General features: G+C 37.1%; 6 protein-coding genes across 7 annotated transcripts; 4 read left to right on the forward strand and 2 right to left on the reverse strand.

Annotated features, from left to right (window-relative positions):
- Nucleotides 1-3,662: 3,662 nt before the first annotated feature.
- Nucleotides 3,663-10,871, reverse strand: LOC126702444 (uncharacterized). 2 transcript variants are annotated; one of them, XM_050401147.1, is made up of 5 exons: nt 10,417-10,871; nt 5,398-5,658; nt 4,845-5,297; nt 4,544-4,769; nt 3,663-4,329 (listed from the first exon to the last, which is right to left on the reverse strand). In XM_050401147.1, the coding sequence occupies exons 3-5, from the start codon at nt 5,283-5,285 to the stop codon at nt 3,818-3,820; spliced, it is 1,179 nt and encodes a 392-aa protein (XP_050257104.1). In that variant the 5' UTR covers nt 5,286-5,297; nt 5,398-5,658; nt 10,417-10,871; the 3' UTR covers nt 3,663-3,817. The 2 variants fall into 2 exon arrangements, with proteins under 2 accessions (XP_050257104.1, XP_050257103.1); XM_050401146.1 differs by lacking the exon at nt 5,398-5,658 and having other exon boundaries at nt 10,417-10,870.
- Nucleotides 10,872-24,793: 13,922 nt separating this feature from the next.
- On the forward strand, nt 24,794-25,309 carry LOC126704020 (uncharacterized). Its single transcript, XM_050403063.1, has one exon. It carries the CDS (start codon nt 24,794-24,796, stop codon nt 25,307-25,309), a length of 516 nt encoding a protein of 171 aa, XP_050259020.1.
- A 9,850-nt stretch (nt 25,310-35,159) lies between these two features.
- LOC126704021 (uncharacterized) lies at nt 35,160-35,867 on the forward strand. Its single transcript, XM_050403064.1, has one exon. It carries the CDS (start codon nt 35,160-35,162, stop codon nt 35,865-35,867), a length of 708 nt encoding a protein of 235 aa, XP_050259021.1.
- A 790-nt stretch (nt 35,868-36,657) lies between these two features.
- Nucleotides 36,658-37,863, forward strand: LOC126704022 (uncharacterized). Its single transcript, XM_050403065.1, has 2 exons — nt 36,658-36,956; nt 37,386-37,863. Exons 1-2 carry the CDS (start codon nt 36,658-36,660, stop codon nt 37,861-37,863), a joined length of 777 nt encoding a protein of 258 aa, XP_050259022.1.
- Nucleotides 37,864-43,515: 5,652 nt separating this feature from the next.
- On the forward strand, nt 43,516-44,010 carry LOC126704023 (uncharacterized). The gene has a single exon (XM_050403066.1). It carries the CDS (start codon nt 43,516-43,518, stop codon nt 44,008-44,010), a length of 495 nt encoding a protein of 164 aa, XP_050259023.1.
- Nucleotides 44,011-46,292: 2,282 nt separating this feature from the next.
- Nucleotides 46,293-50,373, reverse strand: LOC126702830 (receptor-like protein kinase). Its single transcript, XM_050401688.1, has 2 exons — nt 47,014-50,373; nt 46,293-46,927 (listed from the first exon to the last, which is right to left on the reverse strand). The coding sequence occupies exons 1-2, from the start codon at nt 49,988-49,990 to the stop codon at nt 46,569-46,571; spliced, it is 3,336 nt and encodes a 1,111-aa protein (XP_050257645.1). The 5' UTR covers nt 49,991-50,373; the 3' UTR covers nt 46,293-46,568.
- Between the last annotated feature and the right edge of the window lie 10,575 nt (nt 50,374-60,948).

The raw sequence follows: 60,948 nt of genomic DNA on the forward strand, positions 1-60,948 counted from the left end.
GCATGAGGTAACCGTTCGTAAACAAAGGGGGCGGTACTTCAGGGAAGCTAGAATGAAGAACTATAAGGAGAAGTGGCTGAAAAAACCTTCAACCCAGCAGGAAAGGATTCCGACCACTTGGGAAAATTGACAAGAAAAGGGACAACCAAAAGCTGAAAAGGTAAGGAGCCAAAAGCTGAGGTCAGCTACCTAAGGGCACCTCGGAATGGAAAGTCAGCAAGGAACTTTCAGGGAGACAGCACCAAAAGGAGAAAATTATGAGGAATAAGGAAAGAACCAGCCCTCTGAGTGACTGGCGTAGCACGAGCTCTGATGCCAAGGGGAGCAAAAGAAAGAAGTTAGTGGTACCCCGGAACCTTACCATGACATTATAAAAGGGGAAGGCAGCTAGCATTGAAGGGGCAATCGAGCAGTAGTGAACCATAACGGAATCATTGAGAAAACTCTGTCAAAACTTAGAGAAAGCAGTAAAAGAAAAAGAGAAATACTTCTTGGTATTCCAATACAGCCACTGTAGAACATATTCTGATTTAAAGAGATTCAAACTTTGCAAGTCTTGAAGGTTTGAATAGCCATCTAAGTTTGTGATTTTCGAGCTTATTTGGATCTTGTAACATGTCTTAGTGAGTACATTGTAATCCATAATTAAGAAAATAATCAAATATTTCATATTGACTTGAGGATCCCTAACAGTCATTATGTATTTATTTTTCCTTGTTACATTGTTTTCCTTTTGCTGTTATTCTTGCTATTCAATATATGTATATTCTTGTTTGCTAGTGTACACGTGTTGTAGGATCCTTGCCATGTGCACCACTTGGTTTGTAAACAGCCCATTTAGCTGCGGTGAACCAAGCCTAGTCCACCAAACCACAAGTATTTGGCCCAAAATCCTTAGGCCTGGGAGCTAAGAAAAAAAGGCTCCCACACAATGTTTCTATCAACAATGTCACACTCTTAACAATATCTTTATTGTTGTTCAAGTACAATCCTTTCAAGATCTAAACCAACACTTAGGGTCTGTTTGGGTGGAAAAGTGAGAGGATAGAAAATTGGTGAGAGGATGGAAAAGTTGAGAGATGAAGGCTGTGTTTGTTTCAGTGTAAAATATTTTCCGGGTGTAAAATATTTTCAGGTGAAAATATTTTCAGGAAAGGAAAATATTTTCTAGTGTTTGGTTGCATTGTAAAAATTATATTAGAAAATAATTTTCAGTGTTTGCTAATATTCTGAAATGCTATTTTCCTACAAATTTTTCACACTTTCTCAGCCATTTTCTCAACTTCCAAACAAATTTTATTTCAGAAAATCCACCACCACCACCCACACACCACCACCCCCAGAAAATCCACCACTATCCACACAAAACCCACCACCACACAACACAGAAACCACCAAAACGCCACCACCCACACCACCACAACAACAACAAAAAAATCAGAGATCAAGCAGATCGGCGAGAGAGCAGATTGACGAGAGAGTGATTGGCGATCAAGCAGATCGGCGACAACCAGACCCGGTTCAAAAGGGAGAGGGAGATCGAGAAAGAGAGAGATTGGCGGCGCGAACTGAGAACTCGACGGTGGGATCTCACCACTGTGTCTGGGGTTGGGGTGCGATCTCGCCACTGCGTTTGGGGTTGGGCCGCTGCTCACTCTCCCTACTCTCTCTTTTTTCTCTCTCTCTCTCTCTACCATTCCGCTGCGTCTGTGAGTCCTTTTTTCTCTCTCTCTTTCTCTCTTTACGCGTCTGTGAGTTCCGGAAGTGATTTGAAGGTAAAATAAAAATGAAAATGCTTTTACAGGGTCAGAGGGCATATTTTACGGTCAACGGAAATGATTTTCCGTTTGACCCAATTTTCCTTGTGCACCCAAACACCCTCAAGGGTGTAAAACGTTTTCCTGATTTCCTTTACTTCCGAAACAAACGCAGCCAAAAAGTCTTTTGTTTGATTAAGGAGAAAACTGGGAGGATATAAAATGTAGTTTTGCACTTATTACCTAATATGCAAGAAATAATTTGGTTGTACTCATTAAATAAGAAAAAAAATTACTTATTATTAATTAAAATTAATAAAATTAAAACATCATACATATAAACTTATATCATTTTTTTTTTCTAGGATTTTGCTTTCTCTCTTTTAAAAAAAAAAATAATTATTATGCACAAATATTTGAAAACCGCGAGTGGGGGCTTCTGTGGATTTTCATGTGTGTTGTTATAAAAACTCACTTGAGAAATGTGTTCACTTTTTAATTTTTGCTTGTGGGCTTAAAAATAAACACAATACCTAAGCTAAGAAATTCTTAAGGTTGCATTTCAATCGAATCTTTGGTTGGCTTAAGCTATAGGATCCACCTAGGCCTTAATTTTCTTTGAATTTTTCAGTTTTTAGATTTAGAGTAATATATGGATCTTCGAATAGTTTCTCACATTATACCCAGAAGGAGTCTTAAACAAGAATCAAGAGTATTTTATTGAGTATTTCTCTTTCAAAGCAAGCCACACTTACCAGTAGATTAGCTTGGAGAGAGAGAGAGAGAGAGAGAGAGAGATACGGCAGAGCCGTGTAGAGTGAGAAGCAAGAAGATATCTCAAATATATATATATATATATATATATATATAAATTTTTAGGGTGAATATATCTCAAATATGTGTGGTGAAGGTGTTTGGAGGGTAGGTGAGACGCATTAAAGAATTGGGGGCAAAATGATAATTGTGTTGACAAGCATATTTTCATGCAAGTTTTTTCTTCAAATCGAAGAGATCAATTTTTTGTGAATCCCGGAAGAAAATGCGTGAGCCCCACCAAAAATTATCCCTCTTTTCTCTCCTTACCAAATAACACCAAATCCTCATTTCTCTCCCTTCTTTTGTATCATCCCTATTTCATCTCCAATCAAACATACTCTTAAGGAATCACCGCTAAACATTGTCTCACATGCCCACAGGATAAAAAACTTGCTACCTATTGTGCCATATGCGAGAATGGGTAAGTACAATTTTTTCCCTAAGGTAGTAAGTTGTAATTGGATTGGTGCATCACTTTCACATGCCCATCAACACAACTTCTATAGCATCAACCATTGCAGCCCACCTCTACGTGGAGTCAAACATGACATAGCAATCAACTATTTAAAAATACAGCCACGCTATCAACATATCATTTCTAGTAAAATGTTAGGGACCAAACTAAATCAATTTTGAAAAATGTTAAATAGAAAAAATTACTTCAATTAGTGACTTGAATTAGAGAATGAAATCAGAAGCTTGGCCTTTTTTCCCTCAATATCAATAACCTGGTTGGGCCCTCAAAAATTCTTGATTCACACCATGTTCAGCAACCACCTGCAGTGTGTTGGTTTAGTTAAAGACTAAAATTTCATTCTCACAAAATAGTTGCTTACAAAAGCACCATGTTCAGGCCTTTTCAAAGGAACCCCCTTTTACATTTGATGGGACCACGTCTTATTTGAGACAGTCCAGTTTCGCACACCATATCATATGCAAGGTGAAGGAGAAAGCCTCTTTCAGGAGTGGACTGATCAAGGGTATATAAGGCAACAAAACTGATTTTCATTTTCTGCTGCTTCTTCCTTTTTTTTTTTTTTTTTTTATTTTAATTATAAACTCAAAATCTAGAAACCATGCTATGCAATCTTTGAAAGGTATGATGCTCTACCCGATATATTTCCTTTGTATAAACAGAAGGGCCCAATGTACACCATCAAAATCACATTAAAAACCTTTCATCTGTTTCTAGATCCTGAAAAAATTTCAACCCTAGCCTGAATCTGTAACCAAAATCAGTCAATTTACATGGCTGATAAATCCCGGATGTAGTCATTCCACATCTCAGTTGCAATGGAGTCTCGCAGCTGTGAAGAAATTTCTAGTTGCTCGGTTTCAATACCTATGTCCAGAGCTTGGGTGTCAATATGCATCACAGGCTGTTCCACCTCTATAGGGGGCAATGGTTCCTCAATTTGTAGTACAGAAGTATCTTCATCATAAGTTCTAAAAATCCAATCATCTGGTTTCTCCCTACGAATGTAATTGTGTATTGCACATGCTGCCACAACCAACTTCACCTGTGTTTGTAATGGGTATGGAGGAGCAGACATCAATATAGGGAATCGTGCCTTCAAAGCGCCATATATGCGATCACTAGCATTTCGTAACAATGAGTGTCGTTGATTAAATAGCTCTCTGGCATCTTGTGGATGATAGCCACTAGGATATTCCTTTAAGTAATAGGGAACACCATGATATGGGGCAATGAAACCTGGCATATTTGCATATTTGTTGTCTACAAGGTAGTACTTTCCTGCAGCATCAAAATTTCATATGCAGTAGTCAAAGTAAGAACTTCAAGGAGTTCGGACAGTACAATACATTTCTTGAAATAAGAATTTAAAAAAAGATACCAAATATGTACTAGCAGATCCTTTCCCAATGCCAATTTAGAAAAATCATAAATGCCATTTTAAGTGGATGTAAAAACGTCTGAGTAAGCATGACTTTCCAAATATGCAGAATACCTTCAGGGACCGGCAGCTTGCTTCGCCTTGTGAGTGCTGAATTCAGGACTTGCAAATCTGATGCTGAACCTTCCCAGCCAGCTAGAACATAATGGAACTTGAGATCAAATGAAAAAGCTGCTAGAACATTTTGTGAAAGCATGCCATTCTTATCGCGGAAAGGTCCTTGCTCATCTACACCTACCATCACTGGAATATGGATACCATCAACTGCTCCCACACAATCCTAGCAGAAAAGAATTAAAAATGAGTAATAATTACCAAGAAATGAGACCTTGATCTAACTTAATTACCCAGGTACCTGAAAGTATGGATAGAATCTTGGATCTTCCATGATCTCAGGTGGAACATCGGACCCTGGAGGCTGAAAAAAATCTAATGAAATTGCCATAATTGCAGTCAAAACATTATTGAAATGGCGACTGATGGTTTCTCCTGAATATCGGAATAACTCTTGGACAGCTCGTGTCCTTAGATTATGGCCAACTATGAACATGAAAATGGCTAATTGCTCCTCAATCTTTATTCGATTTGTGTGACGTAGCAAGCCTTTTGCTTGCAAAATATCACACAGCTTGTAAAACACATGCTTATCCATGCGAAAATTTTCCAAACACCGTTCATTTTGACCATTAAGTACTTCATCTACAAATTTTGCACCATTAGACGCCACACCATGAGTCAGTTCTTTTGGAATGTAATTCCCAGGGGCTCCATCCTTTTCATCATCAGAGCTATCCATGGCAAAACCAACCTGTACACCCAACAATATTAAGCAAAATTGCTTATTTAAAAGAGAACAAATAGAAAAAGACGAGACTAATTATATTGGAGAAAAGGAAATGCAAAAGTACTTCATCTAACTTGTAGAAAAGGTAAAAGGCAGATCAAACAAATGGCAAACCCATTATGTGAAGATGTAAACCCATTCTGTGAATACACTGGAGAATACATCAAAGCGATCAAAAACTCAACACTAATCCTGCTACCATGGATAACCACAAAGATTCTCCTTAAGAACATCCAATATTGGCGCTACAACATATCCTGCCACCTTGACCTCACATCAAAAGATAATAGCATCTTTTAATAAGAATTACTGCACCTCCAAAGCCCTGTGCAGTGTGACAATAAGTTCCTTTCATGATTTGAATCCTATACAGTTGTGCTTCTCATAAATAATAATAAAAAGGCCTCCATTACACAGTTATAAGAGGCTAAGACAGATTTCACAAAGTGAGCCATTTTGCTGCCTCAAGTAAGCTAACATAGATTAGATCCATTAATGATAACTGCTAATCTAAAAGATACCATTCTATTCTCCACAATCTAATAATTTCAAGTGCAGAATTTTATGACTAAGGCACCAAAACAGGTCACAACCCTAGTACAGAGGAAGTAGACATTATCCAAATCCAAATGCTCATGTCCAAAGATTTGGAATGCTATATTCCATGATAACCAAACAGAAGTTCTCTCACCCTCAAAAGCATTCTACCAATAAGCCTCCAAGGCAGAAGTTCAGTTTCCAAGAAGAAGTGACCTATAAGTTATGTCAGACCAAGACCAATCAAAACCAGCAAACCAAAGAATAACAAACAGAGTCAGTCCCCTCAAGCATCTCTTTGTCACTCAAACAAATCATATCATGCAAAACAACTTTCAGTTCATAGAGTTGCAGCTAATATCATAAAACCAATCTTGCTCACCGTTTCTTCTAGCTACAAGTTTTAACATCTCTGTACTTATAAAAAAAAAAAAAAAAAAAAATTAATGTCTCTGCAATCATATGACAAGCAATGAGGATTATCTGTATTCAAACTGCTTGACTAACACAAGCAATGGGGATGGGCTCTTGAATACCCCTAATATGGCCAGAAAAGGCTTGGCAAAACCATCAACTAAGCTGATTGGTCTGCACTCCCTAGAAAAATAAATTACCAACTTTAAAATAATGAGATCCAAGAATTCAGATTTTGAACTTAGTGCAGTTATCTTATCTGTAGCACCCCACAAGTTCATTTCAGGCCTCATCACACTAATTAAATTACTCATAATCTTACTAAATATGTTTTGTTATACATTTATTTCCAAGTAGGTTATAAATCATCCACCCTTTAAACATATTTCTAAAATACATATCCCACATGTTTTTGCTTCATTGCCAATCTTTATGACATACCAAATTGAAACTCAATATTGGTCTTCAAGGCATCTAGCTGGCTCTAGCAAGCAACTTGAAAACAAAGATGCATAAATATATATATATATATATAGGCTAACAACACCTGTAGCTCCCTCAAAGGTGATACATGGGCCATTTTCTTTTAAAAAATGCACCAACAAAAATCTTTATATATTCCCATACTTGAACTGATAATCATAATCTTTTTTTCTTGCTAAATATGCAGCCAATGGGGCCTGAATCCATAGCCTCACTCTACATCCCATTCTTATGAGGGGAGGTAGTGCATTTGAGATAGAGCTCATTGGGAAACTTGAACTGACTATAATAAACACAAGGAACCAACTAAGAGGACAGTGGCATGGAGAAAAAAGGAACAAACTGGCTATTGAGAAAAACTATAGAGCTTCCATCCACCTTCAAAAAACAGTATCCAATAGATGGTCCTCTACAACCATCTTATGGTGTTTTGGAGTTTCTCCAAATTAGATGGCAAGCTAATCTTTTACTTGGAAATCTCTTTTAAAAAAAAAAAAAAAAAAAACCGGAAGATAACATGGATTTTTTTTATAAGTGATAATAAGGGATTTCATTAAGAGTGAAAAGTAGAAGTATAGATATTTTCTATTGTTTGGTAGAGTAGAGAAGGAAGGAAACAAACAGGAGGAATTATCATTTTCTGTACAGGTCTGCTATTTTTAATCATCCCAAAATTGAAGGAAGATAGGACAGAATGCCTTACATATATAATTCAACAATCTTATCACTCTAATTTATTAATAACAATTCAATACAAGGACACAATAGTGATTTAACACAAGCTGCTTTATTTTTCTCCACTTTTCTTTCCCTCCTAACAAACACTTACAATGGAAAATATAATGTTCCTTTTACCGATCCTCCTAACATTTTCTTTTCTCTCGCTTTTCTATACTCCCTATCAAATAAAGCCTAACGAAAGCTCTAAAAGAAGAGCTTCCTAAAAGCGACAATCGAAAACTCAAATGATCCATAAAATCAATCAAAAAATTACAAGAAAACTCTCTACTCATGGTGCACCACTCAAACAAAGAACATAAACTAAGAAAAAGGGTACTAAAATGATGCAAATTATATATATATATATAAATATATTGTAAGGGGATGAATAAACTATTTCTTTTTGTGCGTATTTTTTGGTTTCCCTTTTATTACTCTCTTCCATTAAATTGTACCATACAATGAATTAGTCCAAAAATTTGACACCTAGGAAATGCTCACGCAGGATGCCTCACTAACACCTTCATTTTAAGAATTAGATGTTCATGAAAAGGAAGGAGATATTCTATAAAGTCAAACATGAATATATATTTCAACAGGTAAAAAGCCTCATCATTTGAAATCAAAATAACTAAACGATCAAAATTTTCAACTCCAAAGAGGTCTATAGAATTATATGCAGATAATTAACATGCCATGTCCATCATGAAAGAAACAAAAGAATAGAAGGAAACAGGAAATACTTATAATAAAATACAAAACAAATGGATTCAAGAGTTGAATGAACATCCTAAATCCAGGATCAATTGGGAGCCGGTGGCTCTCTAATTATTTTCTCCTTAAAAAAGTGTATTTTATTTTATGCTCTTCTATGAGCTGCTTTTAGATTATCACACAATTAAAAGTACTTTGCAAGAAACTGTTGCAAGTTGAGTGCATACATGCAAATGCACACTCAATGTGTATGCCTAGCCCGCTAGGGGGAGTGGGGGATTGATTGAGAGAGCAATTCATTTTCTAGTTTTTATTGATGTTGGTACCGAATGTTGGATTGTTAAGAAGAAACATACCCATAAAATGAGTGTAGCTGAAATGAGGATGTTAAGATAAAAAAGTGGAAATACATGAAAGATAGGATTAAAAATGAGGAAATCCGCTTAAAGTTAGGGCTAGCCCCTATTAATGAAAAGATGAGGCAGAGTCGCTTAAGATGGTTTGGTCATGTTCAAAGGAGAGTGATTAATGCACTAGAAAAAAAGAGTGAGTTAGTCCAAAATGAGAGAACAAAAAGAGGTAGAGGAAGACCAAAAATGACATTACTAGAAGTAATAAATGGACATGTCAATTAAAGAAATAATGGAGAGCATGACTTCAAATAGAATAGAATAGAATGGAGGGAAAAAATACATGTGATCAATCCTAACTAATCTATTGAGGATCCATAGCTGACCCCAAAATGCTTACATGGTCTTTGAGACCTAACATCCCTGAACAGTTCAACATAATTAAGTCCTAATATTTAATATCAATCTATAGACAAGTTCAATGCTAATCTCTTGAACAGCTGAACCTCCATTTTAGCAGATAACATTATACTAAAGAGGAAAAATAGCCTTCCATATTTTTCCCATATGATAATGATCAACAAATAATGAAAAACTATTGAATAACGACAAAAAGAAGGTTAGGTTGCTTCAGGACTTTCCGTTGTTCTATAACCACATAATTTCCAATGGTGCAGTCTAGGGTCCTGAGTGTTTCAAAAGAAAGGGCAGAGCTATTGCCTAAAATATCGAACTACATTCTTCTTTCTCCATTTCAACAAAGCTGATGACTAAAAACTAACTCATTCTTTGTTTGCAGTCAAGAAAAGAAACCTATCAATAACAAATTATTTTCTGAAGAATCATCAACATTTCAATACCCCCAACTCTAGCCTCTTAAATCAAAATTGTGACAGACCAGCTGCAAAAGAGCCTACTTGCTTTAACAAAAATATGAGAACACAACAATAAGATGTTCCGCTCCAATTGGAAGGTTCAAAGACAAATAATGATGGACGAACAGCCCTAATTTACACTTTTACTTTATTTATTTATTTATCTAAGGAACATATCCAAAGCATTGCCATGCCATCGCAAAAACAATGTAACCCAGCAAATGCACCCCAGCTCTATTGGACCAAGGCTATAATAAGGCTTGCCAAAATCAACTTTCGCAATATGCGCTGCAAGAAAGTGTTCAAAACACTAGGATCCTAAGAAACAACAAGAATAAGCCAAGAGCCTTGTAGCTCAACTGGCACATCTTGGTATTTCCAACAAAGACACACAGGGTTCAAATTCCCACTCCCCCATTGTCACTAACAAATTATAAAAATTAATGAACATATTTTCTATCAGGGCCTCATATGTATGTAGACATGATCATAATCTTGCATTGAAAAACACACAATTTCAAGCACCCAACAAGAATGTGAATAAATGTAGCAAGCAAATTGGCAGACAAAGAAGAAGCAAAACTCATTATAATACCTACCAAATTCTCTCCTTTTTTTTTTTTTTTTTTTTTTGTAAGTATAATATCTGCCAAATTCTTTCTAAACCATATAGAAAAAGAAAAAAACGAAAGGAAATATAACTTTTACAATGAACCTCACAAACAAGAACTCATTATCAAATCATTATATCATCAAAATTTTGTTCTCAAAGAACCCAAAAAAAAGCACCCCATTTGGTACCCGAGAAAAACGGTTTCATAAGCCGCATTTTGGACTCTCACAGTAGAGTTCAGCCATTACTGTTCTTTCAGGGTACGAAGTAACAAAGAAAATAATCAAGAATCAAACAATCAAAAAAACCCAATTCCCTTTTTTCCCACATTTTTATAGGAAAAACCAAAAAAAAAAAAAAAAACCTTAAACCCATACCTGAAAAAACGGAAGACAAAACAGTGTCTGAGGATTTACTCACTCCCTCCCACCCTCCACCGCTTGAGGCGTTGAAGTGAAATTTGTTGTTCTGAGAAACCGAGGCAGATGAGAAGAGAGGGGATAGTGAAGAATTTAAAGCAAATGGGAATAGGGTTTTAGCTTTTTAGGGGATCAGTGAGAGAGAGAGAGAGAGAGAGAGAGAGAGTCAGAGGCAGTTGTTAAAATGAGAAAGTATTTGTAACGTCTCCTCTGTGACTCTGTATGTAGACAAAGATAGACTCAAGAGAGAGTGGGATTCTCATTTTTTTTTCCCTTCTCAATTCAATCTCAACTCTCACAATGAAAAAAATGTCTCTACTCTCTCTAGTGTGGAGGGTTTTTCATCTTTCCTCTCTGGCTAAAAACTCTCTATTGGTGGTTTATTTGGTAAGTGAGAGACTGCCAGCCAGTGAGGATTTGGGTTCTTTTCTTTGGATTGAAACAGGAAAAAAAATATAGGTATGGACCCATTTTCCCAAAATAAAAATAAAATAAACCCAATTTTGTATGCAGTGTGACTAAATAAATATAACCAAATTTGTTTTTTTTTTTGGGTTAAAAGATTAGTCTTAGGCAATACCATCAAGTCATTAACCATGAAAAAGAGTGATATACAAGGTAAAAAGGCATGAAAAAAAAAAAAAAAAAAGGTGAAATCACCATAGATAATAAGAAAAAATGGTATATAATATGACTATAAAATTAGACAAGAGTAAAATTTACGATGGGTTGAATCAAGAAGGGTGATTCCTAAACACTGTGATGAGAATGATGGGCTTTGATGAAATTTGGATAGATCGGATTATGGATTGTGTTACTTTATTCTTATTCATGGAGAAAGCAAGAGTTATTTCACGTCTAGTAGGGGGTCTTTGTCAAGGAAATCATTTATTATCTTACCTTTTACTCTTATATGCAAAAGAACTATCTACTCTATTCAATCACTCAAGCAAAATGGGGAAATTAAGGAACAAGATGCACCATGAAAGCCCCTAAAATAAGACCCTTTTTTGGTGTTGATGACTCACTAATTTTCAATAGAGCAAATTTTAAAGAATTCCAAAGATTCATAAAAAAATTAAAAGAATTTTAAAGAGGCATCTAGGCAAAAGGTAAAAGTGAGTACCCATTCCTTTTCCTCTAACTAAAACATCCATAATGAGTTCAACAAATAAAGGTTATCAATTTCATACCATACCGACTAGTACAACTAAAATATATTGTGCTTATCACCAGATCGATATGGTGATCTCTCTTGAAACATGCTGGCTCAAATACCGAAGCATTGATTTCAACCTTTTTAGAAGAAAAATCCATTTCAAACTAGTACAATCTTCTTTGAAAATTGATTGAAAGTTAGATCAATCTCGGCCACTGGCAGCCACTGCCCTTAATCATGTTGTGCAAGCAACATCAACCCTACTCCACAACTGCTACATAGCTTGACCGTTTGACCAATTTTTATGCCTATACTTTTCCAAGAATATAATTGTTGCTTTGAATATAATCAAAATACTTTCCGAAACAGTCCATTGGTATTGTATTAGGTAGAGAAGTTTTGGAGAGGCGGTAGAAGGGTGTGGAGAAGAAAGAGTGAAATTAGAGTATTTAGGGTTTGTCGAAGTGGTTGTGATGATGGACGGTTATGATTAAGTGTTAAATTTGGATAGGTTTGTGTGTATTAAATACTATGTTTTGAAATGGAACCTTATTAAAAAAAAAAAAACTTTGATTAAAACATTAAATGAATGTTTTTTCCCATTTTTTCTTGGTTACATGTTGGTTCGTAAATCTTTTGTATTTTTATGAAATAGAATGAAATTTAAAATAATCAACACTAAGATGGTTATTTTAATTCTTTTTTGGTTCAAGACTAACTTATATTGTAATTTTCACTACAAATCATAAATTCATTCAATCTCGAAACAATACACCAAAATCGAATAATACCGAAATATTTCATTCCCCTAATCAAATCAAAATGGTCTTTGGTATAGTATTGACTTCCTTGCTTTAAACTCCTCTTTTTTTCAATTTTATTAATGGAAACTCTTTTTTCTTTCTTCAACAAACTCACAAGTGGGTCAACAAATTTTTGCTTTGCTATAGTACTCAAAAATATGATAAGTATTGTAGCAAAAACTAAATGATTCTCCTAGCATTTACTATCACCTCTAAAGTCCCAAGATCTTTCTCACTCTCTCTCAACAACCTTTCTTTCATCATGTGTTAGGGTGAGACTCGATCCCCTTTCAAGATAGCAACATGGTAATTTTAGAAACAAACTCAATCCACAATCTTGAGTATTTCTCAAGACTAAGATCATGGGTGGTTTTACAATGAAAAGGACAAAGATCTGAACAATACCAAGCTTCAAAACAAAAAGGAAGAGAGAGATGAAGAAAATGAAGAGGATGAGGATGAAGATCGCACATTTGAAAATGATGACTAGGAGAATCATGATTGGCAAGATAGAGATGAAGATGAGAAAGGAAAAGGAACGATATAACCGCAAGGAGAGGTGCCCCCACAACATCCAAATCTGTTGTCTCAGCCTTATTGCCATGGAGATTGTGTCGAAGGATGATGGTGGTGGGTTAGGGCTATGTAGGTTTCTATGGGTTTTTTTCTTTCTTGGTGTGTAAGGGGCTATATCTTGGTGTAGTTATGCTATTGTGGGGTTGATTAGGGTTGAAAATAGTAATATTTAAATAGAATAGAGAAACAAATAGAGAGTTTGTTGCAATGCATATTCAAAAATGTTGGTAGGTAAAATGGAAAAGAGACTTTTGAGAAACAAATTTGCTAGAACTTTGTAGAGCCCATTATGAATGGTCTTAAGCATATTGGGTCAAGATAGTTGTGCTTAGAGTAAGACTGTGTAAGTCACCCAAAACCTGGCCATGACAATACACTATAAGCATTGTGGGCTAGAGTGTAGGACAATAGTCATCACTTTGTTTAAAGGTACAAGAATTAATGTTTAACCCCTCAAACAAAGTCCAAACTGTTGTATATATACATAGATAGGTTGTAACAATATTGTTTGAGTTTGGAGAATATTTTTTCATAAAATTGTTAAAGTGAAAATTCAAGTTCTGAAATTTTCTAAGTGAAAATTCGAAATTAAGCATTTTCGATCGGTCGAAACTTTGGCTCGATCGATCGATATGGTAAGAAAATAATTCTGGAGTCTCTAGATGTCTTGATCGCTGTTCGATTCCTATTTGATCGATTGAAAGTCGAAAATCAGGATTTTCTGCAGAATTTTCAGATGACTATTCAGAGAGTTTGAAGAGGTTTCAAGTCTTGTGAACGGTTTTATGAAACATTTTAATTCTCCATACATGTCTTTTGATGAAATATAACTCCACAAAATAGTAAGTTAGAGAGAAATATAAGAAATCCTGTGGTTATTCTCCAGAATTACTATTTGTAGAACCCAACATCTTGGTTGTATCCTGGAGACAAATTTGCGATAACCCTTTAGCAATAATAGTGTGGGGGGGGGGGGGCAAATATTGTCTAAGGAAGACAATATTGTGCCTCCAAATTATTTATTTTCTTTTTTTCTTTTGTATTAACCTTGTTCTTTGATTATTACATGGTGTAATATCCCCAACACAAACTAGAATTTCTAAATTTTGAGTTGAGGCGCAAGGATTAGAAGGTATTACGCACCACTATTTCCTGATCTAGAGATCAGCCTCCACTATTGTCATTTAGTCAATTCAATTAAAATCCTAATAAAGCTTATTAGAACGCCATTGACTAGACACATATTTTGAAAAAATTTATTATACAATTGTGAAATTGTGAAAAATGCATGGAAAAATAAGTTAAAAACACTAAGGATAAACTACTTAAAGTAAAAAGCATACACATTTATGCTAAAAGAAATATTTATAGTTGACCCTTTTTCGGCTGAGTATGCAGCACATGCGAAGTCAAAAACCTAAACAGATGGATAATTTCATAGTTAATGAACTTAAATCCATGTATGCACCCATGCAGCATGCATCCAACTAGATTCCTATGTACCTTCGTAGTTATTATACCTATTGTAGTTCAAAAGCAAGTGGAGTGTAATATCGATATAAGGTGTTATCCTTGAGGTAACCATCATCCTTTTAGGTAGTATTTTTAGTTGTAGTGGGTGATAAGTGTGACTATTCTTAAGGAACCTAGTTTGTGATCTATTGTGTTGCTTGAGTGGTCGTCACAAGGCAATATACAAGTCTTGGAAGGGTCTCTAGGTTTAAGGTAGTAGGCATCCTATACGGTTTCAGTCATGGAGAGTAAGTATATATGATGTCGTACACGTGAGATTTAGCCCTAGATGCCAGTTTATCTACCATACCCATGACGAGTCGAAATACACCTGTGTTCTTAGGAGAGTCAATAAATATAGTAAGCTTGCCCATAATGGTAGGGCAACAAGAACTATCACCTAGGGAAGAAGAAAAGAGAAAACTAAGAAATGCATATGAGACTTACAGGAGGATTGAACGGATGCTTTAGGAGCACTTAGGATTCAAATGCAGTGGATAGGAGGGCTATAGATATTAGAGTTGAAAGGGAGAAGGAAATTAGATTTAAGTGGAAGTTAAATATTAAAGAGGAAAAGGCCTTTCATGAATCAAATATAACCTCACTTATAGACTAACAAGAAGAAATCAGTAATCTTCCAATGTTCGGATCTAATAGAATTAAAAAGGATAGTTGTCGCCTTGGAGCCTTGAGTAGTGAATCAATTGAAAATTGACGGGAGACCTAAAATAGCGATTATAATTACCCATGCAGGAAACAAAAGGACGCTACAGTTAGAAGTATCCACATTGCCTTAATCAAGGCTATACAAAGAAGTTGACTATGTGACTTGGAGGTTAAAATCTCTCTAGTTTTCTCATCCTTCACTCATGACCAAGCAAAAATTAGGGAGTTATACCATCGCACACCCTTAGTGTAATGGTCACTCTACAAGTATAAGTACTTGTAGAGTGTGGAGGGTAGGGGTCGTAGTTTAAGTTTTCAGGAGGAAGCTTCACACATATATACACTTAGATTATGCTAGATATTCCATAACTCATAACTAAAAAATGGCATTTCCGTAATTAAAACTACATAGTGGGTCCCACGATCAGAGTCAGCCGTAACTTTTGACCATTTTCTTTTTTTCTTCACTGGGTTCGGTCTCTTCATCTTTTTTTTTCCCCTTTCACACTAGGTGGCTTCTTCTTCTTCTTTTTCTTTTCCCTTTCACGCTGCGTCTTGGTCTTCTTCATTAAGGGTTTTTTTTTTTTTTTTTTTTTTTTTTTTGGGGTTTGGTGAGTACTAGGGGTTGAAGGAAAAAAAGAAGAAAAGCTGCACCAAGTTACAGGTATGGGCCCACAAATAGTTGAAAATTTTGAGTGATGACAAGTTGAGTGATGGTGCCAAACAGACTTTGTGTAGAGAGTTGGGATATTTTAAGTGATGAGTGACGAAAATTAAGTGAAGAGTGATGAGTGATGAAAAAAAAATTCAAACAGGACCTTAGCTTCAGTCGCCATCTAGACCAAAGAAGTTCATATCGTACACTACCAATCGATATTGGTCATGTCAGTCCTAGGAATTGATACAAAAACACCTTTAAAATGTACCACTCAAGATGCCGATCTATACCAAACCATATCGAACATATTGGTGAATTTTTTGTCAGGAAAAGAAAATCAGTCGATACAAAAAACAACGAAACGAACAACCCACCCAGGTCGCTGCAGGTGGGCACCTCATCGACAGTTTGCCCTCTTCTACATCTACTTCTTGAATTTTTTTGTTTTATCAATCATTTTTCTTCTATGCTTTATTTTTATTTACTTCTTTTTACCATTTTGCTTTGTTTTGTTTTATGTGTATCTCTTAATTTGAGTGCCTTCCCACGTAACTGAAGAGTAGATAGTCGGTACTAACTACCACCCATCTATTAAACATATGAATAAAACTAAAGATACAAACTATTTTATAAAAAAAATTTACAAACTACTGATGTGGTGAGTGATTATTGGTAAATAAAAAAGTGATATTAATAACGGGTTTAGATGAAAACTAATAAAAAGTTGGCCATATTAACATTTTGTAAAAATGTTGTAAAATAGTTTGTCCTTATATCATTACCCTAAACATATTCCCAAATAGTTTTATTTTAGTTTTTTTTAAAGGCAAAACTATGGTTATGGCAAAGTATATGGAAAGTTGAATATAAACTATTTTCGACATCATATTTGTTATTGTCTCTTTGTATTTTTTTTTTCTTTCATTATCTAGGTACGAGAGTTTATTGACTTTATCATTATAATTCTAGAAAAAATTATTATAATAATTATAATAATTAGGCTGACCTTATATGAAATATGGTCTTATAAATTTAAAAGTTTTTTTATTTCAATAAAAATAAAAAAGGTTTTTTTAAAAATTATATGAGATTTGATGAATAATATATGTATATATAACAGTAATCTTAAAAAGGAATATTTATATTAATTGGTACTAGAGTATTTCATTTCTCTGGCCAAGCCAAAATATCTTTTAGTATGGTATTGACATTTTTGATATGGACCAAATGACCTTACTGTGATCTTATAATGAACCAAACTCTTTAAAAAGCTTAACTAGGTGCCAAAGGGAATCTCCCCTTCAATTAAATAGTACAATTTTCCTCAAAAGAAGAGTTTGTTGAGATTGTCAACTTCATTTCATCTCAACATTAGTGTACCACAACAATTCTCAATCACATTAAATGTGATTAAACATGTCCTCTACTTACAACTTGAGGCACTCTAACTTAGAATATATCTCATCAGCCATCCAAAAGTAGGTGTTTCTAGCACAAAAAAAAAAAAATGATTTCATTATAAAATCATCAATTGAAAGTCTAAAATAAAATTTGCAAACAATAGTCTCCAATCAAAATCCAAGTCCATGCATGCACTAAAGATGAACCAAGTTAATTCAACTAAATATGCATAAGATCTTAAAGATATACTTAAATTTATGGGTCCTTTAAATTTTAATTATGGCATGGAGGATTGACTAGGGTTTTCAATGGTGTTTTAGAATGAATTTAGGGATTTTTTCAAAGAGAGAAACCATGGATCTTTTTTAGATAAATTTATAGTTTTTTTTTTTTTGGGGTAAAAAATGAGGGTTTGTATCAAGTGTCAGGGTGTGGGCAATTTTTGATTTTTTGAGGTCAATATAGTAAAATTGTAGTAGTAGTAACAGGTTGACGAGGATGAGATTTATTGTGTCTCTTTAGTGGAGCAAAAAAGTTAAAAGCCCACCAAAAGGAGAAATTATAAGATTCTCATGGTGAACAAGTAACATGGTCCACCATTCCACTAAAAGACTCCCACCTGTTTAAAATTGCTAAATTAGAATTTTTTTTTAAAAAAAAAACAGAAACTAATTACTGACTCAGCAATTTTAAACAAGTAGGAGTCTTTTAATGTAATGGTGGACAAGTGATATGATCGATTAGAGTACTGTATAATTTCTCCACCAAAAATGATATTAAAATTAATTGTCCTTTATTAACAAGTGATGTAAGAAAACATATTAAAGGGCATTTAATTATTCAATAAATGATGCTTTTATAAATTTTCCAAAAAATAAACAAACAAATTCAAATTGTGCACACATACCAATAAAATTATAGAAAACAATAATGAATTTGTGTGTACAAAGACTCCTACCTGTTTAAAATTACTGAGTTAGAAAATTTTTTTAAACAGAAACTAATTACTGACTCAACAATTTTAAACAAGTAGGAGTCTTTTAATATAATGGTGGACAAGTGACACTATCCACTAGAGTACTGTATAATTTCTCCACCAAAAGTGATATTAAAATTAATTGTCCTTTATTAACAAGTGATGTAAGAACACATATTAAAGTGCATTTAATTATTCAATAAATGATGCTTTTATAAATTTTTCAAAAAATAAACAAACAAATTCAAATTGTGCACACATACCAATAAAATTACAGAAAACAATAATGAATTTGTTTGTACAAAGACTCCTACTTGTTTAAAATTGCTGAGTTAGAAATTTTTTTGAACAGAAACTAATTACTGACTCAGCAATTTTAAACAAGTAGGAGTTTTTTAATATAATGGTGGACAAGTGACATGCTCCACTAGAGTACTGTATAATTTCTCCACCAAAAGTGATATTAAAATTAATTATCCTTTATTAACAAGTGATGTAAGAATACATATTAAAGTGCATTTAATTATTCAATAAATGATGCTTTTATAAATTTTTCAAAATTTTTTTTAAAAAAATTCAAATTGTGCACACATACCAATAAAATTACATAAAACAATAAAGAATTTGTGTGTACAAAGTAATAAATTATTTTTTTTAAACAATAATTATTGACCAATGTATTTTTTCTTCAAAAAATGTGCATCATAACTCATCATTAAATTTTTATTAGTCAATAACTTATATAATGTACAAGAAAGTTTTACAATACATGAATTTTTTTTCTTTTTTTTTTAAAATATGAAATTTGATAATTATTGTAATTAATAATAAATTTTTATTTATTTTCTAAATATAATTATAGTAGTTATTAATAGGCAATTATGATAGTTATCAAGAGTCTTTTATTTGTTGAAAGATTTTAATGGAGGATTTTTTTTTTTTTTTTTTAGAGATAATTACAACATACTGCTAACTCTACAGCTTGGACCCTTTCCCTCCTAGACCCGCAAGCACTTTGTACACGGGGAGATGTCAATTTAGCTATAAAGCCTTTGGCATTTTAATGGAGGATTTAAATATAGAATATAATTTAAATTTAATTAAAAATATATAAAATATGATAATGATGTGTTAAAGTGTAAGGCCTCCAAAACTTATGTTGTAAAATATTATGAGATCAACCAAAACTCAAATGTCTTCAATATATACTATAGATTATTCTTTAATATATGCCCGAGGGTAAAATCACATGTTCAACAAATCTATAATGCCAAAATAGAATATGACTAATCAATACATGAGGGTAAAAATTTACATGATATATATATACTAACGCGTGCAATAAGGCTCTTTTTTTATTTTTTTATTTTTTTGTCTTGTGTCATAATTTTACATTTTTTAAAAAATTTTAAATAAGTTTGTTTTGAAATCATGGATTAGTAAGAGAGTGTCCTATTTTGTAGGCATTTTAAGTGAAGTTGGAGATATAGTTTTACCGGGTTGTCTTCAAGTTTTTTCCCTGTTAAACGTAATGTTTAGGGTTATTTCCAAACCACATAAAAGTCCAGTCTAAAGAGATGAGTAAGGGTGTGCATGGGTCGGATTGGGTTGGGTTGAGAAGATTTTTTGACCCAACCCACCATTGTGGGTCAAAACAAAATTCAACCCAACCCAACCCACATGGGTCGGGTTGAACCCATGGGTTTAACAAATTTTTATTATTATTATTATTAAATTGAGTAAAAAAATATAAATATTAATATATTAAAAAAACCCAATGATTAGTATCAATGTAACTTCTTAAAGGCAAACAACACTAATGACTAAACAACAATTGTAATTTACTAGGGTTTGTGTGAACTAATTGATTTTTATATAGGATAAGAAGAGTTGGTTATTTTAAAAAATTTATAATTATATAATATATATAAATATATATATTAAATATATGGGTGGGTCAGGTTGGGTTTGGTGGGTTTGAAATTTCATGACCCAATCCCAACCTGACCTGTTATCAAAAAAAATTTTGTAACCCATCCCAACCCACCAAGGCCTAAAAACCGACCCAACCCGGCGGGTTTGGTTGGGTCGGGTCAATTTTGGCGAGTTGACTACACACCCCTAGAGGGAAGTTCTCTTATAAATAATATAGATATATAAAAGTTTAAATACTACTAGCCCCATCCCATGCGTAGAGCGCGTGCATGAGCCTTCTTTTTTTAGGGGGGTTTAGTGTCATAATTTTATATTCATCCCAATTTGAAGCTTAAATGTATATTCAATTAGGGGTGGTAATTTGTGTTCACATGTTGGGCCAACTCATGAGTATTCGACTATATAGGTCAACACTAACCCGACATGTTTATTAAATGAGTCAAGATTCCTCAACCTTAACACAACCTATTTATTAAACGGGTCAGTTGTGTCGACCTGTTTATCAGATTTTATCAAAATGAAAAAAAAAAATTATAAAAAAACAAACAAATAAATATTTTAATATAAAATTCAAAACCAACGAGTAATTGCATCACAAATAATCATTCAAAACTAAAGCATATCCCAATATCACAAATAATCAATCACAATATGTCAAAGAAAATAAACCACAACAACTAATAAGTTTATATACTTAGAATTTGAAGGGTATATTGGTAAAATGTCATTTAATTAAATGAGTCAAACGGGTTCTATATGTTAAACACTAACCCAACTTGTTTATTAAACGGGTCAAACATATATGTTAACCTAAATATGATACGAACCCATTAAGCCTTAACCCATAACCTACTTATTTTGTGTCGTGTCGTGTTGGGCTCGCCGGTTGTGTCTAATTTTGCCACCCCTATGTTCAATCATATTATGAATTTGAGAACTACTAATACAGCTAAGAGTGTCCTTAAGCTAGCTCCAAAAAATGAACACATTCACTCATTCACATATGATTTCAATTTTTTTTTAGTTTTCGTTTTTTGTGGCTAGCCTAATGACACTCCTGTCTGTATCAGTAGTTCTCAAATTCATAATATGATTGAACATACACTTAAGCCTCAAATTGTGATGAATAAAAAATTATGACACTACCCCCCCCCCCCCAAAAAAAAAGAAGCCTCATGCACGTGCCGAGAACATGCGATGAGGCTAGTTCATCTTATATTTTTGTATATTTACAAACATTACCCAGTCTAGTTCTTATAAAGTGCATTGGTTGTTTTACTTTATTAATTCGTCCTACTTCTTATCACATCCCCCTTTAGTGATTGAAAATGGCATAATTTCCAAATTGGGATGAGTGAAAAATATTCACATTTAGAGAAAAATAAAATAAAATAAAGCCTATGAAGACGCGCATGCAAATAGGCTAATTTAACTAATTTATGTCCCTTGATCTTATAAGGTTCAAAATTAATTTTTCTTAATTTTTTCTATCATTTATCCGCCTTCATAATTTGGACTCCATAAAAAAGAAGACGTTCACACACTTAAGTTTGAAACTCTTTCTTTACCTCTCTAAGAAATATATATATATATATATATATATGATGGAAAAATTTTGCTTGTACCAAAAAATTAATGGTAGTGTCTTTCCCTTCCCTTCAAATCATTAGAAAGTTATATTTGAAAACAACTTGAATAACGGAGCTATAAAGAATTAAAGATAAAAGCAGTTTAATAGTATTCCCTAAATCTTGATAATCCCAAGTCTTGTAGCAAAATATTGATAATTTATCTATTTGTAATTGTGTAATGTATAATTTATAATTGCGCATAGATGCTCTTTTTTTCTTTTTCTTTTTAATTGTTAAAATTATTACTTATTATAAAAATCTTACAAACTGATATCAATAATAAGATTAGTGCCATGTAAGTAACATAACAAATGGATGTAAAATATAAAGTTAGTATGTATTGCACACATAATTAGGAATCAAATAAAAGTTTAAAAATTGAAAAGGTTATCGAGTATTAATTGGGTATGTGTCATATCCACTACCTATCAAACAACAACAAAAACAAAAACAAAAAAGCAATTGGGTAGGTATCATAACTCATAAACTGTTAAAAAAAGCCTAGCCTTTAACATTCAATTTGCTCCAGGAGGGTACTAAAGTTTCTCTATTGCTAAGAAAGGTGGCGCTTCTCCTTCTCTTAGGCTATAGAATTGTCGTTCCTTCACGTAAGGTTTTGAGTTCCTTAAGTAACACTGTTACTTGTAGGTTTTGTTGGGATTGATTTTTTGGGGGTATTTGGGAAACACTTTTTGAGTTTTGTTAATTATCTTTCTCATTCATCATGGACAACTTTATGAAATGTTGGGGAAACATGTCTCTTAATGATAGAAGGTGGTGATTTCCAAATGAATAAGGATAGGAGTTCATCGAAATTTGCCATTGCAGCAAAGTTCCTCACAAGATGGGCTCTAAATACTGAGGATATATTCAGAATGTTTAATCCTATTTAGAGACATGTAAATGGTTTTAAGGTACACAATGTTGGAGATCATATTATTCTGTTTCTTTTCGACAATGAAGAAGAGGTTGAAATTTTTTTTGAGGGAGAACCATGAAGTTTTGATAAACACTTGGTGATGATCCAACGATATGATAATAGTATTCCCTTAAGAGATTTTCTCTTTGATCAAGTGTCTATATGGATCCAAGCCCATGACATTCCAGTTCGCTATTTGAATCGTGAAGTGGCTGAAGACTTGTGTGAAGCTGTGGAGGTGGTGAATAGGGACTCGATCATCACAGATGTTGATAGGAGGTGTGTTATGAGAATTAGAGTCCGAGTGGATGTATCTCTCCCTCTTTGTCAAGGTAGAATTTGCTCATTGGAGAATGGCTCCAAGGGTTGGGTTTCTTTCAAATACAAGCACTTATCAAATATTTGTTATTGGTGTGGTTGCTTAAACCACTTTTGTACAGCACGGGACCCCTGGACCCATTTGGGCCTTGGACCTTGGACACTAACTTTACATTACGGCCCAAGGGCCCAATCCACTTGCCCAAAACCAAACCCTAAGCCTGCTAAGGTCACGAGCCCGGGCCTCATAACATTATGCCCGACCTAAAACCCGTGGAGCAAACCACTATAATGCATGTTCATAATAGCCGGTAACCTAGGAATTTCTCGGCAAGGTACACCTCGAACTAGAGCATCATTGACCGGGGACACTGTGCCTTGGTTTCACCAACATCGCCCTAGGAAAAATCCTCTGCCGAACATCTTCTCTGAAGTGGGGAGCTAGTTCCAATGCCACTCTCACCACTCCCCACTCCCCACTCCCCACTAAACATCCACTTAGTAGTAACGACATTGGACCTCCTGTACCACTAACCACAAGAGGAATTATGACTCCCTACTACTCATTGGGCTATAAATATGAGAAGACAAGGGAGAAAATGGGGGGTTGTTGAAAAGGTGGGAGAGAAAATTGAGGATTGGGAGAAAGAGGGAGAAAAATTTGTTGAGTCTCTATGCCAAGAACAACCCAAAGTAGAAAACTCAAGCCCACGATACAAATAAATTGTGAGCCCGAGTAAGGCCCAACCCAATAGCCTCGTCTTTGGCATGTACAATTGGCGCCGTCTGTGGGAATCTCCTACAAAGCTATGGTTCAACTGAGACTCGTGCTCAAGAAAATTTCTGAAAGACGTTCGAGAAGCTACGCTAAAAATGGTTCCGTGGGGTTTTCTCGGGGATCCATCTGAAGGGAATAAAGGCACAAGAGGCATGAAGATAGGGATCATGAACAAGAGGAAGATCGGTCCGGCCTTGGAGAGGGGTCGTACCAAACTCATCGAACAATATTAGGTGCTTCGGGGCACGGGTAATTTGACAAAAGAGATGAGGAGCTAGAGCAACTACGCAGACTAGGGAGAGATTTGGAGCTGGAGGCGAAAGGTGGGCACTAGAGAATGGATTGAGATGACCGAGAAAGAAGAGTTGATAGTGGGGGAAATCGATATGGGGCAAGGTCCAATTAGTCCAGTTCCCGTCGATGCTGAGATCGTTCCCATTCCCGAGAGTCACGTCGACGCAGGGACTGTTCCCATTCCCGAGAATCACGTCGATGCAAGGACCGTTCCCATTCTTGAGAATCACATTGACGTAGGGACCGTTCCCATTCTTGAGAATCACGTCGACACTGGGACCATTCACGCTCATGCGAGTATGCCGATTGGGGTTCAGACTCCCCAGACGAGCAACAGCCCCATAATGCCGCTATGGATGCTATGAGCTACGCCTTATGTAGAGCCGCTCGGTCGCCGTTCTTCGACAACATTGAATGGGCCCTAATGCCAAGCAGATTCACACGACCACCATTTAACTCCTACGATGGGAAAACGAACTTGGTAGAGCACGTCAGTCATTATATCCATATGATGTCTCTACACACACACAATGACACGTTAATGTGCAAGGTATTTCCCTCAAGCCTCGGGCCCACGGCATTGAGATGGTTCAATGGGTTACAAAAAGGTTCCATTCATAGTTTTGCCGAGCTGATTTAGGAATTCGGTGCCCGGTTTGTAACATGTAGCCGAGTGTCGCAACCAGTGGACGCATTACTATCTATGACGATGAGGGTCAGCGAAACCCTTCGTAGTTATGCTAGTCGGTACTGGGAGCTTTACAATGAGATTGATGAAGGTAACGAGAAGATTGCAACAAGCACTTTTAGAATAGGGCTGCCTGAGGATTCCGAACTACAGGAGTCGTTGACGAAGAGGCCTCCCGAGGATATAAGGCAAAGCATAAGGCGCATTGAGGAGTATAAACACCTCGAGGATGATCGGCTACAAAGTAAGCGTAAGGCCCTGTTGTTAAGTCGTCCTTGGCAAAGCATTTTTCCGCCAAGACCCCGGAAGGATTTGAGAATGCAGGAGCCAGAAGTACAAATGGGGGAGGTGAACATGGCATTCAAGGAGCCGGTGCACAAGATCGTAGATCGAATTAAGAACGAACCGTACTTTAGATGGCCGAACAAAATGGGGGAAGACCCATCTCGGAGGAACCAGAACTTGTACTGCACTTATCACAGAGATAAGGGGCATACCACCGAGCAGTGCCGGGTATTAAAAGATCATCTAGGATAGCTGATGAAAGCAGGGTATTTGAAGGAGTTCGTGATGGATTTTGGGAACCAGGGTACTGGGCAAGGAGCCCAACAAAGAGGAAATCCTCTCCCACCACCACTGGGAGTGATTGAAGTCATCCATGCTGCACAGAGGAGTACAACAGTGATTAGAAAAAGGGTATTGGCTGTTGTACCCGTAGAAAATTACTCAAATTAGTAGCCCTTCAAAAAGAAAATAAAATTTGGTCGAGAACCTCTTTTTTTCGACGATGACGACCTAGAAGGAACGATTCAGTCATACAATGATGCGTTGGTAGTAACGGCTCGAATAAGGGATTTCTTAGTAAAGTGGGTGATGATATATCAGGGGAGCGAGGCTGACGTGATGTACCCCGACCTTTTCAAGGGGCTCGGGTTGAAAAAGGAGGACCTCTCAAGGTATGATACGCCTCTGGTCGGGTTTGATGGTAGGGTGGTGATTCCCTAGGGGCAAATCTCCCTTCTCGTGAATATGGAAGGTAAGGAGGTAGTTGTAACGTTTATAGTGGTAGCCTCACTTTCTCCTTATACAACGATTTTGGGAAGGCCATAGATTCATGCAATGGAGGCCGTTCCGTCCATCCTGCACGTGAAGATTAAGTTTCGTACCAAGCAGGATGTTGTCGTGGTAAGAGGAAGCCTGCAAGTGGATAGACAGTGCTTAGTCGCGGCAATTGATTGGAAGAACGAGCAGACTTATCAAAAGGAAACCACCGAGGAGGTAACTTTATAGCTATTATAGGGGCCCCGATAAGAAAGGGGGGCTAGTTGTGCCGAGGAACTAATGAGAGTTAAAATATTACCGGATTTTGACAGATATTTCCAAATAGGAACAAGTATGAAGGACAAGGTATTTTGCCTGGAGCCCATATGAGGTGCTCGAAGTGGATCCCGAATTCATAATTCACAGGCTTAATGTAGACTTGTCGTTTCCTCCTAAGAAGCAGAAGCCGAAGAGGTCAGCCAGGGAGCACGTCGAAGCAGTTAAATTGGAGGTTAAGAGGTTAAAAGAGGTTGGGGTGATAAAGGAAGTCTTCTTCCCCGGAGTGGCTGGCGAATACCGTGGTAGTCAGGAAAAAGAACGGCAAATGGAGGGTTTGTGTAGATTTCATGGATTTAAATCAAGCATGTCTAAAGGAACTGTTCCCTATGCCAAAAGTCGATCAGTTGGTGGATGCTACCTACGGGCACCCAAGGATGAGTTTTTTGGACGCTTTTTAGGGCTATCATCAGATTGCCCTAGCTGTCGAGGACCAGGAAAAGACGGCATTCATCTATCCTGATGCCAATTACCACTACATCGTGATACCTTTCGGATTAAAGAATGTTAAGGCAACATATCAACGAATGATAATGAGGATGTTTCGAGACAAGATTGGGCATACGGTTGAAGTGTACATTGATGACATGGTAGTGAAAAGCAAACAAGCAGTACGGCACATTGAGGATCTTCAGGGGCTATTTGAAGTACTTTGGCAACATAAGTTGCGCCTTAATGCAGAGATGTGCGCTTTTGGGGTAGAAGCTAGCAAGTTCTTAGGATATTTAATCACTTGTCGGGGAATCAAAGCCAATCCAGATCAGATTGAAGCCATGAAGCGTCTCAGGCCGCCAAGCAATCCAAAGGAGGTGCAAGTATTGACCGGAATGCTGGCCGCTCTTAACCGGTTCATTTCTAAATTTGCTGATCGCTGCCGTCCATTTTACCAACTTTTGAGGAAGTGGAGGGGATTTCAGTGGAACGAAGAGTGTGAAAAAGCTTTCCAAAACTTGAAGGAATATTTAATGCAGGCACCTATGTTGATAGCCGGGGAGGACTTATTCATGTATCTTTCGGTGTCCGATCACGTTGTAAGTGTCGTGCTTCTGAGGGACCAAGGAGTGCAGCAACTCGTATATTATATCAGCAAAACCTTGGTCGATGTCGAGACGAGGTATCTACCTTTGGAAAAGTTGGTGTTGGCACTAGTTTATGCACAAGAAAGCTTCCCCATTACTTTCAAGCTCATACCGTATACGTATTAATTGAATACCCTTTTGCAATCATTGTTGAAAAGATCTGACTTCACGGGACGGATAGCCAACTGGGGGACCCGGCTCGGAGCCTTTGACATAAGGTATAAGCCAAGGAGTTCGGTGAAGGGGTAGGTGTTGGTTCATTTTGTGGCAGAATTTTCTCCTAGGATCAAAGAAGAAATGGTTTTTCATGTGGAAAGCCATCCATGGAGGGTGTTTGTGGACGGTGCATCAAACGCCATGAGGGCTGGTACCAGGATTGTCATAATTACTCTAGAAGGAATACAGCTGGAGCATTCTTTTAGATTGGGGTTTAGAGCCTCTAATAATGAGGCAGAGTACAAGGCCTTACTTTTTAGGTTGAGGGCCGTTTTAGATATGGGTGCCCGGGACGTGGAGATCTATTCAGATTCATAGCTGGTGGTTAGCCAGGTACAGGGTAGTTTTGAAGCCTGGGATTTTCGAATGAAAGAGTACTTACTGGTGGTAAAACAAGTTATGGGTAAGTTCTATACCACAAAGGTGACCCAAATGGCCCGGGAGCAAAATAGACACGCTAATTCCCTGGCTACACTAGCCTCAGCAATGATTGAGAATGTCCCTTGGTTAATCAAATTGTAGGTCATAATGGAACCGAGCATTAATACCGCGACTGATGTTGGTCTCGCTGAGGTTGGTGTTACAGTGATTTCGACAACTAGGCCATGTTGGATAGACCCGATTATTGACTTCTTAGCCAAGGATAAGGTCCTAGATGACGAAAGAGAGACTAATAGGGTTCACCGAATAGCCTTTTGATACTGGTTGTCGACAGATAGGAAGCTATATCAAAGGTCCTTTGGAGGGCCATATCTTTTATGCTTACACCTCGAGAAAATAAATGAACTCTTAGCCGAGCTACATGATGGGGTATGCGGCAGTCATGTGAGGGGACGCTCATTAGCTCACCGGGCAATGACTCAGGGATTTTGGTGGGACGCTACTGAATATGTACTTGTGAGCGATGCCAAAAGCATGCCCCTTTGATCCACCAGCCAGTGGGACATCTGAATCCTATCAACAGCCCTTGGCCCTTTGCACAATAGGGGCTGGATATTCTCGGCCCATTTCCCTGGGCGATGGGCAATCGAAGGTTTGTTTTAGTGGCTGTTGATTACTTTACCAAGTGGGTGAAGGCAGAAGAGTTAGCCAATATTCGGGACATGGATGTTAAGAAGTTCGTATGGAAGAATATAGTCACTAAATTTGGGTTGTTGGACTCTTTTATATCTGACAACGGGTTGTAGTTCGATAGCAGGGCCTTCTGCGAGTTTTGCAGTGATCTCAGCATCAGGAACAGATACTCTACCCCAGCGTATCCTCAAAGCAATGGACAGGCTGAAGCCGTTAACAAGACAATTGTGAATGGATTGAAGGAAAGGCTGTACGGTGTGAAGGGTAAGTGGGCCAAGGAATTGCCAATGTATTATGGGCATATCAAACAACACCCAGGAGATCTACGAGAGAAACTCCGTTTTCTTTAACATATGGGGCAGAAGCCGTGATACCGGCCGAAGTAAACCTATGCAGTGCATGGGTCGAAGGATTTAATTCCCCCCAAAATGAAGGAATGATGGTGGAACGTTTGGATCTGCTGGAGGAGTACCGAGAGGCGGTGACCATATGGCTTGCCTAGTATTAACAGGAGCTTGCTCGGCGTTACAACTAGGATGTGAAGACAAGGGAATTTAGTGTTAGGGACTTAGTGCTACAAAAATCAGTAGGGAACATGCAAGATACAAATCTAGGAAACTAGCTCCTACTTGGGAAGGGCCTTATAGGGTCATAGCTATCACGGATGCAGGAGCGTACTACTTGGAAGACCTAGATGAAAGGCCACTTCCCCGGCCGTGGAATGTCTATAAGTTGAAGAAGTTTTATCACTAATCGGTTGTACACAAGAGTGTAGATTCAATGTAATTTTGTACATATGCTTTAACTGATATGAAGTTGATGTTTATCCATACAGGTGCATTAAATTCCCTTCCTGTTAGTCCATCAGCCCCGGCTAGCAAAAATAGGAAGGTTAAGAGAACTAAGGTAGTTTGTTTTAAGCTAAGGACAGAAACCTGCTTCTCAGTTCAATTTTTATCACTGAGCAGGTGGAAACCTTAAACTAAACAATTCAAAGGACAGAAACCTATTCTCAGTTTGATCATTATCACCAAGCAAGTAGAAACCTTACTGAAAACTAAGGACAGAAACCTGTTCTTGATTCGATTTTCATCACCGAACAGGTGAAAACCTTAAACTAAACAATTCTAAGGATAGGAACCTATTCTCGAGTTGATTTTCATCACCGAGTAAGTGAAAACCTTAAATTGAACAATTCTAAGGACAGCAACCTGTTTTCGGTTCAATTTCCATCACTGAGCAGGCGGGAACCTTTTTTCAAAAACCATCAACAAATATCGAATTTGATTATTACCATCGAGGAGCCAAGTCTTTCTAGGTACAAGTGACCCTGTCCATGCTGGTCTGGGCTATCATGAATGGCCGGCAACTGCTTGACCTCACGACTTGAGAAAGAGCATCAATCACGGGGTTAAATCACCCGGTCATTTGGAACACGTGCATATTTATAAAACAGGAAGATAATAAAAGAACATAACAGGAAAAATAGTAGAAAACATTGGTAAATATGATTAAGCAAACAAGTAAAGGTTAAAATAGTGTTTTGTCACCATAGCTCGGTGACTTTGGGAAAATTAAATCTTGAAAAATGATTGTTCCCTCACCACAACCCGGTGATGTAGGTGAGCTGAATAAAGAAATTAAACTAAAAAGGAATAAGAAGTAGAAACTGAGTCCGGGAATCAAGCTGATGGATCTGGGAACTAGAACTGGGCGACGTCCTCTGAAGGCTATTAGGCTGCAAGAAATGGTTGGACGTCCTCGCTGGGCTGATCACCAACATACGGGTTGTTGGTGGCCTCCAAGTCAATCGACTCCATGTGGGAGTCAATTGCCTCCACCAACTCCCTCATGCTCGCTGTCTCTTCCTCGTTAATGGCACCGGGAGGGTTTTAGGCAGTAGTAGAAGGGACCGGGAAAGGGATTTGGTTGGGATTTCTTAAAGGAGAGTCCTTAGGGACCCCCATGGCTTGCAGGGCAGCCAATCAACCTTCCTCAAAGGCCAGCTTCCGGACTTCATTTATAACGGGCTCTGCCAAGTTTTCCACGTCGGCGAACCCCTCATTATACCATTTATTTTTACAAGCCTCCAGAGCTGCCTTCAAGTCAACCAACTCCTCTACCTGCTCTCTGTTCAGACTTGCAGCCTTTGCCAATTTCAGCTCGGTTTTCACCCAATTTGGTCTTTATCTCTGAGGACTTTTTTTTCGTTGACATCCGGGCCTTCTCTAACGCAGCAGCCTTCTTCTCTGCAGTCACGGCAGCCTTGGTTTTCTTTATAGCACTTGCCTCAACCACATCCTTGAGGGCTTTCTCCTGCTCGGCATCCTCGGCCAGCTCCTTCAACCGCCCATAAAGGACGTGAGTCAGTTGAACGGCCTAATAAAACAAATAATAAGTATAGCAAAAGGAAAATATAATAAGTACAACAAAAACTATGTAAAAGCTGAAAGAAAACTAAGAGACATGAGATTACTGCAATGGTGTGCCATTGCAACTGCCTGCCCAGTGACTCATCCATCCCATCCTCAAAAGCGTGCACGTCCTCGGGCAACAAGAGACCGCACACCAAACTTTGGGCAATGCGACCTTTTCCCACACATACGCTTGCGGTGGTAGGAAGTGGTTTGCCATCCAGTTGAAACGTAGGCTACCATCCCTGCACAAGTTGAGAGGTGGACACCACGTTTGTCCCCGGTTGGACTGTTGGCTCCCAAATGAAGATATTCCTTGATGGCCTAGGGGGAGTTCTAGTTAGCGCGTCACCCGAGTCGGTCGAGATCTATTCGGATGTGCATTGTCTCTTCCGGAAGTGGCCGAAAGGAGGAGGATAAGGAGGGGGGAGTTTGGCCATGGCCCAAAGGTGGTTGCTGCTGCGTGGCTGGCCGGGTGCTAGGAATAAAACGACTAACCGTCATCGTCCTTCGCGTCACCATACTTTCACTTTGATCTGATTCGGTATCAGAGTCAATAGATTCGACGGCTGTTTCCTCAGCTTCCTGAATGATCGTTTTGGGTTCAACAAGATCCTCGGGTTCAATAAAGGCCTCGGGTTAGACGGGAGCTTCAGGCTGCACGAGCATGTGTGCTTGATCTCGGTGGCATTGAGACATGCACTCAGCCGACTCGTCTGGTATGGGTGCAAGTTTGTCCGAACAAGTGTACCGCAGACCAAGGTCACAAGCTTCACCTACTGTGAGCCTCAGAGGAAGAAAATTTGCATGCCGTATGTCAATGTATGAAAGGAGGGGACTGTCAACTAACAAAGCTTGGCTGAATGCTTACCAAGTAGAATACACGGGATCAAAGCTGAGGATTAAGTGAGATGCTCAGAGCTGTCTGTCCCAATGTATGAAAATTTCTAACCTAAGCACAAAATTTAGGTCCTAAGATCCTTCTTAAACCTTTTGCTCTCTGCACGAAAGCAGCATAACAATTGATTAGTAATTACTTGATCGAATCAAAATTAATAAATTAACAAGATCAAATTAAGAAAGTATATATGGAACCGACCAACATCGCACAGTAAGTACGCGCAAGGGAGATCCCCGGCAAGCCAGTTGCCGCTACAAACTCTCCAACTAAGTTCCTATTTGAGTTAGGCAGGTATGAAATAAGCCGTACCCTCATGTCTCTAGTTTTTAAGTAATAGTCTGAATTAATATTGCCGCACAAACTATACATGTAATTAATGTCATGATAGTTCAGTTGCAAGCCAAACAATTGGTTCAACCTACTGACGTAACTCACCATTCGGTAAAAGTTTAGGGGAGTTGGTCGGGATACAGACTGTAAAATCTAAGTGTACCTATGATGAGGGGGTCAACGAGGAACCTAATCCCACCCTCAAGAATTGCCATTAAAGGGAAGAAAACTGTATTTGCCCCACGGTGCCTTTGGATGTCAATATCACCCTCGTGATAGTTGGCAATATCAACATCCTCAGGGATGTTGTAGGCAACCCTAAAGGTAGCCAAAGAGGCTTCTAAGGAAAGGAGATATGAATAGCCCATTCTCTAAGGTAAGATTCCTAGAACTACAATTATGATAGAACAAAAAGAAATAGAACAAGTAGAAGGAAAGGAAAAAGGAACTTACTGAGGGCTATAAGGAGGAAGAGTGTTTTGGGCTAGAAGACGAACGCACAGGGTGTATGCTTGGCAAAGTGAAAGTTTGGAGAATGAAGAATGCAAAAGTGAAGGAGAGATTCAAAAATGGCTATTTATAGAGGCCGAAGGGTGAAATAAATCATCTGCCGAACATCCCCTCTAAAGTGGGGAGCTAGTTCCAATGCCACCCTCACCACTCCCCACTCCCAACTAAACATCCACTTAACAGTAACGACATTGGACCTCCTGTACCACTAACCACAAGAGTAATCATGACTCCCCACTACTCATTGGGCTATAAATATGAGAAGACAAGGGAGAAGAGGGGGTTGTTGAAAGGTGGGAGAGAAAATTGAGGATTGGGAGAGAGAGGGAGAAAAATTTGTTGAGTCTCTATGCCAAGAACAACCCAAAGTAGGAAACTCAAGCCCACGATACAAATAAATTGTGAGCCCGAGTATGGCCCAACCTAATAGCCTCGTCTTTGGCGCGCATAAATGGCATAGGAATTTTTCAGTTAAGGAAGCCATAACCTGGTCCAGATCATTCCTCACAACAACTCCTATTCCAGATTCATCTGTCTCCGCAAAGCATGCGCCATCATAGTTCACCTTATAAGTGTCTCGCATCAGTGGGTTCCAATGTTGAACCATTGCCTTTGTTTTCTTGGGTCTGATTTTGGGTTTTGCTTGGAATTCTACTAAAGAAACTTCTACTGCATCGAGGAGCTTATTCGGTGGTAGGTTTGGCTATTGAAATGGCATTTGTTTCTTCTGCACCATACGAACCATGCCAAGACCGTGAACAGTTCAAGATTTTCCTCATGTTGAGATAGTGGAATTCAAATGCGGAGAAGCTAAAAAATTTAAAAGTTGTGAGTGATAGTTGAGTATTAAGGGAGATAAACATGGGATAGTGGGAATTCAAATGTGTATTTGTATTTTTTTTTTTTTTTTTTGAGAAGGCAAAATATTTATATATATATATATATATATATATATTTATATAAATGTTTATTAAATATATGAAGATCAATTTACTTATTTACCCTCACTTGTTTGTTGGTTTGAAATAATGTTTAATAATTATTAGGGGTGTATTAGAGAATTTAGAGACAGGTAACTAACTCTGGGTATCCTCTTAATATATAAAGAAGAGATAAGGATTTATTATATTCACACCATCCATTAGAATATATATATATTTTTTACTTAATCCATTAGAATATTGTCATATCATATATTCTTTAAATGATATATTGACTTCATAAACAAGCATAATCACAATAAATACCTATTAATAAGTATCATAATTATTAATTTTTATATTTAGAAAAAAAATCTAAAATATAAAGAATATTAGATTCAGATCTTCTAAATTTCCAAAGGAACACTATCACATAGAGTTCTTAAAATCTTGACTTTTCATTTCTAATATAAAGGTTCAAATGATGCTATGTAAGCATTCCACTAATTAACCCATTAAAATAATAATTTTTTAATAGAAAAATTAAAAATCGAGGCTTAACTGCTTAGCATCATTAACAATGATGTCTGCAAAGGGGAAAGACCTCTAACAAAAGAGAAAGGTTATGTTCAAAATATTTTCACAACACTTTCACAAAAAATCCTAAATGACAAGTTGCTACTGGCTGTTATTGAATAGTAAAAAAGTAATTTAAGTGGTAGATTCAAATTAGAATTAATAATAACTTTTCACCTATACTTTGTTATGAAATTGCTATGAAAATAGAGTTGATTCATCGTTATGTATGTGTGATATGATGCATACATTCTTCTACAAATCTATCATTGGTGATTCATGGAGGAATGCAGACCATGGGTTTAGGAAGGAGGGGAAAGACTTTTGGGTTTTTATTTTTATTTTTACTTTTTCCTCTAGAGATGTTTACGTCAACACTAGCAATTAGCTGAGTTTTTTTATTAAAAAAATTAGGGTAAAATATTATTTTGGTTTTTGAATTTTACCAAAAATTCGTTTTTCATCTCTAAACTTTAAAAAGGTTCTTTTTTCATCCCTAAACTTTGTAAAGAGTTTTTTCAGTAGTTTAGGGGGGGAAAAAAAGGAATGAAAGTAGAACTTTTTTCAATAGTATATGGATGAAAACCAAATTTTTGGGAAAGTTTAAGGACATAAATAAAATATCTTCAATAGTTTAGGGACGAAAGATGAACTTTTCAATAGTTTAAGGATGAAAAATGAACTTCTTAAAGTTTAAAGATGAAAAATAATTTATTTATAAAATTTAAGGACCAAAATAGTATTTTATTAAAAAATTATTATTTTAATAGTTTACTCAGTATGATCAAATTTTAGTTAAAGGTTTCTCTATAGCCACGGAAGTAGCCTCTAAAATTTCCTTGGCACGGTAGAATTGGAGAGTCCTTTCGTCGTCTGAAGGTGTTGTCTAGTTTTCCTTGGAGTAACAAGTTTATTCCAAGGCTAGTGGGGTTTTTTCCAGGGGTTAGGGAAACAGTGATAAGGTTTGGAGGGTGAATAGGGTGGGGTGAAATGGAAGACCTCACGCAGAGTTGGAGCCGTCTGACTCTAACTGATAGGGAGGGACCAGGATGTAGTCTAACGGCTACTAACAGTTTAGAGGAATTTTCCATCCTAGCAAAGTTTTTCACGAAGAGAAATCTAAGCATTGATGCCATTGCACGAACCTTCAACCCAATATGGAGGGCTCGCAATGGTTTCAAAATCCAGAATTATGGAGATCACATGGTTTTATTCACTTTCGATAATAAGAATGATGTTGATCGAATCATAGCAAGTGAGCCATGGAGTTTTGACAAACATTTGGTGGCGATGCAGAAATACGACAAAGAAACGCCAATAGATGAGGTTAAATTTGAAAGAGCAAGCTTTTGGGTTCAACTACATGGTATACCACCAAAATACATGACAAAGGAAGCGGCTTTGAAAATCAGTGGAGTGATTGGGGAAGTGACCATTCCCAAAGATTTCAAGGAAATTGATGGAGGGAATTTTCTTCGACTACGGGTGAACATAGATTTATCTTTACCTTTATGTCGAGGCAGACTCATTTCTTTAGAGAATGGGAGGCAAGTTTGGATCAGTTTCAAGTATGAACGACTACCAAATGTGTGCTATTGGTACAGATGTCTTACATATGATGACAAGGAGTGTGGGATATGGATTGATAGTGAGGGAACCCTTAAGCCAGAGGACAGACAGTTCGGTCCAAGTTTATGAACTTCAGCTTTAACACCAACAAGGAAAATGGGACTGACAGTGCCGAGATATTATTCGTCATGGAAGAAGGCTGAGACTACCACTGTCACTACACCTATGGAGGCCGAGGTGACTGCAAACCTGGAACAGCTGGTGATGATAATAACGGAAAATGCTCAGGCCGATGGTCGGAGTGAAATAGATGGAGTAACGCCCACCAAGGAGTTGAAGTGTAACGCATAAAGCAACAGTAATGGCGTGGCTGATTCAACGGTGCGATATATTAATTATGGACAGGAAAATAATCTTAAGACAAATATGAATGCTGAGCCGTTGCTTAATCCACAGTAGCATGAGTTTCAATTGCATTCAATTAACATCAATACCTAATCAGACACTCAACCGAATTATGAGGAATTAAACACGAAATCAAAGGAGAATAATTGGGCATTGAAAACACAAGTCAGCAGTAAGAAAATGGACCTGTGCTCACGAGAATGGAATACACGTGCCACCAAAACAGAGATGTGCAATGAAAAATTAAGTGAATCTCACGTGACCATCCCAAGTCGGCTAGGGTTTCCAAACCAACTCCAAGCACAACTCGTATCCTCCCCACCTAGACACGAAAAAAACGGCCAATATCAAACAAAGCAGTCCCGGTCTCAAAGATTTGTCTGGGCAAAAAATGTGGAGTTCTTGAATCAAGTGCAGCATTCGATGGTCCTAACAAACGGCAACAGATTATTCAAGGTGGTAATGATGAAAAACTTGAATTGGCGGAGGCTGTTCATCAGCCCCGCCAGGGGCAATGAATTGCATCAGTTGGAACTACCGTGGTTTGGGCCAATCACGGGCAGTTCATGAACTCACCGAATTGGTGAACAAACATTCGCCCACCATTCTCTTCCTCATGGAAACAAGAGTAAAGGATCACAAGCCAAAAACCCTTTGCTCGAAGCTCCACCTAGAGAATGTTTTCATAGAGCCGTGGGTTAATACAGGAGGCGGATTGGCCCTATATTGGAATGATGGAATCAATCTCAAAGTTCTGGACTCAACAACAAGCTTCATTGATGCAGTAGTTAACCCAGGAATGGATGACGCCTGGCAATTGATGGGTTTCTACAGAAATCCAACAACAGCCAACTGGGAACATTCTTAGGCACTACTAAAACACCTTAGCCTAAAATTAGACTTACCATGGATGTGTGTGGGGGATTTTAACGAGATCACAGAAGCTGAAGAGAAGAAGGGGGGCCTCGAAAGACCAGAAAGACAAATGAGAGAATTTAGAGAAGCATTGGACTTTTGTGGATTCCGGGACTTAGGTTTTGTCGGTACACCTTTCACTTGGTGTAATAATCAATTTGAGGGGGAGGTGACATGGATACGTTTGGATAGAGGGATGGCAACTCCAGACTAGATACAATTGTTCCCAACAGTCTGCATTCATCATATTGGAGGTAGCTTATCTGACCATGTCCTTTGTGGTTATGTTCTGATGATGAAAATGTTAGATTTTATAAAAAAATCCAGGCCTTTTCGTTTTGAGGCGGTGTGGCTAAAAGATGAAGCATGTGAGGGAGTTATCAAGAAGGCATGGGATGGTCATAACTATGGAGAACCGGTTGGGAGGCTTATCGGCAAGGTTGAGGTATGCAGGTCAAGCTTGCAAAAATGGAGTAGATTAAGTTTTGGGAATATTCGGCACAAGCTAAACCAAAAGAGGAAAAAGTTAGTCCAAGCCGAGTCCATGTCTATGGCTGGTACTAATCATGAACAGGTCCGGGTCCTAAGAAGAGAAGTGTATGAGCTCATGGTGAAAGAAGAGTGCTTGTGGCACCAAAGATCAAGGTCGGAATGGTTGAAGAGTGGAGACATGAACACGAGCTACTTCCATAATCGAGTAACACAACGGAATAAAGGGAATTTTATTTCCAAGTTGATTTTGGAAGATGGAACAATGGTGACAGATGACAAACAAATTGGGGACAGATTGGTGGAACACTTCTAGCAAATACTCACATCTTCATCGCCCACTAACTTTGACTAGATCCTGCAAGGGATTGACACAAGGGTTACCCCAAGTATGAATTCTGAGTTGATAAGAAATTTCACAGCAGAGGAGGTCGAATTTACTCTAAAGCAGATGAAGCCTTTAACTGCTCCGTGCCCTGATGGTATGTCTCCCATTTTTTTCAAATCCTGTTGGAAATTTGGTCAAGATGCCATTGATGCTTCTTTGGCTATTCTGAATTCGGGTAACATGTCTGCTAGCCTAAACCACACTTATATAGCACTTATACCTAAGACAAAATCACCAGAAAAGAAACTGATTTCCGTCCCATAAGCCTGTGCAATGTCTTATATAAAATTGTATCCAAAACAATAGCCAACCGCCTAAAGAAAATCATGCCAAAATTGGTGTCAGAATCACAAAGTGCTTTTATGTCAGATAGATTAATCACAGACAACATCCTTGTAGCCCATGAAACACTCCACCACCTCAAAAAAAAAAAAAAAAAAAAAAAAAACCGGGAAAACGGGATACATGACCGTTAAACTGGGTATGAGTAAGGCATACGATAGAGTGGAGTGGGTGTTCCTTGAAAAAATAATGGAAAAAATGGGTTTTAACAATAGATGGATATCTCTCATTCAATCTTGCATTCAAACTGTCTCTTTCTCTATTCTGGTTAATGGTGAACCCCGAGGCAACTTCACCCCCAAAAGGGGTCTTCGCCAAGGGGACCCATTATCCCCTTATTTGCTTCTCTTGTGTGCAGAGGGGTTACATTCTCTTCTACAACAAGCTGAAAGCTCGGGTGCAATTAAAGGAGTCTCGCTGTGTAGTGCAGCCCCAAAAATTTCACACCTGTTCTTTGCCGATGACAGCTTACTGTTTTGTCGGGCAAATTCATAGGAGCACACATCTTGGACATTTTGAAGCAATATGAAGATGCTTCCGAGCAACAAATAAACCGAGGCAAAACACAACTCTTCTTCAGCCCCAATACTGAGCCAATTATGCAAGAAGAGATAAAAAACTTGCTAGGAGTGGTAGCCACAACGAACTATGAAAAATACCTTGGTTTACCCTCTTTTGTGGGAAGGGGAAAGAAACAAAGCTTCAGCTATATTAGAGAAAGGATTTAGCACAAAATGCAAGGTTGGAAGGAGAGACTATTGTCACAAGGTGGAAGAGAAGTCCTGATAAAAGCGGTTTTACAAGCCATGCCCACTTACACCATGGCATGTTTCAAACTCCCAAAAAGTCTATGCAAGGATATTGAGTCCTTAATTAGAAAATTCTGGTGGGATTATAAAGGGGAAGCTCGGAAGGTACATTGGGTGGGATGGAAAAAATTATGTAAGCCGAAGTGTCAAGGAGGATTGGGTTTTAAGGACATAGAGAATTTCAATTTAGCCATGTTGGGAAAACAGATATGGCGGTTGCTCCACAACAAAGACCCACTGTTTTACAAAGTCTTTAAAGCGAGGTATTTTCCCAATTGCACAATACTAGAGGATAGGGTGAAAGAGAAAGGATCATACGCTTGGCGAAGTATTTTGCAAGCTAGAAAGGTGGTTCGTTTGGGCTCAAAATGGAGGATTGGGGATGGGAAATCAATTCAGATCCGAGGAGACAGCTGGCTGCTTGACTTGCATTCCAGCCGAGTCATATCTCCTCAGAAGAATTTTCCCAATAACAGCCAGGTCTGCCCCCTGATAGATGAGGACAACAAGTGTTGGCTTGAAGATATTATACATGATGAATTCCTTCCTCATGAAGCGGATGCAATCATAAGGCTCCCTTTGAGCCTAGAAGCTACAGATGACAAACTGATATGGGCTGAAACACAATCAGGACACTACACAACCAAATCAACATACCGAGTCTTACTAAGAAAGGCTAAAGTATCTTGCCTTGGCACCTCCAACCCAATGGCCCACAAGCAATTCTGGAATGAGATTTGGTCCTTGAACATTCCAAATAAAATTCGCCATTTCATTTGGTGGGCAGCAAATGATTCACTCCCAACAAAAAAGAACTTGTAGAGGCGAAAAATAGTAACAGACCTAACGTGTGATCAATGTGGAGAGGAAGCGGAAGATAGTTTACACGCTTTGTGGGGCTGCCAATCGGTGAAGCATATCTGGTGGGATTTTGAATGTTGCAGAAAATTCCTATCAGAAAGGTTTGTAAGTTTCCGAGATTTATTTCAAGGAATCCTTGCACAAAAAAACCAACACATGGCTGAACTGTTTGCCTATATGGGATGGAGTCTATGGTTCAACAGGAATGCAAAAAGGGTTGGGTCCACTTCCTTGCCAACGGAAAAAATTTTCAATGATGCTGTAGAACGGCTGCAAGAGTTCCATTCGGTGAAAGATTATTCAACACAAGAAGACGTGGTTGTACATTCAACCAAATGGTGGCCTCCCCCACATCCAATCTACAAAATAAATTTTGATGGAGCAACTTTCATAGATTCAGACTCGGCAGGTTTGGGTGTGGTTGCTGGTGACTCAGACGGCATGGTTATCGCCTCCCTTTCGGAATGCATTAGACTACCACCAACGGTTGCTGACTTGGAAGCTCTGGCGTGCAGAAGGGCCATCTTATTTGCTCTCGAATTAGGACTCCAAGACGTGGTGTTTGAAGGAGATTCGGAGGTTATTATCAACCACCTGAAAGCAGGACAGCCCTGTTTGACATCTTTTGGGCACATAATAGAGGAAGCACGAAGCCTTTCAGCCAGGTTGAGACACAAGGCGCAAGGGAAACAAAGTAGCTGATAAGCTTGCAAAACTAGCAAAAAACTTGTATGAACCACAAGTGTGGATGGAGGATATTCATAGTAATGCTCTACAATATGTATTCCTTGACAGAGGCGTAATGCCTGTTTAATGAAAAGCTCTTTTTCGTTTTCTCAAAAAAAAAAAAAAAAATAGTTTACTCAATGAAATGCTGGCATATCATCATCTGGAATCTTATTAGTCTTATATTAGAAGGAAAATGTAAGGATGTTAAGGACTCTATGTGATAAAGTTCTTTAGGAAATCTAGAGGATCCAGATCCCTTAGACACACGTGATGCATTTTAACAAAGAAATACTTTTAAATTGAAATTTAATGAAAATAAATCAAAATTGTATTTATTTACTTTTTTTTTTCTTTCTCTCTTTATCTAAGAGCATTAGCATCAGTATGTGTAAAGTTTTACAAAATAGAAAAAGTTGCTCATTTTACATATTTTGAGCAAAAAAACACCCACATCAGTGGGTGTAAGATTGTGCATTTATGCACAATTATTATAGTAACAGTGCATATATGCATGGTTACTATAACTCTTACATCTATTATTTTATATTTTTTTCTCTCTCCTCTCCCTTGCCTTGTCAAACTCTCTCTCATCCACTCTTCAATGCCAAGCAGAAGAAGAAGCTAACCATCACAACTAACCAACCACCACCACCACCACCACCACCACCACAACCAACCCATTACAACATCAATTTAATCCAAACACAATCAACCCAAAATTAATGAAAATCATCACAAACCCAACTTAAAATCAACTCAAAATAAAACACAACAGAAAACTCATTTGACAAAATACAAATCAACCCAAAACCCAAGCTTGCCGCCGCCATGAGAGAGAGTGTGTGAGTGTATTGAGCCATGGAAGCTTGGTAGAGAGATTTTTTTTCAAATTTGAAGAGAGCACTGATTTGATAGATAAAGAGAGGGGGAGAAAGAGAGAATTTTTTTTAGAAATGAAGAAGAAGAAGAAGAAGAAGAAAGAAAGAAAGAAAGAAGATGTTGAAGAAGAAAGAAGGAGAAGAAGAAAGAAGCAAGTAGAAAGAAGAAGGAGAAAAAGAAAGAGAGAGAATGTTTCAAAGAAGTGAGGTAAGCGTATGGGTAAGGGAAATAAATAAAAAATGTGAAAAAGTATTATTTTAATAATTGAGGGTGTATTATAGATAATCTGATGCGGGTGTTTTTGCAAATTGATCGTGTAAAATAGAAAAAAAGTAGGTTTTTATTGTAAAATAGAAGGAAACTTTTGCACATACTGATGCTAATACTCTAAGAGTTCCATTGTTGGGATATCTTTCTATGCAATTTGCAAAATTGTGAAATTTTGTGAACTATCAGAATTTACCATTTTAAAGGATTAAATAAAAGATCATAAAGAAAGGAAAAAAAAAGGATTGGTAGAATTTTCTAGAGAGAGGAAAAAAATAAATTAGTATAATTTAAAATGATTTTTTTTTTTAAATTAAGTTTCAGTTTAAAAGGATTGGTTTTATTATTCATTTAGAGGATTCATTCAATGAAAGCAAAAGGATCGATATGGGCATTTCTCAAAGTTTAAGAGCTTATAATTTTAAATTAAAAGCACATTGTTCAATTTGATTTTGACCCAAAGTTCGGAGTCTTTATTTTTTACTAAATTAAGGATAAGTTTAAATAGAGAAAATATATGTTGTTATAGGGTTTGGAAAGGGTGGAAGGGTAGGATGCTATCAAGGGCCGGAAAGGAAGCGCTTATAAAAGCAGTTGCCCAATCCATACCAACATATACTATGGGGGTATTTCTATTACCGGTGAAACTATGTGATGAGTTGAATGCTATGTGTGCAAAATTTTGGTAGGGACAGGTTGGCTATGAGAGGAAAATACATTGGAAGAATTGGAGCTTTTTGTCTCGGCCAAAAAATGAAGGGTGGAGGTTGCTGAATGATCGAATCTCTCTCTTATTTCAATGCTTTGAGGCAAGGTACTTTCCTCAATGTAATTTTTTGGAAGCAACTGAGTCACCAAATTGTTCTTATGCATGGAAGAGTATGGTTACTACATTACCTATTCTTAAGAATGGATGTTGTTGGCGAGTGGGGAATGGTGAATCCATCAAAGCATACTTCGATAAATGGATACCTAAATGCCCAGCAAATAGGATTCTACAATGGGGACAAGATGCTGATAGGGAGATGCTAGTTTTAGAGCTTATTGATGCTGAATTAAATTGGTGGAGACGTGATACATTAATTATGAAAAAATTTGTGCAGAAGAGGTTGCTACTATTTGCAAAATTCCATTGAGCCGAAGGAACATGGTTGATTTAGTGGTATGGATGCATACCAAGAATGGGAAGTACTCTGTTAAGTCCAAGTATCATCTGGCAAGGAAAGTGATGAGGAATGATGATGGGGTTGGAAACTTAGATCGTGTTGGTGGTCAGCAAATATGGAAGAAAATTTGGCAGCTACATGTGCCAAGTAAAATTAAAATATTCGGGTGGAGAGCTTGCCAAGATATTCTGCCAACCCGAGTGAATCTTGTTCGATGGAAAATAATAACTGAGACAGGATGCTAGTGCTGCATAGGGGTGCCTGAATCTGCAATACATGCAATTTAGGAGTGTGGGGTTGTGCAAGACGTGTGGGCTGGCTATGCTATCAGGTTGCAAAAGTGTACCACTGATTTCCATGACATTATGGCTTTGTTTGAGTATGTTTTGGACATGTTCCATGTTCAAGCCTGGTTTATTTGGAATCAGAGAAATGCAATTATACATGGAGGACAGATGAGGGACCCGAAGTGGCTGAGTTAGAGAGCATTGGAGCATTTAGATGAGTATAGAAATGTTCAAACTCAGATGAATATTCCACACATAGCGCCACGAACCGAACAAAGATGGAAACCACCCCCTTCACTGTTGTACAAGCTTAACTTCGATGCCACGGTATTTGCTGGAATTCAGAGATCGGGAATTGGAGCAGTAATCCGAAATTCTGCAAGTGAAGTAATGGCGGAAATGTTTGTCAAAGGGCCCTCGGTCAGCTGTAGTGAAGAAGCGGAGGCGTTGGCGTGTCGAAAATCTCTTGAATTTGCTGTGGAGTCAGGTTTTACTGAGATGATAATAGAGGGTGACAATGTTGCTATCGTGAAAGCAGTAGCAAGCACTTCAGGCGATCTTTCGTTGCCGAGACATGTGTATGAGGACATCAAATGTAGCATTCATGGTTTGCAATTTGCTGATATAAGTTGTATTAGAAGAGGGGAAACCAGGTTGCCCATATTTTGGCAAAATACGCTAGAAATGTTGATAATGAATTGTATTGGATGGAGGATTCTCCTCCCCCGGTTATAGAAGCTTTGTATCAGGATTGTTTAAACATGTATGAATGAATATTTGATTTGCTTTCAAAAAAAAAAAAAAAATCCAAAAAATATTAGGGGCGATTTGGTAAGAGAATTTAAATATAGTTTTTTGTTTTACAATCCATAAAATGGTAGGTCTCACACTTGAATTTATTGTTTGGCTAATGTTTTCTAAATACAGTTTTCAAAAACTTGTATCATATTTTCCTAATTTAAAACAAAATTTTGAAAACGGTTTAAGGGGTGTTTTTAGGATACAGAAAATGTTTTTAAAGACATAGTTATAAATAAATTGAAAACAATGGACCCCACATATTTGTTCAAACTCTTTTATCTCTTAAATTTAGGAGTTTATCTCTATCACAAAAAGAATTCTTACACTTCAAATTTGAAACTTATCATTAAAAATAAAAAAAATGATGAGTTCTATTCCCTTCTCATTATCCACAAAAAAAAGTAATCTACAGATTCTATATGTTACTTTTTGTAAACATTTTTTTTTTTTAAATCTCAAAAATAGAAATGGTCTCCCAAATAATTATTTTTATTTTTAGTATTTTGAAAATTGTTCTTAAAAGTGGGAGTTAAACACGTAAAATATAAAAATTATTATTTGAAAACTAGTTTCAAGTTCAATTTTTTGAAAATTGTTTTTATACTATTTTGAAAATAAAAACAAAAATCTTCTTACCAATCAGGCCCTTATTCTCTCTCCAAAAAAAAATTTTCAAAATTATAGTATACTATAATATTATAGTATGCGTCATGTTAACGGGTGTCTTAGGGCAATTATTAATCAATTAAGATTAGAAAAATTTTGACATTATTTTCATGAGAAAATATAAAAAACTATCAAAAAAATTAATTTCTTTATCATTTTTTCATAAAAATATTTCTAAAAATAGTTTCTAAACCCATTATTCCATTAACATTTTTCTTATAGTATTTTTGGGGACTATAGCTCCGTTTGGCATGGATTATTTTTGCCAACTTATTTTACTATTCAGCTTATTTTTGTTACTATTCATAGGTCCCACTGTACTTTTAGGTACTATTCATGAGTTCCACTATACTATTTCAACTAATTTTTATCTTTAGTTACAGTATTTTCAGCAAAAAATTTTCAGTTTCAACAAAATAAACGGATCCTAAATAGAACCTACATGTCTTGATAGACGCAAACAAGGAGAATGCACGTGGAATGATATCTTTGTATGAAAAATAAGAGTTTTATTTTTATTTTTTTAGTTTATTTATATATTATTATTATTATTATTATTATTATTATTATTATTATTATTATTATTTTTTGTATTGATTTGTGTGTGTATATATATATATATATATAAGGTGATTATTATTATCTAAATTATTTTAAATTGATTATATTTTTACATGTTTCTTGATTTTTAAAACTATTATATACTCTAACTGTTTGATCTCTAATTTATTTAACAAAAAAATTTGATTTGAAATGTTTAAATTCTAATCAATATGATTTAAAAGATAATTCGCAGTTTACAAATTGACTACATGTAGAAGAAAAAATAGTTTTTTACTAATATAAAGGTAAACTTTAATGTACATACTTTTGTTATATATAAATAATAACATAAGTTAAATAGTATTGCAGATTACATATTTTATGTATGATTATATATGTAACTTGGTCCCGCTGACAAAATTTCTGATCAGTATGATTTAAAAGATAATTCATAGTTTACAAATTGACTAGATGTAGAAGAAAAAATAGTTGTTTTGACTAATATAAAGACAAACTTTAATGTACGTGCTTTTGTTATATATAAACAATAACATAAGTTAAATCATATTGCAGATTACATATTTTATGTATAATTATATATATATATATATATATATATATATAACTTGGTCTTGCTGACAAAAATTCTTAGCTCCGCTACTAAATGGAGAGTAGAGTGCAGGAAAGAGAGCAAATAATCTTGCAATTCTCTTCTTTTTTTTCTTTTTTCTTTTTTTTTTTCTTTCTTTATTGTTGAAAGAAACCAACCATATAAGCCCACGTTCCAAGAACTCAACCCATTTCAAAATTGACATGAAAAATCAGAATCCAACCGATATATATAGTCAGATTAATAAGACATATTTCAAACCAAAGTCTATTTTTTTTATTTTTTCTTTTCCAAGTAAAAATAATGAATTTCCTGTCTCTTTGAATCAAGGAAGATAAACAATGTGAACGAACTAAAAGCAGCACTGAGTTTCTTTATATCATAGTTACAATTAGCATTAGTGGTAGAAATCTATGTAAATATATTTGCAGAAGTCCATGTCTCAATTTTAAGGATCCTCAGATTAACATTTGGTGTGTTTGTGCATGCACGAGAGCATGTGAACTGTGAACATACGCGAATTAGCATCCACATTTGAGAGTGTTTTGACTCATCTTCTTCAAAAGTGCATAATAATTACATAATCAAGTATACAATACTCTCCAAAGGAACTAAATCTAGAACAATTAAAAACAATAATTTTTTTGCCAACAGGCACAACCAAGTTAGAAACTTAAATAGGTTGTTTCTTTTTACTTTTTATGGGGGTACTGGCATCTAATAATTGTCTGACAACGTCTCTCATTGTAGGTCTCTTGCTTGGCTCCTTTTCAGTGCATCTCAAAGCCACCACAAACACATCAATAACTTGTTCCATGATATCTGAATGCAAAAATTCCTCCATAAGGCTTGAATCAACAATCTTTTCAATTTCTCCTGTATTGCTCCAGACGGACCTGACCCAACTCACAATATCCATTTCCTCCATGAATGATGGATCCAATGCCTTCTTTCGGGTTAACAGCTCGAGCAAAACAACCCCGTAACTATACACATCAGACTCCTTACCCTTTGTTGTTGTGTATGCATTTTCTGTAAAAGCCATGGTACACAAATCATTCAATTTAAAAATCTAAAAATAGAAATAGGCTAAACAACAATAAATGCAGAAGAATTACCTGGTGCAATATAACCAAATGTACCCACAACTGAGATGGATGGGGTTGAAGCAGAGGACTGATCCAGAAGCTTGGCGATACCAAAATCAGCAATATGAGGCTCCATCTCTGAGTCTAAAAGTATGTTATTTGGCTTGATATCACGGTGTACTATAGGAGGATCACAGTCAAAATGGAGATATGTCAATCCATGTGCTGTTCCAACTGCTATTTTGTAGCGGACACCCCACTCTAGTGTTGGTGGTGGATTCACTTCATGTAAAACATCATGAAGGCTCCCATTTTGCATGTACTTATACAAGATTAAACCATAGTCCTTTCGTAACCAAAAGTCTTCCAGTCTCACCAAATTCCGGTGCCTAATCTTCCCAACAGTTTGAATTTCTCTAGCCATACTTAGGTTTCCTCCTTTATTCCCAGAAAATGCAAGCTTCTTCACAGCAAAAACTTTGTCTGGGCTCAATGAGGCCTTGTAAACAGCTCCATGGGCTCCTCGCCCAATTAAATACCGGTCATCTAGATTTGCTGTGGCCTCCATTAGTTTTTTAAGCAGGGAAGATGATCCCTCTTGAGCAGAGGTGTCAGCTTCCTGCTTTGGTCTTCTGCTGAAAAGAAACACAAGAACCAATCCGAGAAGCATAAAAACAAGAGCTAGTGAGGATCCAAGGGATATCATTGCGACTTCTAATCTACTAAGACCCTTTTTATTGCTTGATTGAAGGTCACAAGGCTTGAAATTGCTGTTTCCGGTGCAGGTTAATCCACCAGATGGAAGACAACTGACACAAAGGCTGGGGTTGCCTAAGAATGATGATGGAGATGAGTTCAGAAACTTCATTAGTGTTTGTGGAACAGGACCTGTGAAGTGATTGTATGAAATATTGACCTCAACTAATGACTGCATTTCCTCTAGAGCTATCAAAGTTCCTGTCAAATTGTTATGAGACACATCCAGCTGCAGAAGCCTGTTCAATTTTCCAAGCTCTAAAGGAACTTCACCTGTCAACACATTACTGCTGAGATTCAATGCATAGAATAGATCCTGCAGTGCCCCAATAAACGAAGGAATCTCTCCTCCAAAAAAATTTCCACCAAGTTGTAGCTCTGAGAGCTTTTTAAATTCTGACAAGAACGATGGGACACCCCCAATAAAACGATTCTCTCTCAAAATCAATGCGGATAAACCTGTCCAGCTCCTCAAACTAGATGGAATTGAGCCATTCAATAGATTGAAACCCACATCAAATCTCTCTAATTTGACACAATTTGATAGCTGAGATGGCAAAGGACCTTCCAATTTGTTTTCAGCCAAACTCAATGTCTGCAGATTCACGAGGTTTCCTAGCTCTGGGGGTATAAACCCTGTAAACATATTCTTGGACAAAATAATGGAAGTGAGGTTGGTGCAATTTCCCAGGCTTGATGGAATTGCTCCACCAATATTATTTTCACTGATGTCCATGAATAAAAGCTTTGTATTTTTGTCAAATTCTGGAAGAACCCCTGTGAAGTTGTTTTTTTTGAGGATTAATCTTCGCAGAGTTGAACAGCTTCCTACATCAGAAGGTATGCTACCTTGAAGTTGATTTTGACCCATATTCAGCACACTTAATTGCTTTCCAAAGCAAAGATTTGGAGGAATTTTACCAGTGAACTTATTATTCGTAAAGTCCAACTGTATTAAGCTGCTGTTAATCCCCAAACTTTCAGGTATAACTCCAGAGAATTGGTTGTCATACAATGAAATGTTTTTAAGTTGTTTGAGCTCAGTCATCTCCAGAGGTAGTTCCCCGGAAAGGCTGTTATTATACACATGAAGATACTGGAGACTTGGAATCTTCCAAATGCTAATGGGAATTTCACCCATTAAACGGTTGTTAAACAATTCAATGTCCTGCAATTCAGTCAGCATCCCTAATTCACTGGGAATTTCCCCCTCAAGTTGGTTTGTATACAATAGTAGGCCTTCCAAGGACTTGCACTTGCCAAGTTCAGGCGGTATTTTTCCAGACAAATGGTTTTCAGGAAGGTGAAGTAGTAAAAGCTTATATAGTAGACCAAAGGAAGATGGGATATTGCCCATTAAGTTGCTACTCACAGCAACGAAGTATGCTAAGTCACTACAATTGCCCAAGCCTGGTGGAATACCTCCACTAAAACCATTGAACGATAAATCCAAGGAGCATAAACTCTTGCAATTGCCCAAACCCAAAGGAATTCTACCCTCAAGACTATTTTGGCTGACTGATAAATAAGCAAGGTTCTCAAGATTGTTTAGACTCTCAGGCAAAATACCCACCAGTTGGTTCTGATTCAAATAAAGTTCCTCCAGTTTACTACAATTTCCAATAGATGAAGGAATCATCCCTGATAACTGATTACCAAATAACCGTAGACTCAAAACCGCACTCATGTTTCCAACATTTGCAGGAATTGAGCCATTGAAATTGTTATTGTTTAGATACACATATTCCAAGTGTGGAATCCGAAACACGGATTCGGGTATTTCACCAATCAGCATATTTTCATAGAGGCTCAATGACAGTAAACTCTGCAAGTTTTCAAATCTATCAGGTATTTCTCCACTAAAGTTGTTTACAGACAGGTCCAATTGCTCAAGAACACTACAGTTGCCTAACTCTTTAGGTATGACACCAAAGAAATTGTTATAACTCAAAACAAGGATTTGCAATTGACTAAGGTGCCCAATTTCAGGTCCTAACCGACCTGAAATTGCCTGACTAGAGAGGTTAAGGGACATCACATTGTGAGCATTGTCACACTCCACTCCTGCCCATGAGCAAGGAGAGGAATCAGAAGCATCCCAGCTTGAGGTTATGGAAGGAGGCACAGATGTCCAGTGCCTCAGGAGTGCCAACAAAGTTATCCCATCAGAGTTGAGACCAGAGACAGTATAACCATATATGGATGCAGTGAAGCATAAAAACAGCAATAAATGGTTCAAAACAAGCTGCATGGTAATTCAAATTTAATGGTGTAGATTCTGCAGAAGAGCAAACTATAAAGAAAGACAGACCAACTCACTAAAGATGGTAAAAAAGAATGTTCAGCTTAGAGTGAGTGATGGTACTCACCTACCTGGAGCTTGAAGCAAGACCCAGCATTGATTTGGAATTTAGAGAGAGGAACAAAGTTCAAATCTTGAGAATGAGAGAAAGAGTATGTGTGAAAGTGGTTATGTATAGTATATATATATCTATAGTTTATTGTTGTATCAGAAAGACAGATAGTGCAATGTTGTCAGTAAGAATTAAATATGTTGCATGGTTTTTAAGGCCATATCAGTGAGCCATCTGCTAGTGTCTAACATGACAACGCGGTTTCTGGCCACCGCTAGATAAGACGCTGGACCTTTTTGACAATTTGACTTGCTTTGGACATTGTCTGTTTTTTTTTTTTTTTTTTTTGGATGAGAAATATGTGAATTTCATTCAACTGAAATTGAAATACAACAGAGAGACTTTGCGCTTTGGACATTGTCTGTTACTCAGTTGTTGTCTTTACCGACAAATATCTTATCTTTTTCTAGTAAAAAAAAAAAAGTGGCTGAATAGAACAGGAATAGGTGTGAACTTCACAGTTGCCACTACTTGAGTCCAAAATGAACCGCCCATTTTTAAACTAAAAAACTAAATTCATCTGCTTCTAGAAGCATTACTCAGGAGAGAATAATTTGGAAGAAATGGTTTGTTTATTTGTTGGGACTAGAATTTCGTTGAGAGTGAGTCAGTGAATAAGATGGATTTAGCACCATTTGTATTAAAAAAAATGAGGTCAGATATATTATTAAGCAATAATTTTTGTTTTTCTCATATCAAATTTTAAATAGGAAAACGTAGCCCAGGTCACATTTTCTTGTGTTTATAAAATGAAGTTGTAGAAGATTCGTTCCCACCAACAAAAAAGAATACATCAACGCGCGTGTTACCTTATATTAAAAAAAATAATTTTTAATGTTTTAGCTATGTTGAATTATTTTTGTGAAAAAGTGTAGCTGTTGGAGAAGGTCCCTTTTTTTTTTTCTTTTTTCTTTATTAGTTAAAGGTGCATTATATGAGTATCAGAGGATAAAATTTGGAATTAAAAAAATAAAGGTGAGGATGGAGCTTTTTTTTTTTTGGAGAAACCAGACATCAAGTTTGGGCTTCTATTGAATAAGAAAGCAACATCAATGAACATCGAACAAAACCAGGGGATAAACAGGTCATCCAACCAAACCCGAACCCCCACCAAATCCTTAGCCTTTTTGGCTAACATATTAGCTAGCACATTACAGACTCTTTTAAGTTTTAACATGACTAAACTCACACAACTGAAAGTCATTAGCAAGGACTAAGATGTCATTAATGACATTCCCATATGAGGAGAGACAGCTAGGCCCTTGTGCGAGGGCGTTGATCACCCCAGCGAATCGCCTTCGATAACCACTTTCTGTAGACCCAGCTCTTTAGCAAACTGAACTGCTTTTCGGCACGCAATTGCCTCCATTTCGTTCACTGTTTGGGAAAGGGATATGGGCATGGACAGGGCTCTAAGCACAGCTCCATTCCAGTCTCTAGCAATAACACCAATGCCTGCCATATTCAGTGAGTTGAACACCGTTGCGTCGAAGTTCAACTTGACATGCTCGGGCTCTAGAGGTCGCCACTGCTGCACCAAGGGATGAGGGGAGGGGATTGGTTCAAGCTCCTGGGTAGCGAGGTACTCCTGCAGCAAGTCTCCCGCCACGGAACAAAGATGTCCGAAAGGATGCACAAGTCGGCCAAAATGTTGAGCGTTTCTTCGATTCCATAATAACCAAGCTGTGATAGAGAAAATTTTAGCGTTGAACTCATCTTGTACCTGCAAAAATCTAGAAAGCAAGTCAGTGAAATCAGATGGGGGGGAGGTGACCACTTGATGGAACCATGTAAGTGAGTTCCAAATGCAGGCAATCTCCCCACAGGACCATATGGCATGCAGCGTGTCTTCCTCATGATTTTTACACAGTGCACACACAGCTGAATCGGTAATTTGGCGGCACCAAAGATTGGACATAGTGGGTATTGCGTTGTGGCAAGCTCTCCATATGAAGAGCTGAATTTTCATAGGAACTTGGAGCTGCCAAATACTTCTCCAGAACTTCCTGGTTGGGGCTGGGTTGAAGCTGCCTGCACGCTCATTCAAAGCACACGCAGCCAGCATTTTGTAAGCACTGCTTGTGGAGAACTGACCTGATGGGGTAAGAGACCAAGTGATGCGGTCAGGGGGGGCTCTTTCACTTAAAGGGATGCTTAGGATGGCAGCCGCTTCGTGTGGTAGAAAGTTTGCCTGGACAATTTCAGTCTTCCATTCTCCAATTTCATGGTTTATTAGACTACTAACTGTAGCATCTGGGGGCAGGTATGGTAGAGCAAAAATGGGGGTTCTACTAGGTTGATTAGGTAGCCATTGATCTTGTTTAATTCTCACCGAATTCCCATTCCAATACAACACACCATACCCTTTCAAATCACATCACGAGCATTATACTTTTCCAAGCATAGGAGCCACAGGTAGAGTCCCTTGCCTCAAGGATTGAGCTATCCGGAAAAAAAAAAAAAAAAAAAAAAAATCTTGCTTTTAACTCCCAATGACAGAGGGAGTCTGGATTATTAATCATACGCCACACTTGTTTGGCAAGTAATAAGGTGTTTGGTTTGTGTTTTTAAATTACCATTTTCAGTTTTTAAACAACATTTCACGCATTTCAACGCACTTTTTCACCCACACGTATTTCTACAAATGTTTTCAAATAATAATTTTCAGTTTTTAAACACATATACCAAATGGGCCCTAAAGCATCGTTGAATTTTTCAATTTCCTTAAACCCCAGTCCTCCCACCTCCTTGGCCTCACAAAGTTTGTCCCATTTAACCCAATGCACCTTTCTATTGTCTCTACTATATTCCCACCAGAATTTTCGTATAAGAATTTCCAATTCCTTAATCAACCCTTTAGGAAGTTTAAAGCAACTCATGGTATAAGTTGAAATGGCTTGGATTACTGACTTGATTAGCACTTGTCTATCCGCTTGCGAAAATAACTTCTCTTTCTAACCTTGAAGCTTCCTCCACACTCTCTTTTGATGTAAATAAAGGATTTTTTTTTTAGCTCGACCCACTAAGGCTAGCAACTCCATATATTTCTCATACTAGCATATGGCTGGAACCCCTAATAGCTGCTGGATACTTGTCTGAATCTGGGGAGAGGTATTTGAGCTAAAAAAATAAATTTGTCTTTTCCCTATTTATTTTTGCCCCAAACCACACTCATAGATAGCTAAAATATCAAGAATCTTTTGGCACTCCCCTTTAGTGGCTTGACAAAACAAAACACTGTCATCTGCAAAAAATAAGTGGAAAATTCTGGGCCCATTACGACATATAGCTATCCCTTTTATATCTCCACTCGCCTCAACTTTTTGAATCAAGCATTGCAAACCCATGGCACATAACAAAAATAAGTAAGGAGATAATGGGTCATCCTGGTGAAGCCCTCTACCTGGATGAATATTTCCTACAACTTGTCCATTAAGCAAAACAAAATAGGATACAAATTGCACACAAGACATAATAATTTTAATCAACCTCTCCTCAAGACCCAATTGATGCATCACTTTCTCCAAGAAAACCCATTCCACCTGGTCATAGGTTTTACTCATATCCAACTTAAGAGCCATTAGGCCCACCTTCCCTTGTGTTTTTCTTTTAAGGTAATGAAGTGTTTCAAAGGCCACTAACACATTATCAGTGATGAGCCTACCCGACAGGAAGGCACTTTGAGAATCAGGGATAGTGAGAGCTAAGAACTTCTTCAAATGATTAACCACAACCTTAGCAATTAATTTGTAAATCACATTGCAAAGGCTAATAGGCCTAAAATCTGAAACTTTCTTCAGATTTTTTATCTTAGGAATTTGGCATATGAAGGTGGTATTTATGGCTTCAGGAATAATACCAGTATTTAAAGCATTAAGCACAACAGTTACATCCTCACCCACAATATTCCAGTAAGTTTTATAAAAGATAGGAGACATACCATTAGGGCCAGGTGTGGTGAGAGGAGCCATTTGCTTGAGGGCAGTGAGGACTTCCTCAGCTTGAAAGTCACGGCCTAACCTCAAGGGAGAAGCATCAAATGTGGCAGGTTGCATTCCTTCTAAAATCTCATCAAACCCTGAAGGATTTGAGCTAGTAAACATGCTTTCAAAGTAGTCTTGTACCACCCTACCCATTTGGCCTTCATCTTTCACCTAATTACCAGTCTCATCTTCCAATCCCAATATGAGATTGCACTGGTTTCTCTAATTTGCTTTGCAATGGAAATATCTAGTGTTTCTATCTCCCTCCTTCAACCACATATTATGAGATCTTTGCTTCCACATCAGCTCCTCTCTAGTCTTGAGTTTTTGAATTTCATCCCTCAATACATAGATTTGGCTTGGGTTGGTTCTATAGCAATCCAATTCTTCTGCATTTTGCAATTCCCTGAGTTTCTTGGCAAGGGTATTATGGACATGTCCAAAAGTGGTGTGGTTCCAAAGCTTAAGATTTTCTTGACAAGCGGAGATTTTGCTAGAAAAATCCCAAACTGAAGGAAAAGCCGGACTTGTGCCCCAAGAATCTTTTATGATCCCCTCACAAGAATTATACTTTATCCACATAGCCTCAAACCCGAATGGATGCCCTTTTTTATAGAAACATTTGAACTCAGAATCTGTGCATAACAATATGGGCTTATGGTCTAAATGGAAGGCTTCCAAATGATGAATCTGGGATGAAGGGAATTTTAAAATCCATTCCACCAATGCCACTCCCCTATCAAGACGAATCCATACATCTTGGTCCCCTGGTCTTCTGTTGCACCAAGTAAAAGGATACCTGTTAAAACCCAAGTCCCTCAACCTGCAGTAATCCAAAGCCTCCCTAAACCCTTGCATTTGCCTTTCCAGACAGTCCAGCCAACCCTATTTCTTATCAGCTAGTAAAATTTCATTAAAATCACCTATACACAACCAAGGCAAATTAAACCGATTATGGAGAATTCTAAGCAAGGACCAGGAGTTTTCCCGGCTGGCGGTATTAAGGTCACCATAGAAACCCATGAACTTGCAGGCGTCATTAACTCCATGGTCAATAATAGCATCAATATGACAATCAGAAAAAGACTACACATCCACATTAGAATTAGTTTTCCAAAATAAAGCAAGACCGCCACCTGTATTATGACGTGGGACAACAAATAAATTAAAATATTGAATTTTCCTACCAATACGATCCAAGACATATTTTTCAACCTTTGTTTCCATTAAAAAAACCAACATAGGATCTTTGTTGTTAATAAGTGGAACGAGCTCATCTTCTGTCTGTGGGTTCCCAAGCCCACGACAGTTCCAGTTAAGGCAACTCATGGTGACCGATGGTGCTGGAAACTAGCTACCACCTCACAATTTTCCTTATCATCTGAATTACAAAATCCCACACACTACTTTTTTGTACCACACAAGTCTATCAGGTCTAAAGAGGGGCGACGATCACCTAGAGGCTCAAAGGGAGCTGTGATAGTTGGCTCATTAACACGTTCCACTCTTTTCCACCTTTTTTGTAGTAGTAGTAAGGGTAGAATCAGTGTTACTTACATTGGTGATATTAGCAAGGGGAGTTGAGTGGGAGGAAACCTCACCATTAGCTATCTTTAGACTCACCACCTCATGCTCCAAACCACGTGCATGTTCCTTCTTCTTAATCTGATTTGTAGACCACTGCCCATTGCTGTCATGAACCTGACCAAAACAGCCCATAGCGTGCTTAAGAGGCATCCTCACATTCAAACTATCAACCTCTACCAAATTCTCATCCAACTCCACTGCCGTGGCTAACCCCTAGCCATTCTCATCCTGACGTTGAGCAGGGGCTGAGTTTTCAGCATGGTTACATGGCTTTTTCATCATACCAAACTGCTTCCTCCACCATGGTGCTTGGCTCCGAGATGCACCCGAAATGACAGCAACAGATTTTCGGGTGTGTCGAACCATGTCCGCCCTTAACCACTCCCCGTGCTGATCTTCTTTCCTCAGTTTTCCTTTACCTTGAAGCCACACAGGACAATCCCTCTCCCCATGAGTCACACGTCCACACCAGTAATAAAAATTCGGCAACCGTTCATACTTTATTCCCACCCAAGCAATCTGTTTACCCTCAGCCCAAAGTTTACTACATCGGGCTAGGGGTTTTGTAATATCCATGGAAACCTGGACTCGAAGAAACTCTCCACCACAACCATCATCTTCCGGGTCAGCCACTTGCACCACGGTCCCAAGCGTCTTTCCAATCGCTTCCTCAGTTTCCTGTGTCAATTAATTTTCGGGCACATTGTGTAGTTGAATCTAGAAAGTTGTGCTAGAGAATTCTAGGAAAGGGGCAGATTCAGCATCCTAAGCCTGCTGAAATATCACCAGATTCTTGTCATAGGACCAGGGTTCATGCTCCAGAACACGTTTAAGATCAAGATTATCTTCAAATTCAAACAGCAACGTGTGTTCACCAACATCTCGGATTTTAAGTTCCCCACTCGATTTCCACAACAGTTTGAAAGTTTGAGCCACCGCATCAACGTTTAGAACTCTCTTTGTGATGAAGCGGCTAGCGAGTCGGTGAATCGTCGCTACCTTCTGCTGTGAAACATCAACACCTCTCTCCTCTTCTTCAGCTAGGGAGAAACGGGACCACAACTCATCCAAGCTAGCCATAAGGACGTGCCAAAGATAAAGCAGTGCCCTAACCAAATGAACAAACAAACTGCAACAGGAACAAACACACCGTCCTATCAGATCCCCTAAAGGCTGAAGGGAAAAGAAAACCTAAACAAGTTAGGTACAAAATTCTACAAGCGGCTAGGGTTTTGGGAGAGAAAAACCCTAATGGCTAGAAAAATAGAAAAAAAAAATATTGTTGAATTTTACATATTTAAGCCTTAAAATCAGTCACATTAGTCAAACTAAAGAAGTATAAATTTACATATTATTCACTTTGCATTTATTTTTTTATTCTTTTTTTATGTATTCCAAAAATAAAGAAAGAGTAGATTGATGTGTGAAAAGAAAAATAAACAATTAAAAAAGTCAAGAAAAAAATGATATTTTAATAAAATGTAGTGTAAAATAAATAATACGATGTGAGAAGTTTTATAAAGTAAGTATGTAAAATAGAAAAGGTAAATTTCTATACTAAAATAGATAAAAAAATTTATATTTTACATAAAAAGATATGAACTGCTCTCGGTAATTTAAAATGTTGTACAAAAATAAGCAGCAATTAGAAAATTTTGTAAGAATAAAATGGGGAGTCACTGTTGTCCTATTTTATTGTTTCCACATTGAAAAATCTCTTCTTTATTCTTTCATCTATACACACTACCCAAATCTTTTTCTTTTATTTTATTGTTTCCACAACACACTACCCAAATTTTTTTCTTTTATTTTATTGTTTCCACAGATGAAAGTTTTGTGATATTTTGCCTTATTTTCAAAGGGGAAAAGTTTTGCATTTGTTCACATGATGTTCACACATCATCTGGCAATTTTTAACATTTGTTGCACCACCAACGTATCGGAAGTGTTGTACATGCGTGAGCAGAATGCACATTGATGGGTCAACAACGCATCTCGATGAATGTGGGCATGATAGACACTTGTGAAATGAGTCAAATGACACTCTTGGTATATGCTCTAGGAGCCCCGTGCATATGTTTGCATCGCCCTGGACTTGGACATACACAAGAGAGCCACATTATCAACAATTCCTTATCCAACCCATCACACGCCTTCATGGATTGGATGCTCCCATTATTCAAGAACTCACACTCATGGTTTTAAAAACCAAAACCGTCAAATAATCAAAATATGGTTTTGTTTCCTTTTTAACAGTTGAACCATTGATTCAAGTTGGACTTAGGATTTCAAACTATAGGGCCAAAGTATAAGAAGAAGAAAAATTCCAAATAGGTATTCATATAGAACTAGCAAACTATCAACCAAGATCAATACACAAAATCATTGTTTCTTAATACATTAAGATACAATCATTTATCAACAAAGACAAAAGAAATATAAAATAATATTGTTTCTTAAGAGCACCAACTATTGCGAAAAATATTTATTTTCACAAACCAAAACTTACTTTTGTTACTTTAATATAGCATTTGAAATGTCTTGTACAGTAGTGTTTTTGGTATTTGGTGTTTTAAATACTAAATATTTACTATTTAGAACACCTAATATACTCTAATACTGGGCTAACTGAGATTTTTTATTTTTTAATTTAAAATTTTTTATTTTGTTGAGTTTTTGAGTTGAGTAGTTGCTAGTTGGGCTAGACAAATTAAAAGGGAGGGACTCTAAGTTTTTGGAAGAATGAGGCACAACTCTACAAATAATATATATATATATAATCAATAATAAAAAAAATTCTTTTTCTTTTTCTTTGGGCTAGTGGGGGCCAATTTTTTTTTCCTTTTTTTTCTTTGGCCAAGGGGGGCCCAGGCCCCCTTATGGGTCTGTCCTTGCATCGATTTTGGCTGATTTACCTGATCAATTTAGGATCTAGATTTTGGTTAAACTAGCTGGGTCCAATCTGATTTTTAAAACCATACATACACCAATAGGTGAAGGATGCATGACATATGAGTAGTATCTTGACATGCATCACCACCTTTAGAGCATTCTCATCAAGGATTTCAAAAAATTTAGCATTTAGTGTCTCAAAAACCCACTATCAATTTTAACAACTCACTTTACAATACACCCAATATCAAAGATTTTATATTTTTTACCACTTCATTAAAAATTTTATTTTTTATTTTTTATTCTCAATCTCATCTCTTCCACTACCAACAAACTCACTGCCATTGCCAACACCACCACCGCCACCACCACCCACAGCCGCAACCACCGCCACCACCCACAACCTCAACCCCTAATCACCAATAAAAAAAAACAAAACCAAAACCAAAACACAATCCCAAAACTCCTGCAACCGGCCACCACCACTAGGGGAAAAAAAAAAAAAAAAAAAAAAAAAAAAAACCCCACAAACCGGAACTACCAAAAACCCACAAATTGGAACTTTCACCAGCCACTAGCCACGTTCACCACCACCAGCACCACTGTGGCAGCCACAACCCACTGCAAAAATCCCAAAACAACCACCATTAGCCCCCACCACTACCATTGTGGCAGCCACAACTCACGGCAAAAAAACCCAAAACAAAACCACCACCACAACAACCATCGTCATCAAAAACCCACCACAAAACCCATTAAAAAATACCAACACCACCAGCCAAGACAACCACCATTAGAATCACAAGTTACCTCCCAAAAAAAAAAACCACCAAGACCACCACCACCGAGAGAGGAAAAAAAAAAACCCCTTAAAACTTCAAAACCACCACCACTACCACCTTGATTTTTCAATTGTTGAAGCCAGTGAAAGAAGAAAAGAGAGAAGAAGTAAGACCGGTGAGAGAAAAAGAAAGAAAAAAAGAGAGAAGAAAAGAAAGAAGAAGTTAGACCTATGAGAGAAAAAGAAAGAAGAGAATAGTGAGAGAGATCAGAGAAGGAATAAAATTTTTTTTTTTTTGTTTACAATCCAGCTACAATGAACTATTATCAATAACAGATTACTGTCGTTGAATGCTAAAATATTTAGCATTTAGCACCTTTATTGTAAATATGTTTTTATGATTTGAGGTGTTAAAAATGATTAAAAAAAAATAGCATTTAACATTTTTAACACTTTTGATGAAAATGCTCTTACATACGCATTTATAGCATTCGTGCCAATTTCACATTCACCTTTTGGACATGCCTAGCTACGAAAGGTATATGCCACTCCATGAGCATAAATACATCTTTTGGACATGCCTAGTTACCACAATGATAGTGTGGGACCTTTGGGATGAGGCATCTTATCATACATAATTAGGTCCACATGCATTCTTAGTTACACTAGTTGCCTGTCATGCATGTGTATGTTTTCCTTCTTATCAAGAACCAAGTTGATCAAGGACATTCTCCACTGCATCAGCCTGGATCCATCTTTTGGATTGTAACAAGCTATTATGGGAAGTCGTAGATGACAATGCTAATAACACACACCAAAAAAAAAAAAAAAAAAAAGGTTTAGGGAGAGGGATTATAACACTAAATAATTATATTTGGAAATTACTTACCTGTACTACGTGCAAGAAGAATTTTGGAAAAACGTTTCAAGAGGAAAAGATGGGAAAAAAACGAGTATATCTAGATTGGAGAAACTTTCCAAAACCGATAATGGGGGCTTACTAATTTACAACTGAATATTAACGTCAATTGGAATTGCGATTGAAAATTAAGAAAAAAAACTAATGGGACTTACTTTTTAATCATTTTTATACATATTGTAAATAAAGAAAAAAAAAACATTTTTTTTATAATTATTGTAATTACTTTAAACACAACTAAATGACATCTCATGTACTTAAGATTAGTTTTCTAGCTATCATCTATTTGTATGGTTTGTTTTGGTGACAAATTCTTACCAATAAAAAAAAAAGAAATAAAATTCTATAAGAATGTAGTATAAACCCCAAGTTTTACCCTTCCAATTTCAACATGTCACATTATCATATTACATAATAAAAAATATGCACACTCATACTCAATTAATTTTAATACCCATTTGTAAATCCAACTTAACTGTAAATTTATTGAGATGTTATTATATGTTGTAGGATCTATTAAGTTTTAAGTCAAAAAAAATGATAGGATGATCTTCAATTAGATAGTGTAAAATATGAGTCTTTCATCTCGTCTTTTCCGAATTCGGACTCATAAAAAAAAATGAAAAAAAGGCA

This window comes from Quercus robur, chromosome 10 (genome assembly GCF_932294415.1).
Source record: "Quercus robur chromosome 10, dhQueRobu3.1, whole genome shotgun sequence".
Lineage (NCBI taxonomy): Eukaryota > Viridiplantae > Streptophyta > Magnoliopsida > Fagales > Fagaceae > Quercus > Quercus robur.

Excerpts from the sequence above, each read along its gene's own strand:
- LOC126702444 (XM_050401147.1), bottom strand. The coding sequence starts at position 5,285 with ATGGATAGCTCTGATGATGAAAAGGATGGAGCCCCTGGGAATTACATT. Across the intron at positions 4,770-4,844 it reads GATTCTATCCATACTTTCAG|GATTGTGTGGGAGCAGTTGA; the intron begins GTACCTGGGTAA and ends CTTTTCTGCTAG. Across the intron at positions 4,330-4,543 it reads CAAGCTGCCGGTCCCTGAAG|GAAAGTACTACCTTGTAGAC; the intron begins GTATTCTGCATA and ends TTGATGCTGCAG.
- LOC126704020 (XM_050403063.1), top strand. The coding sequence starts at position 24,794 with ATGAGGGTCAGCGAAACCCTTCGTAGTTATGCTAGTCGGTACTGGGAG.
- LOC126704021 (XM_050403064.1), top strand. The coding sequence starts at position 35,160 with ATGGAAGACCTCACGCAGAGTTGGAGCCGTCTGACTCTAACTGATAGG.
- LOC126704022 (XM_050403065.1), top strand. The coding sequence starts at position 36,658 with ATGAATTGCATCAGTTGGAACTACCGTGGTTTGGGCCAATCACGGGCA. Across the intron at positions 36,957-37,385 it reads CCAGGAATGGATGACGCCTG|GCCTTTTCGTTTTGAGGCGG; the intron begins GCAATTGATGGG and ends AAAAAAATCCAG.
- LOC126704023 (XM_050403066.1), top strand. The coding sequence starts at position 43,516 with ATGAATATTCCACACATAGCGCCACGAACCGAACAAAGATGGAAACCA.
- LOC126702830 (XM_050401688.1), bottom strand. The coding sequence starts at position 49,990 with ATGCAGCTTGTTTTGAACCATTTATTGCTGTTTTTATGCTTCACTGCA. Across the intron at positions 46,928-47,013 it reads ATTTGGTTATATTGCACCAG|AAAATGCATACACAACAACA; the intron begins GTAATTCTTCTG and ends TGGCTTTTACAG.